Consider the following 72,089-nt stretch of genomic DNA (forward strand, 5'->3'; position numbering starts at 1 on the left):
ATAAATATAATATATTATTGGAACTGCAATTGCCAAATAAATAAATAAATCCTGAGTTAGGTATGACCAAACCCAATATAATAGGTCATCTCTATAATTATATAAATTAGTGCTGTCAAATAGGGCTGCAACTTGTTTGAGCACAATCTATAATTTTTACCTGAAAAATCGGAACTCGTTTGTGCACACGGTTATATTAAATGTTCAACTAGTTTGCGCACACGGAAATAATTATATTTTATCTGTGTTGGGCACTGCTAAACATCGATAAAGAGTACAGAAATGTTATATTAAAATTAAAATAAACATGCATTTTTAACTTGAACAAGTATTAAAATTAACAATTATTAACATGCATTTTTTACTTGATCAAGTATTAAATATTATTTATTAACAATTATCAATAAGCAAGTATTAACATGCTTTTTTAACCACACCTATGAATACATTCATAGACAGTTCTAAGTCTGTTAAGGGGAAAGGAAAATGTATGGAAATACTCATTAATTTACTTATTAATAAACAAATATTAATATGCAAGGTATTAAACTATTAAAGTCTAAAAGGTATCTGCAAAAACCATGTGTATGGTTACGGCTCAACTATTCCCAAACGAGTGGTAGTTTTGTGCCCAAACAAGTTGACTTTTTGGTATTTGTGCGCAAACCAGTACCGCCCTTAAATAGCACCACCAATTTTTAAACTTAGTTCCACTCCGTTTTTTTCATATACATTAAAATTGTTCAGAATATATTTCTATTAAATATATGTTCTTATAACTTATTACATTTTTAATATTTTTTTATTAAGCTTAGGTACCTATACTGGCTTGATTTAAAATATTGAAATATGTACATAACCAATTCTATTAATAATGAAGGAATTTACCTCCTGTATTATTAACATTAAAAAAAAACAGTATTTAGTGTAATACGTGTAGCTATATCAATATAAGTTATACATTTTGATTTTTTTGTTGTATATATTAATTATACCTATATTTTGTTAAATATCTACTACATATATAAAATTAAAATATATTTTTATTTGTTGATTTTAAATTGTAATAGGTACTGTAATCTCAGGTGAGGTATCCATAACACAATTATTATGTTATAGTATTATGATTAATGATTATTATGTTATGGTATTGACAGATTGTATAAGATATACCTAAATTAAAAAGGGGTGAGGCTTTGCCCTGGGACCCCCTGGATTCTCTGGTTTGTATAAATCTAGCATCCCAAAAATTTGACCTGAATTATATCAATGTACTTACAATAATAGTTATTCTAATCAAATTTAGTAGGTAGTTAATTTAACTTACTAATTAACTAGATACTTAGGTACATATATACATTTATACTGTACAAATTTAATATTCTGAGTTAACTATATACTTGTAAAGTTGTACTTAATGTACTTAATTTATTTGATACTTGTAGGTATACCAATAATAATATTAGACTTTGAATTAAATTAAAATGTATTAACTTCATTATATCGTCTTTTGTTCAATTTAAATAATATTTCTAAAAATAATTCCCATTGTTTAAAGGTTGGCAATTTTTTTTAAAATATTTTATGGTATACCTAATTATTACAATTTTATTTTCAAAATAACCAACTACAATTTTTTTTTAAATTTGATAAAAAATTTAATTAATAAATTAAAAATTTTAGTTTTCTACTGTATTGGATTTCTGTGTTATTGGAATTTGTGTTTTTAGTGATCTGTATTTAAATGTTCTTACATTTTAGGATTCATCTATAAAGATTTTCCAACTTATTTATTTATTGGTATTGCTTATAACTAAAAACATTACATAATATTAATATTAGTAGGTAGTAACGATTAAACACTATAGAAAATTAGAAACATATATTGTGGTAGAATAACGTAGGGTAGGTATAACACTAAATATAGGATATTAGGGTACGTACATGTACATATAAATTGATAGTATATATTATTCATAAGTTGGTAGTTAGTTTTGTATCTCTATATCCACTCGATTACGTAAAAGCACTATGTGTTAAATAGTCTGGTGGTATAGACCACAGACGCACTCTGGGGTAGGTAGGAGTATGGCGCCTGCCGCCTAGGCCCCATTTGTACATCTGATATCTGCATGTCCAGTCCAAATGAGGGTGGCCCATTCTTTGCGAGGTATATGGCACCCTCAAATATGCCACGTTTTCTAGGGGGGATTTTATTTGTGAGTGAGTGATCCAGTGTAATCCCCAAGTACTTGGAGGTTGGATTATAGTCCACAATATGATCGTTAAAGGCAGATTTTTTTGTATAAAGTTGGCTTACTTATTATTGAGATGGAACGTGAACATCTGTTTTATTTTTGGCCTCCATTGCTTAAAGATCAGAATTTAATATTTGTTCACAATTTCTGATTAATTTCATTCCTCGAGAGTTGAGACGTCATGCAAATGTCATCGGCGTAAATAATTTATTTAGAAAGTGTGTGGTTTTTCAATCTAATTATGTTCCATAAAATTAGAAATCCAACTTTTCTTTTTCTTTACTATTTTTTACTATGAAATTATTTTCAATTAATTTATATTCAATTGCAATTATATTTCTATCAAATTATTTTCAATAAAATAATTTTTTGGTTTATTATTTTTGTAAGTTTTGTTTTCAGTGAAATTAGTTTCCAACATTTTATAGGCTCCCAATAAAATATTAAAATTTAAAAATGCTAATAATTTCCTTAAAAATAAACAAAAAAACATTTTCAACAAATCAAAGAAAATGTTATTACTTATTAGTTATTATCTTTAAGCTTAATTATAGATATATTTACTCTAATATTAAAAATAACGATGCTAAATGTAAATTTACTGTCATGCTCTTGTAAGATTTGCTATGTTACGCTCCTGTAAGATGAGAAACCATGCATGAAAGACATCCTCTTAAATAGGTATGGGTAATAAATAAATAAATTGTATAACTAAATATAAAATCATTATTTTATAATGAATATATTCAAATATAACAACTATATTTTAAGGAAATAAATGTTAAATAACATATATCAATAAGCATAATTTGTAACGTAAAAATACTTATAAAAATAAAAAAAGATGATAAACAGATAACATCCATGTTGTGAGCATAATTTACAACTATTAGGAAATTAAATGAAACCATTCACTTAACTATAACTTATCAACATTTAAAGTTAAAATATGTCAAAGAAAAAAATCTAACTAACTATTTAAATACATATCATTAGTATCTAATTTAACACTAATAAACATACTAATTAATAACTTCTAAAATTCTTAACTGAGCAAAGAATTCTTTTTGATAATAACCATAACTGTCCCTGGTATTTCAGGTTCCAAGTACCTGAAAGTTAATTTTGAATACATTTTATTGAATTATATGGTTTATTAATACTTAAAAATACCATCTTACATTAAACGTCTGTCTTGAAGTCTTTTTATAACAACTGGTTTGATGCGAGCTATACCCTTGGGACTATGTTTTCCACGGCCTGTAATAATGGTTAGTTGTCTACCTCTATTTCCTCCATTATGTTTTTTCAAATTTGATATATGATTATCCAAATATAAATCTAGTGCTAAAATGGCATTTGAAACCTAACAAAACATAACATTTAATACAATTTATTCAGAAAAAATAAATTGAACTAGCTTTACTGTTAAATTGTGCAAATCTAAGGAAGTGGCATTTTCATTTTGTTTAACCATTTCTACTAGAGCTTGGGTTTTAGCGTGTTTTTCGTTTTGTTTAACCATGTCGGCCTATACAATAAACATAATTAAATCATGCAATCTATAAATTTTCATAAAAATGCTTAAGGTATATAATTACTTTCTCTAAATAATACGCAGTGACTGAAGGTTGTTTTTTGCTTAACGACTGGTTAGCTTTTTGTAAAAACTGTTGTCTCTGGATTGAAAATTCTTGAGCTGCTCTACTATAATCTTGATCATTATTGGATGCATTATGTACTACCCAATTAACACAACTTCTTTCATTTTCCTATAATAATATTTCTACATTGTATAATATAGGAAAAAACATAAAATATTTTATTTTAATATATGTGACTATATTATAATCACATAAGACAAACTATGTATTTTCACTATTATTAATTATTGGGTAATGAATATTTATTACTTGAACGGTTGGATTATCTTGGTTTAACGAATGTTTAATTCCCGACGACTCACTTAAAAATTCATTTGCTTCCTAGAAAAAAATTTTTTACGGTTTAAATTAACAATATATGAATTAAAAAATTTACTTAATTACATGAAATTTATAATTTTTAGCACGCAAAACATTTAGAACATGTGAAGAATTAATGTGTTTAAATTTCTCCAACAGCAATTTTTTTGTTAAAACTGCAGAAAATGTGTTTTCTCCCTGTAAATACAAATTTAAATTCTCATAAATTGTGAAAACAATTTTAACAGCAAAATGACTGATTTAATTTTTTAATTATATCTTACAATATAGGAATTTGAACTACTAGAAGAACATTCTTCTGTAGATTCTTCTTGTAGTTTTCTAGCCAAAGTTTCATCTAACAATATCACAATTTAAAAAATATCAGTTAATACTAAATAATAAAAACAAAAGTAAGTTCGGTTTGTTTAAAAATAAAGGTTGAATTGCCATGTTTTTTTAATAACTTAAGGTTAACTATCATATGACACCGGTCAGTCACTTCTTCATGGGATACATCGTATGTATTATATACATACATACTGTTATTTCAAAAAATATATTATGTGTATGAGTGTATGTTTGTTATATTGCTAAAAACAGTAGAAACAACCAAACTGTCTCATTTCAATTAGATATATAATGTTTCTAATATAGTGTATTATAGTAGATCGGGGGAGGGGCTGATGGTTTTTGTACTGTGCCTGGGAATTTTATTGTTATAACATCATTCAAAAGTAATAAGTATATCATTAAAAAAGAAATATATAGAAATACTAGCTGTCCCTCTCGGAATTGCCCGGGCATAAGTCACCTTTGTTACTTTCGTTAATGTAAATTTACAAACTGTATATGACTCAAACTTTGTTCAATGCCTTATTTAATATTTGGTGCATGATGTTCTAGATTTATCTTAACTTTTCTGTTGCCCAGAATAAAAATTCTTATTTGCAGCAGTATATTATCAGGTAGGCAATTTACCTGTGGTATATCGCAGACCCCGTGTGCTGTTTGTACGTAAGTCTATGATTTAACTCTAAAGTATCAAAGTTATACAAAGTTTGTCGTTTTTACTTAATTCCGCCTATGGTGGATTAATATAATCAATTCAAAATCCTAACCCAACATAACCGTATTAAAATTCAATGAATACAAAAAAACCAAATTTAACCCTTTTTAAATTAGCCTATATTCTTCCCAGAGGTCTAATCTACACAAAAACATTAATTTATACATATACCGTGTGTCCCAAAAAACAGGGGCCACTTTACCACTCATTACCATGTAAACATTTTTCAATTCTGTTTGCGGGACATTAAACTAGACTAATGGATCGTAAATTGCTACGACTTACAATGTTTTTAACTCGTGTATCTTGCGCATGCGCAATAAAACTTACATTTTTTTAAATGGCAACCTGTAATTTAAATACCATATTCGGGTTCATCGATTTTTTTCAAGCCATTTTGATGCATCAACTTGTGTCCTAAACCCAAAATTGACTAAACTAGAGCTAAGTAGAATTTAAAAAAATTAATTTTTTTTTCTAACTGTATGTACTTATTTTTTTATTCTAAACACCATGAAACAAACAATCAAAATTATTATTAGTAAACTAATCAACTATTTACTATTGACACATGACTCTGATAATGAGTTCCATAATACCTAATATAAAAATAGCTAATGACATTTTAATAGTTTTAGGTAGATTACAAAACTAGAAACATCAATGCTCATTATTCTTTTAATAGATTGGTAATTAATTATAATTCTGATGGAAACAAAAATACACTTCTTCTCTTTTGGTTTCAGCCAATTAAGACCATATGCATTTTCATAATGTGTAATAATAAAATAAGATAAATAGTAAATAGTTAATTAGTTTAATAATAATAATTTTGATTGTTTGTTTCATGGTGTTTAGAATAAAAAAATAAGTACATACAGTTAGAAAAAAAAATTAATTAAATTACATTTTTAATTTTTTTAATTCTACTTAGCTCTAGTTTAGTCAATTTTGGGTTTAAGACACAAGTTGATACATCAAAATGGCTTGAAAAAAATCGATGAACCCGAATATGGTATTTAAATTACAGGTTGCCATTTAAAAAAATGTAAGTTTTATTGCGCATGCGCAAGATACACGAGTTAAAAACATTGTAAGTCATAGCAATTTACGATCCATTAGTCTAGTTTAATGTCCCGCAAACAGAATTGAAAAATGTTTACATGGTAATGAGTGGTAAAGTGGCCCCTGTTTTTTGGGACACACGGTATATCAATCAGTCCTTTCATTCGCAAAGTTTTGAATCCTAGTTGCATTACGGCTTTGACGTGAAGTATTTGATCGTCTTGGTCGTGGCACGGTTAATGAGAATATCAGCACAATAAAACAAAATCGTACACAGAAAATGCATGATTGTGTAATTATAATACATTTATTTTATTTTGTTTTTGTTTATTTAAATGGTTGGTATTGATTACAAAAAAATATTATAAACGCGGACAATTTGCGACAACATATCAAGTAGAAATCCTGGCTACGCCACTGCTTTATATAAAATGCAAAAGTTTTTGTGGTCCTAACTTAAGGCCTCTAGCTTTAGAGATGGATAAAATCTACTGAATAAAATCATATCCTCCCTTCCCAAGACAAAGACTTAAATACACCACTGGTTCGCCTTCCGCCTCTGACCATGTATAATCAATACTAAGTACTAACTTAAAAACCTTTTGTTGTATGTTAAATATTAACCTAATGATAATTGATAAGTAATTCGTATAATATTGTTTTTTTTTACCTTGGCATTATGTATAAAAATTTATTACAGAATTAATAAGATTATTACTAAAACATGGTTAATACATTTTAATATATTTAACTATGTTAACATAAAATATTTTTTTTAAACTCTAATATTTAAATACAGTAGAAACTCCATTAACCATCACACTTTTAACTCAATCCTCCATTAAACGTCATCCTCCAAAAAAACGGCACATGCAACGCAGGTCTTACTTCTCCGTAAAATACAAAACATTGCCTCACAAAAAACTCGAGCCTTGAAAAAACAAAAGAGAATGACGGATTATTTTGTACAGTATGTATGTTTGTATTATTTTTGTATATGGCTGATTTTCTGTTAACCTTCATAGTCCCGGTTTCCGACAGTGACCATTAATCGAGTTTCTACTGTATTTAATATTTACCTTGTAAAATGCCATCTTGATTACAAACATCTAAAGGCGTATTTGCAATCAAATAATAATAAAGTTCTTCAGCCAACTTTTCAGGTAATTTCACTGGCATTAGTACTGTATTTTGATCTAGAACCAAAATCATTTGATTAAAATATAAATTTTTTTTTTGAAAATTAAAAATATATACACAGTACTTACTAAAATTAGGAGAAAAATCACCAAAATATTCACACAATTGAGCAAGTACACTTTTATCCATAACTAACTGAACAAAATCTCTCTCATCATCTTTTTCAATCATAAGGTCTTCTTCGACGCTCTCGGATCTTGGAAAAATAAAATCAGTACTATCTATTGCATTTTGATTTTCTTTAAACTTTTTTATCTTTAAAACATGGTCAGAGTACAACGAATCACCAAATGTAAATTTATTTTCAATATCTTTTCTTAAATCATCATCAACAACTTTAAATGTTCTCTGTATTTTTTTATCAATGACTTTTTTACCGTGTTTTTTCTTTTTACTATCAGTCTCTTCAGTGATTCTAATTACTGCTTTTGTCTGTATATTTAATGGAGAATCAAACAAATTATTATCTTGTTCATTACTTTGTTTTAAAAGTTCAATGGAGTCTTGACGTTGAACATTTTTAATAAAATAATTGTCTTCATACTTGATACAATTGCACAATTGTTGCTTCGATATGTCATGTCTAGACTCTATCAACATATCTACAATCCAGTCAATATTTCCTTCACATTTTTCAAATAATTCAATAATTAATGAAGAAACATTTTCTGGAAATTGTTCATAAAGTTTATTTAAATTTAGTTGAGGCATAACTTCTTTTAGGTCGTCAGTTGTTGTTCCTTTATCTAATTTTCCACAAGGCATATTCAAAATGCTCAGATTTCCTTCATTAATATCCCTGTTTCTTCCAAAAACAACATAACTACTGTACTCTTCTTCAGGTATTTCATTCAGGACATCCATAAACAAAAAATCATTTTCAGACGTGTTAACAGATTTATTGACATAATTTGATGTTTCTTCCACAGATAATGAAGATTCTTCATCCATATCAGGAATGTCTTGGGATAGATTTTCATATTCATTGACTTCGGGAATATCATCTTCTTCTTGTGTTATACTAATTGTAGGAATCAAAGTGTCGTCTTCATCATTATTGGTAACAGAAGATTTTTTTTTTTTGCTTTTTTTTTTTTTTTTTTGTTTTTGTGAGACACACAGATCTTTAAAATCGTCAATAATCTCAATTTGGGATTCATAAGCTACATCTCTTTGATCTATAAGATTTTCACAAAGCTGATACATTTTAGAACTGTTTGATTGTATTGGCGGCTGGGTTTTCTTATTGTATTTTAATTTAAGTCTAGTTAACAGACTATCAACGTTGATATTATGTTCATATCGACGAATGGAAGAACTTATACTATCATAAGATACTGAATGTACATTTTTCTTGAACAACTCCATTCTATCCCATGCCCATTCTGTATTGGGTTCAACTATTTCAATCCAATATCCATTATTTACGGCCACTTTAGTATAGTTCTCCATTTCCCAAACTTCACAATTTGTATTGTCAACTATAACTGGAGTAACTTCTAATCTAATAGCTGTTTGGAATTTTTGAAATGCCCATTCATGTGCTTCAGATAATTTAGTACGATTAAAACAATATTGTCCATTATATTTTTTTGTAAAAAACTTATCTGCACTAAAAATAAAGTCATCAATGTTAGCATTTTTATAGCACGAATTCAAAATATTAGTTGCCTGATACGATTTTCCACTGCCTGGACATCCTCTCATTAATACTAAAACTTTGAAGCGTTTTGATACTAAATATAGTATTTTATTAATAGGTGTTTCAGTTGTAGATAAACGTTCCCAATTAATCTTGGGAATATTGGAAGCAGAAGCTGCAACAGATTGATTTCCCTCTTCAGTGGATAATAAATGCAGGTATGGTTCAGGATCAGGATTCTTCGTTAATTCAATAAGATCACGATATGCCAATAACACTATTAAAAAATTCAGAAAATAAAATTATAAACCTTATGAGTATTTTATTTTAATATGGTATCTTATATTATGTTATTGCTGAGAAAAATATCTGTAATAAATGAGTCTTCACTAAGTCATTATAAAACTAAATTATATCATAATGATGGCAATGAATTTCAATAAATAATTAAATAAAAACTGATTAAATTCAATGTCAATATAAACTAAATTGGTCTACTATTTTAAATAATTAAATTAAAAATAAAAATTATACTTAATAAAAGAAAGTGAAGTTAATATTAATTTTTTAATACAAAGGTAATTGATATTATTATACAAATCAAAAATTTAAATTTAGTTGAAATTTGATTAAAGAAATACTATAATAATTAATATTCATATTCTATAGGCTAGTTTTTATTTGAATGTTATAATAAAGTGTGGACACCAAAAACTTTTCTGCAATTTTAACCCAAGACCATACATTATAAAAATAAAATAATGGATACTGAAAAATAAATACACTGGGGTTTTTTGTTTGCTTAGTAAAGTAAAGTCCAGATTTCATCTATTTTTAGATATTAGTTTCATTAATACATTAGTTTGGTATAATGTTGAAACTTAAATGCAAGTAAAAACAAAGTCCTTAATAAATAAATATTGATTTATAAAACAAATTTAACGAATTATCACATTTACATGACGACACTGACAGATATGTAAATACGTAATACGTTAGCAGTTAGTACACAATACAAGTACCTAAACATGATCTAAACAAATTACAATAATGTTTACAAAGGCAAATTTGAAACTTACAATCATTATTTCTGCTTTCTATCACCATTTCAATAACATCATAATCAACGTGTTCAGTAAATAATTTCAACAAATCTTCTTTAGTATTTAAACAACTCCAGCTCATGCTTTCTTTAGGATAATTTGTCATCTAAAACACAAAATCAAATATCTATTTAAAAATGTACAACCTTTAAATAAATAAATAGATTAGGTATCTATTAAATTTAAATAGAATACAAAGGTAATAACAAATCCCTATACCCTGTTCAAAATAAGAAGTGCATAGGCGGCCATGGGAAAAACCGGTTTTGTTACGTAAATTTATGCACTTCTTATTTTGAACAGGGTATACTTACTCTGTATAGATTAAAATATTATAATATGAATTCTCTTTTATACATTGTTTATCAATTTGAATGTTTTAATTATTTTTTCAATTTACTATTATTTTATTAATCTTTAATCTCACAAACTAGTCGCAAATCACCTACATTCTAATATGATAAATAATAGTATACATTTAGTAAGAATGATCGTACTTTTGGTCCCGGGTAAACTTTGTTCCTTTGATTGTAGAGTGTAGACTGAACTACTGTAATTAACTGTTGGCACGTAATTTAAAATTTTAAAATTTGTAACAATCATGCATCAGCCTTTGAGACAATGAGAAAATAACATTTAGAATACTAAATACTGATAAGTGATAACCCGCAACATGTGTCAGCACTCAGCGCGCGCTACTACAGTAACTAGAATATCCCAGAACTACAGTTTATAGTCACTTATTATAGGATATTATGATACTACATTTGCGCATGCGTAACGCATTATTATTTCTTGATATCTACCTTGGCCAAAATATTATTATTTATTAATATCATGTGGACTGCAACGCGTCCCCCCCACCAGACGTTGCCTAGTGACCTAGACAGTGTATAATATGTAGTGCATAGAGTGAGAAACTTACTCTATGGTATAGTGTATTACCAAGAATAGATGAAATATATGAAATTTCATCTATTCTGTATTTCTGTGGTATTACTGTATTAGTGTCTAGTAGTAGTTAGAAAGAGATAGCCAATACCGGGGGTTTTAAAAATCAACCATTAACACTTACTATAATTTAACTTTAAAATTATTTTACTATTTTACTATTTATTGATATATTAATTTTACCTATAATTTATTTATTATTTTAATGTTCAACTATTTATTGATTTATTAATTGTAAGTATTCTCTAACTTTTTCCTATCTTAAACAATTATTTGACCATAATATATACCTATACTATTTACAGTCTTGTAAAAAAAAATTTCCGACTCAGAAGTCTGTATATTATTTATTATAATAATCATAAACGAGACATTTGAATTTCATATTTATCTACTTTATTCAAATACTTTATTTTATTAATTATAAGCTATTTTGTGAGCCAATGTATGTTTGGGCGGGCCGCAATCAACAAACTCCAAATACCGGTGCATAGAGAGCTTTGATACCTATTTGAATATACGATGTATAAATATCAAGGCTCTCTAGGTTCTACCTGTGCATATTAGTATGATAGAACTATAAGTATTTTTTCTCATCTGGGACATGGGTATAGACTATAGATGAACAACGGATATTGTATAAAAACAGCATAATATTTTTGGTACCTATTTTGGTACGTAAAAATCAAAAATCATGCTCAGAAGTTATAGAAGTTAAAATCGATAAAATCTGCACATTAAAAATCTAAAAAATGCAAATTATTATATATCAACAAGTAATAACTGTAATAAAAAGAAAAAATGTTGGACAAAAAAAAATAATACGTCGCGTGGTGGCGTATTGCGTATAGATATCTTGGCCATAACAAAATCATGGCGTTATAAAAAAGTTTTGTTTTAATACAGTGCTTACGGTATTGACTTTTGGATAGTTGCTAAAATTCAATAAAAATAAAATACCTAAGTTAGAGGAATGAGTATAAAAGTCAAAATACATCATGGACCTTATAACCTAGGGGCTACGAGTATAAGGTCTATGAAATACATACATGGATAGTAAAAGAAAAACCTATTTAAAAAAAAAAAAATCAAACATAATTTCAAAGTAGGTAGATATACTCTCACTCAGTGGCGTAGACATGATTTCTGACAGTAAACGGTAAAAAAAGTCCGAATAAACGAAAAAAAATCATAGAAAAAAATAATTTAAAAAAAATAGAATGTATTATAAATATATAATTATTAATTATGCATTATCATGATAAATTCATAACTATTATTTTTAAATTACTTGTATACCTATTAAATTATTATATTAAAATTAGTTTGTAAAAAATTCACAAATAAATATTTTTTTATTTATTGTTATTATAACTTTGTACCTAGGTATAAAAGTTAATTGTCGGTTGTCACATGTAAATATGTAATTTACCATTATCGTTACTACTCCCTACTCCTTTTCCATAAACAATGTGGTCTATTTTGTAATGTCAGTTCGACTGGTTCGTTATCTGCAGATCTTTGACATAATATGACGGTCTTCCAAAGTACCTATTTTGTTTCCTTTTAGACGTTAGCCCAATATAATTTATTTATATTTTTGCGATATCGACATTTATTTCCCGTCACATTTTATAATCAATTAGCTTCCATATCGTAGGATGGTTATGCCCCACCATACGTTTGAATCTATTATTCTAGCTCTCATATAAATATATATTGTTTGTTCGCATACGAACTATAGTTCGTTACTTCGATAGTTCGATGTTCCCCATTTAATGTCGTTTCATGCCCGTTCCATAACTGTTGGATATATCCTTCGATATATCGTTGTATACAACGTTTTAATACGACGTAGTTGTACATATTCTCCCGAACCAACCTTTTGTACGTACCCGTGACGAATGTACGAAAGTACTTAAGTGTTCAACCCCCCACTCCTTTAACTTTTTAAATATATGAATACCTAAACGAAAATGGTTAAAAATTTTAAATAATTTATTTTCATAACATATTTGTAGAAAAATAAAAATCAAAGATAACCGTCACTGCCGAAGTTATTATTAGAATAACCCAAGAATATTATTCCACGAAGTATAAACACGATTTTATATTATTTTACGGGAAGTTAATTTTAGATCACTAACAAATTACATTAATAACTGATAATATAATTATTATTTTGTCTTGCTTATACCTAGGTACGGGTACTTATTATACACCATTACGTTGTGCCACAACGCCAACACGCAATAAATATTTAAGCCCTAGGATTCAAAATGAAATAATAAATACATATATTATTAAAAAAAATTGTCGAAAAAGTCAATGCATCTAAATGTTTCTCAATCTTGGCCGATGAAACCACAGACATTTCAGTATCGGAACAACTCACAATTTGTGTAAGGTATTTAAGTGGAACTGGGAATGATGTACAAATCAACGAAGAATTTATCAAGTTTGTTGAAATTCATAGTTTAACAGGAGTTGATTTAGCATCTGCGATTCTTAATGGTGATTTAAAAACTAAAATTAATATCATCATGGTAAATAATTATTTATTAATTTTTTTTCAGGTCTAAATGTTAGTGGAACTAACTGTGATTTTTTGTACGGCAAAGGCTATGAAGGTGCAGCGAATATGTCTGGACAATTTAAATAAGGAGTAAAATCTATTATACAAACCAAGTATCCTAAAGTATTATACGTACACTGTGTAGCATATTCATTAAATTTGGCAGTATCCTCCGCATGCGATTTGCAACCAATACGAAATTGCCTTGGGGTCATTGAAAAATTGTATTGTTTTTACAATACGCCTAAACGCAAGAATGCCCTTTTTGAAACCATCGATAATGGTGACTTGACACCAAGCACAGGATCATTAGAACGATTGGTGCAACCAGGTGGGTCCAAAGGTATGACGCCGTTAATGATTTGGTGAGTTATTTCCATATGTTGTAGCCTCATTAGAAAATATGGGAAATTGAAAAGATGTTACTGCTGTTGATGCCAATATGTTAAAAAAATGCAATGGACTCTGAATTGTTGTACACAAATCATTTTTTTTTTATGCGTAAGCGAATTGATTAACTTTTTCATATATTTTTTATAACTGACTAACCTGCAATATATCATAGTTTAATAGTTTAAAATAATTTAAATTTTGTATTTTAAAACTTAAATTTTGAGTGAAGCGAAGAAGATATTGATTTTATACAATGACGAGTTTCATTTTAATTTTTTGTGTCGTAAATGAAAAGTAGTCGAAATAATACTTCGATTTTCAACTTCGGAATCTTATTCGATGCAAAAGTACCACTGACGGACGATGGTACCTACTACGAGTTCTACGTCTACTACTAAACCTACTAAGTACTAGGCATCATGCGCATGATTAACTAACTAAAGTTAGTTAATTAAAGTTAGTTAATCATGGTAATTGGTAGGTACCATTCTCGTGGCGGTTTTAGGAAGTTCTGTCGTGTTTTTACACAATATGTCAATATGGCTATATTTTTATAAATGTGAACAACAATGATAATATAATTACATAAATAATAAATTATTAATTAAAAATTTGAGCAGTCAACAACACACAACAATGATAAATGTGTGGCAAAATAATTTCGATTTATTCAATTGTCGAACCTGTTAATAATATCAGTAGTTTGGTATTCTGTTCGTCAATATTTTGTTTACATTTTTCATTAATTTTATATTGATAACTGATAAGTCTGATAACCGATTAGTTTTCTCGTGCGAAACTGTGAAATAATCTTGAAATAATTTTACAATGGTTATAAGATTTTTAATCAATTTTTAGTTTTAGATTTCGTTGAAATATTTATTATTAATTTTTAATAATCTAACCGAACATGATTGTTTGTAGTTTTGATGAACAATTTTAAACGATTTTTTAAATACAATTTTTAATAATGAATGGTGAAATGAATAACAACGAAATAGCTTTACCGTTACATTACCAACAGATTATACAAGCTATAAATATTGAACCCTATTTGAACCATGTGGAAAACATTTTCAAAACACCTCTTGGGTAATTTTTTTTTAGTTCAGTTTCGTACTTTGTATTGTGAATTGTAGTATGCGTTAAATTGTGTTGTTGTTACAACTTTAGTTATATTTATAGTTAGAGCTCATAATAAATGTAATTTATCCTGCGGCCGGCATAATATTTAAATATAGATTAATGAAATCTAAATGTCTTATGTTAATATCTTGTAATAACTTATTTATATTGTATTTTCAGAGAGGATTCAAGTGATACAGATTTAGATGGCGATTTCAGTGATCTTGAAACATCAGAAGGTAAGTTTTCTGTTTATTCTTCCCTTAAAGACTTAAATGATATGGCATAGTACTGTTAGTAGACAAATCCACTATGTTTCATAGCCGTAAAATATTAACATAGGAGATATTTTACTCTCCTATTAAACACTAAGGAAAAAAGCTATAAACTACCTAATACATTTCTTAGCGAAAAAAAAACCCACTGATCTTTTCATTTAATAAAACAGAAGTCAATTATTGAACATATTAAAGACTTTTATTAGTTAAATAATTATTATTAATTATTATTAATAGTATTGTTAATTTTAGAACTTGCTGCTGACCGTTCTCGTTATTACAATTTATCAAATGTTGGTGATGACCGTTTATGGCTACAAAATCTTCTCGTGGATAATGATGATTCAGATGATCCTGACGATGTAGTAACAGAAGAAGATCTACAAATCATGATACAGCTACACTTATACAAAAAAAAATATCAAAAACAATTTCTTTCTGCTAAAAATGTAAATTATTTGATGCAAATATTTTTTATAATTTACTTTGTCAATTTGTATTTTTATTGAAAACTTTTATTAATTTCATTAGTACAAACTTATCGATTTACATTTAATATTAGGATTTGACAAAAAAAAATAATTTTCATTTATTTTTATATTATATTTACTAATGTTGGATTTTGATTGTCATTATTTATATATAAAAGCCCAATATGCAATAGATGATTACTGAGTATACGAGTTAATTATATATGTAGGTTACATGATTTTCTTAAATTAGAGTGAACAAGTGGGATCATTGGTTGTAGTTTGCATTAGACAGGTAATGGTGTGATTATCAGAAAAGTTTGCTGCAGAAAAAGGGACAGATGAATTAGTGAGACCTGATGATAATTTGAAACTCTAAAGTTTAGAGTCTAAACCTTTTCACTGCTATACTATTTATCCACTAATTAAGTTGATTATGAAAAACATTTTTACTTGTATTTTGTTATTTGGAATAATGTCAACCCCTTGTTTTTGTATCACTAATTATTTTTCTTTACAGAAAAATCGGTGTCGGTATTACAGTTCTGGTTTATTGTCTAATTTTGATAAATATCAAACCAGAATTGAAAAAAAACCTATTCAGAAGGCAAAACCTACTACTGTTAAACATAAACATAAGGTATATTAAATAAATAACATATTTACTTATTACTGATTATACAATATATCAATTTCTATTTACAGAATTCTGACAGTGAAAAAAAACTAGCTAAAAGGAAAACGCGGTCATTGAGTCCTACTGCCAAAACATTAAAACTTGAAAAAAAAAAAGCACTCTTGGAAGCAAAAACAGCTCAACTTATATTTATGAAAAGAAAGAAGTTATGGTTACATATGGCAAAAAAAGAAATGGGAAAAGTAAAAGATAATGGGATTATATTTTTATAGAAAATATATATTAATATATTTTTCAAATATTTATAGATACATAGAATGAAAAATAACAATCATAAAGAAATATTGATAACTTGTCGCCGTACTGCTCAGTCCTGTATGAAGCATCTACGCCAAAAAGCTATTCAAGTAATTAATTATTTATTATCATCCTTACTACTTGGGATAGTTAACATGTTGAACAATTTAATGAGAGGTGTCCGATAGTCTTTTAACTTTCTTGGGTTAACATTGAAATTATTGTATGTGTAGAGTCAAAAAAATATGAAAGAAAATGTATGGCGTGCAAAACGTTTAACACGTGAAATGTTAACATATTGGAAAAGATATGATCGTAATGAACGTGAGACTCGTAAAAAACAAGAAAAAGAAGCAGAAGAACAAAGGAAAATGGATGTAGAGCTAATGGAAGTAAATATAATTTTGATTTATTGAATATTTGTCTCCTATCCATTTCTAATGCATAATTTAATAATTTTACATTGTAATTTTAAAAATAAATTAAATTTAGGCAAAACGTCAGCAAAGGAAATTAAATTTCTTGATCACTCAAACAGAGTTGTATGCGCACTTCATGTCAAAAAAGCTTGGTCAAAGTTCTGCGGAAGAACAACTTCGAATTCTAAACCAATTAGATGAAGAAAAAATACCTAGATTGATGCACATTGAAAATTATAACAGGTGAACCTTATAACTCATACTAACTGTAGTCAATTAAATAAAATAATCATAAATATTGGATTGTGTTATCATGAAAAATACATTATTTTTATTTATTTTAATATATATTAAAATATATTAAAGATGTCACTTTAATGTTTTTATCATTAATAGTTTAATTGTATTTATGTTCACAATTAGTGAAATATATAAGGATAAAGCATTACAAAATACTCAAAAGGCACTGGATGCTCATGAACGACAATCCAATGAATTTGATGATTTTGACTTTAAAATAAATATGCCTCCTCCTAATGAAGAAAGACCACAGCCAACAATATTTCAAGGAAGTTTGAAACATTATCAACTAAAAGGAATGAATTGGCTTGCAAATCTTTATGACCAAGTAACATTTATTTTTATTATTTCCTAAAAATAATTTGATTAATGACAATACCAAATATTAATTTTTAATTTTAGGGAATAAATGGAATATTAGCAGATGAAATGGGATTAGGAAAGACTGTACAATCTATTGCATTTTTATGTCATATTGCAGAAGCATATCGTGAGTTAACTATATTAAAGAAAAAAACTAAATAAAATATTATTATTTTGGTATTATAGGTGTGTGGGGTCCTTTTTTAATTGTATCTCCATCGTCTACACTTCACAATTGGCAGCAAGAAATAGCCAGATTTGTTCCTGCTTTTAAAGTTGTTCCGTATTGGGGAAATCCACAGGTATTTTTACTGATATGAAATAATAATGCTTTAAAATTAATTTATCTGCAAATAATTCAAAATATATGAAATTAAATTGGCATTATTTTAATTAGAATGATTTAAACTATAAACATTTCTTATCAGATTTTATAAGTTTTTTCTATTAGGTAAATATAATATGCATTTAGATATCAATCCGCCCCTAGCTTTAACAAATTATATGGAAAAAAAATAGCTAAAATTTTAATTGAATGAAGTATCTGTAGTCAAATTATATCACCTTGCTTATATTATTTTTATTTACTCACCTCTGTAGGAAAGAAAAATTTTAAGACAATTCTGGGACCAAAAAGGATTACATACACAAGAAGCTAGTTTTCATGTGGTTATAACAAGTTATCAATTGATTGTGAGCGATTTTAAATATTTTAATCGTATTAAATGGCAATATTTGGTTCTCGATGAAGCCCAAGCTATCAAAAGTACCAACAGGTATTAAAGTTTTTTTTTACCTAAAATTAGAAATTAATAATTTTTAAAAATATAATTTTTGTTGTAGCGTCCGTTGGAAACTATTGTTAACATTTAGATGCCGTAATCGTTTGTTGTTAACTGGTACACCAGTACAGAATAGTATGGCTGAACTTTGGGCCTTGTTACATTTTATTATGCCAACAATGTTTGATTCTCATGACGAATTCACTGAATGGTTTTCTAAAGATATTGAGAGTCATGCAGAAAACAAAACAGGCATCGATGAAAGTAAGAACATAATTTTCATTTACATATTCAATGTGCTACAACTACTCGTATATTAAATAGTTCTGAAATAATTAAACAACTGTAGGATAAAATAATTAATAATAATTGATTTTTATTTAAACATTTTGTTTTAGAACATTTATCTAGACTGCATTTGATTTTAAAACCATTCATGTTACGTAGAATAAAAAAGGATGTTGAAAATGAGTTGTCTGACAAAATTGAAATCTTGATGTACTGTCCACTTACTTCTCGCCAAAAAATGTTATATTCTGGTAATAAAATATTTATTTTTAATGAGTGAAAATCTATTATTTAATGGTTTATTTTTAGCTTTAAGGAAAAAGATTCGTATTGAAGATTTATTACATTCAGCTGGTTCTTATCAATCTTCGCCAAATGTGACATCAAATTTGATGAACTTAGTGATGCAATTCAGAAAAGTTTGTATTTATAATTTCAATATTAAAACACTAGCAGTATAAGTTACAATTTTTTTCTAGGTTTGTAATCATCCAGAATTATTTGAAAGACGAGAAGCTAGATCACCTTTTTTTTTCCGTCCTACTGAATATATTGTTCCTAAAATGATTTATTTTGACAACTCAGTTAAATATAACTTTTTAAGTAAACAACATTTATTTGCTAACAAATTTTTTATATATAATGTGGAACAAGTCCACCATAGCTGTTTTCCTAAAAATAATGGTAAATATTACATTTTTTTAAACTAAATATATAAAATATTCATGTTTTAATGCAAATGTATTATACATTTATATTTATAGATAAATCACAGACATGTAATGTATTTTGCTTTAGTAGACTTTTGAAAATGTCAGCAACTGAACTTTTTCAGATAACAAATGGTGGACTATTTTACAGGTAATGCATCTTTCAGTTGGTTAACCACTAAATAATAATTTTCTTCATTTCCAGAATACTTAATATTTTGATTCAACAAAAAAAGGATAACTTAATTGGCGAGAAAAATTGTTGGGACAAAAATAGTATATTGTGGCCATTTATTGAACAACGCATACCAGAGCCGTTTAAATTTATAACTCCGATTGTAAGCACATGCACTATCACTCATACAACTCATTTGCATCACCATATGAATGAGACAATGGAACATAAATTACATCGCCTTAAACGAGTATAAATCAATAAATCTTTATAGTTAATTTAAATACTTGATTAAAAAACTAAACATTTTTAGGCAAATTCTGATATGAATATAACAATGGAAAACATTTATGTTGAGAACATATCATTGAATAACTACAATCCTAGACCATCACAAATATATGAATGTAAACCAACACAACTTCCTCCATTTATATACTTTTATTCTCCAAAAGTAACAACAAAAGCACGTCAATTATGGGTTCCTGGTAGTAGGTCAGCTGCATATATCTGGCAACGGCATGAAACTTGTGATTCTACTAAAGGCTATAGCTTAATATTCAATGGCCATTCAAGTTTCAGTCATAATCAATGGTCATGTGAAAATTTAGGTGGCGTAAATGCTTTAAAGCCTCAAAATGGATGGTCCAACATTAGCATACCAGGTAGTGTATGAATATTGAAGTCCTCTAAACCCAATAACTGTAAATATTGTTATATTTTATTTTAGATAAACAAAGTTTGGTTACTGACTGTGGGAAATTAAAAATATTAGACAGCTTACTAACAAAATTAAAACAAGAAAACCATAGAGTTCTAATTTACTCACAAATGACAAGAATGATTGATATTTTAGAGGTAATTTAAAGAATTTGATTTGTGTTTATTATTTTATTCATACATAAATATGTGCCTTATAGGAATATATGTGGTATAAAAAATTGAGGTATATGAGACTTGATGGTTCATCCAAAATATCTGAAAGAAGAGACATGGTTGCTGACTTTCAAAATCGGTAAATACTGTTTACTATTTAGTACTTAGGTACTAAGCAAAATTTATAAATTATTGGTATCGGTTTTTTTTCCATTGCAAAAGTTCTCACTATTTACTAATTACTTTACATTGTATAAAATACTTATTAAATTTTAAATTTAAATAATTATGTTGATTACAATTTTTTGTCACTTTAGATCTGATATTTTCGTATTTTTATTGAGCACAAGAGCTGGGGGACTTGGAATAAATTTGACTGCTGCAGATACTGTTATATTTTATGATAGTGATTGGAATCCTACTGTTGATCAACAAGCAATGGATCGAGCTCATAGGCTTGGTCAAACTAAACAGGTTAGCCATATACATAAGTCTATATTGAATAACAATAACTCATAAAAATAATGACATAAAATGTGTTATATTATGTTACTCTAGGTTACCGTGTATAGACTAATAACCCAGAACTCTATTGAAGAACGAATATTACAAAGAGCAAAAGAAAAAAGTGAAGTATGCAATTATTAATACTTTTTTTATGAAATAGATAAATAATTTTACTAACAAATCTTTTACTAAAACTGTTAATAGATACAAAGAATGGTAATTAGTGGTGGAAATCTAAAACCTGATACCCTAAAACCAAAAGAAGTTGTCTCGTTACTTTTAGATGATGATGAAATTGAAAGCAAATGTAAGAATAAGAAAGTAATTTTATGTAAATTTTAAATAACTAATAAAAACCTCTTTAGATCGTCAAAAACAAGAAGAGAGGAGACAACTAGAAGAAACAAGAGCTGAAGGATTCAAAGAAAAAGATCGGAAACGAAAGATAGATGTTAATAAAATTGAAATTTCTCCTAAAGTGAAAAAGACTGAAGATGTATCAACTATTGATGATTTTATATTAAGTCCACATAGTGAGGTAAATTTGTTTTATAATATAAATAAAAATGCATTATGTATGTATAATAATATATAATAATTGTTTGTTCAAAAATCAAATGTTTACAGAGTAGTTTTGTTCACGAAGAAACTGGTAGTGAAACGACAATTGAACACGATGATTCACCTACAAAACCATCTCCAAGTAAATAAGACAAATTATAATTTGTCAAAATATTTGTTTAATAATTTACCATTTATTTTAGAAACACCTACATCAACAACTAAACGAGGTAGAACAGTTCGTAGGAATTGTACCCCAGTAAAATCCAGTAGTCTTGGTAAGTGTCTAAACTCCCAAGTAATTGTATCTAATCAGTAATCATATCAAATTATCAATACTTGATCATCTACTTGTATTTAAATGATTTAGTGTCCGAAGATGACAGTTCTAGAACAAAAAAAGTGAGCCCATCAAAACGTACTGGTCGTGCAAATCAGAAGACACCTATTCCAACAAATGTATGTTTTAAAAGCTCTCCAAAAAAATCTTAATTATTATAAACTTTGCGATCAAAATTACTATAGTTGATCTTTTTGATTTTTGCATTGTTAATTTTATTACTTATAAGTAAGATTGAAAGAGTTAACAAATAAATTAATGTACTAATTTTGAATAGTTGATGTACACGATTATACATTGATTATAATTTATTTTACTGATGACCAATTTAACTGTGAACGATGATTGACTGTTTGTAAAAAATAACTTATGATCAATATAATATTGTAGTATACAATTTTTATGTAAAATTAATAATTATATGTACTTTTATAGATGTTTGAAATCTGTTCTGATTTTCTGATATTTTACACATCTTATTAGCTCTACTCCGTGTCTGCTTGTCTCTAAGTGTTTACAGAAAAAATAAATATGCTGTTGGACTCGCTATTATACATGTAATTATGATGTCATAATAAATGTCATAAGCAGCTGAAATCCTTAGATATGATAATACCGTATGCACCGGTCTTGTGAAATAATTAATAAGCAACGTCATTCAAAATCTTTTAATCTGATAATTTTTTATCAAAATAATATTATACACACACTATACATAGGCGTAAATAAAGGGGGATTTAAGGGGTTTATTCAATATTATTATAGTAGGGCTCCAGCCTCCTTCCCCTAAATCAAGCGACCACTCGAGAAATTGTGTGGCTTGTTGCATTTGTGTTACAATACATAGTTAGATTTTGTTTTATTGTCCTACGCGATGGTGTATCTTCAGTTGCTCGATCTCGACGCCGTGATACTATTGCCTAGTTATAGCATTGAAAATATATATACTGTATCTAATGGTTAGTAAGTTACTTATTAAGTAATTTTTTTATTACTAGTGGGGAATATTCTACAGTCCGCATTGATCTCTGTTTTTCAATATTTTATTCTCAAACTTTATAATATGTCTAAAAAAATACAAGATAAAAACCATTTTTTTTACAAAATTTTTAATACAATTATTTGTAATAAAATACAAAATCAGAGATCGATGCGGGCTGTAAATTCTTCTTCTTTCAGATAAAAAAATAGTCATCAAAATCCGACAATTCTACAAAGCTTGATAGTTATTCCCGTAAAGTCATTTTTTCGATATAATACAAACCTATTAACCCCCTTAAATAGGTATCGGGTAGTAGATTAGTGGAAAATTCTTATAATTGAGGTGGCAACTAAAATATAAAATTTAATTTTCAAATTTTATAGAATTGTGGAAAATTTGAAAAACTGGCACCGGGACCCTTAAAATAACTTATCACGTTTTTTTTTACATTTTTTAAGCTGTTTGACACGGCAAAACATTTGTATTGATATTTTCAGAAAAAAACTAAATATATTCAAAATTTCGATTCTCTATAAATATCTCAACAAGAGTAAAAATATTTTTTAAATCATACCATGTAATGACGTGTATAGAAAAAAACCAATATACATTTTTTGTTTTTTAACATTTTAATATTTGAAATAGGCTATAGGCAATTTTTATTTTTAGCTTTTGGTTTTTTGAGGCTCTCTAGAGCTGAAGACCTGTGTGCATTGCACACCTTGCAAACCTTGCACACTCAATATTGTTGCGGCACTGGTAGTTACTAGAACCTAGCACGACAAATCCGACCAGCGACCAGCAAATGTATCTATACTACCTTTATCCTAGATTTTTCTAAATCTTGGTTAAATATCAGTTTGAAAATCTTGTTAGCGCCACTATACGTATGAGATAATAAAAGTGCCGAGGATTGTTTAAAAAAAAAAAAAACCATTTTCAGCCAATGGCTAAGGTGCCAAGTCTTATTTTTAATAAAAGATTTATATTCGTATATAGACAACACCGTCAACATAAAACAATATAATATTATTATATTATTATTTATTACATAAAAAGCGGTTATGAAGTAAAGAAAATAACAGGTGCAGTTTTCATAGATCTAACAGCTATGACACGATTAATCATAGGATAATGACATAGGTATAAGTTATAAAAAATTACACGATTTCCGTTTCGTAAAATTATAGTAGAAGCTTTACTAAGTAGTAGGTGGTTTTTTTGAAAATTACAACAAAAAAACAGCTGACGGAGATAGTCTAAAAATGGTTTACCACAGGGCAGTGTACTATCACCAACAATGTTTAATATATACACCAACGACCAATCAATAAACCATTAGGTTAGGTTAGGTTATATGCTGACGATACCGCTAATGCAGTGCAAGACATACGTTTTGAAACGGTGGAAAAAAAGTTAACGACGAAACTTAAAGATGTTGGTACTTATGGAATGGTCCTTAAAATGGAATAATATGGAATGGACCGAGCTCACTGTGAAAAGCTAAAAAAAAAATAGCGTCACGAAACGGACTGTTACGAAAACTATAACGGGGAGCCCATCCACACACATTACGAACTACTGCAATGGATCAATGCCTATCTACAGCTGAATACGCATTACCAGCAGGGGTGGATAGGCGCATAGGGAAAAAAGGAATTTTCCCGGTGGGCCCCCGTCTATGTTTATGTTGGGGGGGGGGCACTCGGGTCTACACATTTTTTTTTTGCAGAATAAAATATTCACCAAATAGGAATAGTTTAAATTTAAAACTATTCATTTTTTTATATAAATTATTATTACTATTAATGTTATTTTTAACAATATACCACGACAAGTCAAGAATTTGTCTACGGGTCTTTAACATTGTATTTTAAATTTTTATCGTTAATTGAAGACTGAAATATCCTCGTATGTTTCACTAACCCCCCACATTGTGATTTTGCAATTTTTTTTGGTCGATATTTAGCACGGAATTTGTACGACCTTACAGGCGATCAATTGGAATGGCCCATCTGGAGAACATTAAACCGAATGAGAACAGGAGTTGGACGCACTAAGGATAACATGACGAAATGGGGACTACTTGGAGAAGCATCTACAACTTGTGAATGTGGGATGGAACAATCCATGAAACATAATATTATGCAATGCCCAATCTGTCCTTACTCATGCACACAAGATGATGTTTAAATGCAAATCATAACGCCAAAGATGTAGCTAGTTTTTGAGCTGAAACCATATGAACCGGAAAACGACAATTAGTAACCATTTATTTCACTTTGAATTATTTTGATCCATAATGGGCGCCATTTCAGTTTTAAAATAGGGCTGACAAATTTTTTACCAGGCCACAGTTAAAACAATGAAAATTGAAATGTAGCCATGTTGGAGTTATTTCTCACCTTACTATAAGGGATGAAAAATAATTAATATTTTAAGTGATAACACTATGGTAAAAGTATAATATCATTATTCATTAATACACATTTTCTTTCTATAATATTTATATTATTTCTTTAATATCAAAGTATATCTATGTATATCCCTTTATTTATAAAATATTTTTTTCTTCTATTAATTATTTCGATTAATTCAACTTAACTGAACTTAACTTAACTACATCGGGCATCGGCACCAGCATGAAATTAAGGCAGGCCAATATGACGCGGCGAAAAATAGGGCCGCCAATGTATGCCCTGCGATACCCCAAATGGCGCCCCTGTTTTGATCTGTTTATTTATTGTATCTATTTGTTTGTCTATTTTGTATTTATATTTGCAGTTTTAGTTTATATGTGTACTTTTGTCAGTTGTATGCATTATGCATATACATGTTATGTTTAAGGATTGTACCTACGTCCTACGCACAATGGTGTGCCTGACACAAGCGAAAAAAAATAATATTATATTCCAACTCGACGACCACCACCAGGCAGCACACGCGCAGTGAAGACAAAAGAACGTCTGAAAAATGCAGTTGAAAAAATGTACAATATTATATTATGAACATAAATAATATATATTCTATATACGTATTTAATGTATCAACGCACGATAATAATATATAATATTTTTTTATATGGATATGGAGTACTAATATAACTTATAAGATATGCAATCAATCACGTCATAAGGCACACGAATTCCAATGTTTAACACCACGAAGTATTTTTTTTTATTATTATTAGTATTATAATATTATTTTGCGAAGAAAAAAATGTTAAAAATTTGGTGATAAAAAAAAAAGAGAAAAAAAGAAAACGTTAAAGATACAATATAAATAAATATTAAAATCAAATGCACACGTGTATCACGCGCACGAAACATATTAACTGTGCAATAGATTTGATTTTTTTATCGATCACGTGATCTATAATTAAACGTCGGCAGTCCAACAACCGCCGCGACTACGCGCGCACAATGCAAATGAGTCGAAAAGTCAATGTGAACGTATACCAGGTAATAGTGCAAAGTTCGTTTCGAAATGGTTTGGGTTTAGATGGCGCGATGCAAAACCGTGGAAATGCAAATCCACGCGTCGAGAGGTGTGCACGGAAATACCATCTAATTTGAATAACGGTAACGATAAGGTTGTCAAGATTGGCTTGGCCACAACGAAATAATATATTATTATATTATAATAATATAATATTATTAATCGTCAAAGCAATAAAGCGAATATAATATTAATTTTTTTTCTTACATGAATATTTACAACCCATACTTATCGTGGCACAATAATATTATATTGCGGGGTGATCCGTTTTACGCGTAACTCACATCACCAATTACAACGGAAAACACTTGAGTTTTTGAAAATATTTCTTCTACGTAATTTTAAGTTGTTACAAAACAAAATGTTTGGAAATAATTTATATTTTTTACTATTTATTATCTTTATTATTTTTTGGGTTTTTAATCGTTTGAATGATAGGTAATATACATTTTTGATTTCATATTTCATAGCTAAATATTATACGGAGTATTTCGATCTATAAAAATTAAATTTCTGACAGGTAGTATTTTTGATGTTGTAATTTATAAGTATTTAAAGTTTGGACGAACTGTATGATTACTATTATTATGTGCAGGGATTTTGGTGTGATGCCAATTTTCTCTCTGTTATTTTAAAACGTAGCGCCATATGTGGAAAATTAATTTTAGGGGACCCATGTTGTATATGAATGTTATTTTTTAAATTTTTTTTGCATCTTGACAAATTCAAGTTTTCAGATAGTTTTAGATTCTCAGTGGAGCGAGGAATCTAGTGGTTTTACAATGATATTTATTTTGTTATCCTGTAAACGAAATTTCGACCAGAAGGAGTGCTTCGATTTCAACATATAGTATATCTTATGTTTTAGAAAATTGGATCAAGATAGTGCTATTTAGAGAGATTATTTTTCGATTTTATCAACAGTTTTTTAAAGTCATGGGAAAAACCACCAACATTTATTATTTTAATAACCTATTTTTTTCTAACGCTTTATTTATCACCATACTATGGAAACGGATACAATATTTAAAAATTACCTAATCCCCACTAGGTATATTAATATATTATATTATATCATACAATTAATGGTTACTTATTAATACATATTTATGATTCATAAGTTTTCTTTCGTCCGCTCAGAATCGTTTTTTATCGAATGCAATCATTGCATTCAAATCAAATACTGTAATAATACACTATCCTAACCGAAGGGACAAACTTCCACCACCGCTGACCTACTCCGTAGGTGCACTTACCCGCTTTTTTAGAGTTTATTTTTAAGCCAACGTAAATTGTAGTAGGCACAGTATTTATTATCGTAATAAAAACCAGCATAATATTGTAGAGGTTGGAGGTACATAATATTATGTTGTCTGCAGATAGAGTAGAACGGCGTGTAAAAGTATAATTTATAAGTATAGATAGCAATTCTCGTCGACCACCGTTTTCATATCTACATTTCAATATTTGTATACAAATAACTATGAAGAGGTGATAACAATATTATATATTATTAAGTACTTCAACTTTAGTGTCTTAAGTATTTTAAAGTGTCTTCAGAAATAATTGTACCGTACATTTTTATTCTATAATTTTTCAAACTGTACGAAATACATTTTTAAACGAAATTTTAAAGTGCATGTTTTAATATTTTTGCATATTTATTTAGATAATTAATCGTAATTGTTTAGGGCATTAAAATCCCAGTCAAACATATTAATATATTGTTATTTATTTTGTCATAAATAATAATAATATAATCGATCCCAGATGGCCTAAAATATCCAAGTGAGCCTATACCACCTATACCACCCATTATCCCCCCCCCCTTTGCTACTAGTTTTAACCCTTCGTTCACGCTTTCAAAAATAACTCGTTCGTTTAAGAATTTAAAAACGAACTCGTTATACTTCCCAGGTTACTCGAAAAAATAAAAATAAAATTTATAATAATATAAAATATTATACATGGGTAGTTTATGAGTATACATGTGCTAAGTATAAGTCTTTTGTTCTAATTTTAAATATATGTAAATCATAAATATAAATATACAGTTTAAATGCTAGAATGTATTAGAACTAATCACTTTATTTACTATTCGGTATAGGTACCTACTTTTGTTTAATTATATTTTATACTATAGCAAATACTTTGAACGATTACAAATATTATAATGAATGTTATGAATTATGAGTGTTTATAGAAGTATGGCATTATTAATGTCCACGGTTATCTCATAACACACGTCTATCCACGATCCAAGAGTTTTCCGAGAAAAATATTTGAAAAAATCAGTATTGTTCTGCAGCACTTTGGTTAAAATTGGGGTGAAAAATTATTTTTCAGTGACCGTTTCCTTGAGAACACAGGGTAATTATTACTTTTTTATTTTCCATTTATTATTATATTAATAAATAAGTCAATTATTATAACAATAGCAGCAAAGACGAGAGAAACACTTCTTGAATAAAAATTAATATGAGATAAAACTAAAATAATTTTTCCTCGGGTATTCACCGTAAAATAATAGTATAAATAAAGTAATTATTACTTTTAGATTCTGAGCGGAGCGAGGAAGCTAGTGGTTTTACAATAGTGTTTATTTATTTATTTCTTATATCCTGTATACAACATTTCTACCAGAAGGAGTGCTTCGATTTCAACATATTGTACCTTATCTTTTAGAAAATTGGATCAAGATGGTCGTTAGAGAGGTTAAAAAAGGTTAGAGGTTAGAAAATGCTCAATAGTTATTTAATGTCACGGGAAAACCCATTTAATTTCTAACGCTTTGTTTATTATCGTAGAAACGAATAGAAAATTATAATATTATAATATAAATTTAACTTAAAGGCTATAATAAAGAACACGCGTTTATAACTACACTGATATACGGTAACAATACAATTTACAGCACAGTAAAATGCCCAAAAACAAAATAGTATCATAATATAATAATATTATATATGGGGATACGACCAAACACGTTACATGCTCATCGGCGTAGGTTCTAATCTAAGCTCTGAGCTATTGTATAATAGCGTGCTACGATATAGTATGTCAATATATAACTTAAGGTGGGTCTTTGATTTCACGTCACCGCCAGTGCAGTTGTTTGTTCACACAATAAAACCCAAAGCAATGGCAAAACGTCTTTCATAATCTTCTTCAGCTATCTCAAATGTCGTATTTAAATTTTGAAGTATCTTCCCTTGTGTATATTAGGTACCTATATTATATTATAATTACAGTTTATTGTATACATCAACAGCGATAACTATCCTCCAAGTACATCGTACGATTTTCTAATTATCAGCAATTTTTGTTTCAGACCTATGTACACTTTTAGTCTGCACAAATCGTCAATAACTACCTACGTAATCAATTATGTGTACCTATAATACATAAATATATAAGATACGATGAAGTGAAAAATATCGGTTTCAAGCATGGTTTAAGCACAGTGCCAATGTAATTTTGTACACAAAAATATGCTCTACGGGAATAATGATACTGTTATGTAGAATCAACAAAATTTGATCATTTTTTTTTACTAATAGAGAGTAATATTCTACAGGCAGCCTCGAACTCCATTTGTCATTGTTTTAACCTAAAATTGTATAATATGTCTTCAAAAATAACACAATTTTAAACTTTTTTTTATATATTATACCGTAATTAGAAATAAAATAAAAAATCGGGAGTTCGATGCGGCCTGTAGGAATTATTCTCCTTTCAGATGAAAATTTAGTTATCAAAATCCCACAATTCTACAAGACCTAAGAAATATTCCCGTGAAGTCATTTTTTTCGATATAATAAACTCTATGAACTCCTCCTAAATAGGTATCGGGTAGTGGATTAGTGGAAAAGTATTATAATTAAGGTGCCAACTAAAATATAAAATGTAATTTTCAAATTTTATAGGATTGCGGAAAATTATAATAACTGGCACCGGCCAGTAAATCTATACTATAATGCACACATCTATATTAATCATGATTAATAATATTTAATGTATAGAACATATTAATTCCTTAGTAATATATTTTTTACTAACTATTAAAACTAGGAATTAGGTACTATACATTACTACCATATCGAATTTATTATGACGAATTCAAATTGTACTGTTGAATGGTATACATGTTTGTCTGAAACGTTGTAAAATTATTAAACGTATCTATTTAAAATACATTTTATTTTTAAAATCTCAGTTTAAATTAAAGTTTATAAATTGTAATTATATTTATATACATTTAGAATACAAAATATAGGTTTAGACAGTTATCGTTTATTCGTATTTAAAACCACACTAACCTAACAAATTAAAATGTACAATAATATTTGTTTGGTAGTAATAACGATTGTGACGTATAACCATAGATTATATTATACGAGACGTGCAGAGTTCAAAAACTATATCTATGTCCTCGACAGTTTTTAAATTTTATATGTTTATATTTTTGAACAACACACGAGTGCACTATAATGCATCAAAATAAAATAAACAACATAGAACTGATACAGGAACTCGGGTTCAAGTGCACAAGTATATTATATTATACAATACATTTATGTACAAACAGGTATATATACAATGCCAATTGTACGATACATTTTACCCTCATAATATATGGCGAGCCATTGTCACGACGGTTGTGGCTCGCGAGTTAAAGTCAATGTCAACCGAATTCCACGAAACGCCACCCTTACGGTAAAGGTATTTTTTTCTTTAAATTTATCGACACAAATCAGGTGTCGCGTTCCCGGCCGTTATACTATATAATATGATTCCCAAAATGGACCGAAAATACATATTATATTGGTTTAGAAAATTTTTAAAATGTACCTGCGAACCTGTGTGTAAAGGGTAAAACGACGACACATCGCACTGACATTATTGTACACTGGACACATCCTTCTGAAACGAGAAACCATCCCCTATTACTGTGTTTGAAAACAAGGAGGACAAAAATATTAGCCACAACAACAAGCGGTATCTGTATAGCGAAAACTATATAATTAATAATTAAATACCTAGATATATTATTATATTAATTATAAGTATATTAGGTATTTAATTTTATTTTGACGGTACCTACTGCCTATTCTAAATACTAATAATAATGCAATTTCATTTAAAATATATTATGGTATCTGAGTTTAAAACCACGGATGCATCGATGGTTGAATATATTTGATATTTCGAACAATGCGGATATAAATAATAATAAAAACAATTAAAGCATAAAACGATAAACTAAAATAAATATATAAAAATATATAATATCCATTTAAGTAGGTATTTCTGGTAATAGCAGGTATTATAGAATAAACTATTGCGACAAAAATATTGCTGTTATTATTATTATTTATAATATATAATTATCAGTGATCGTCCATGAACGAGTCGCAGGATAAACTTAAGGTACCCAGTTTAAAATTGGCAAAGCTCAAAGCTTGACTTCACTTCCAAATAGTTATATTAATAACAACTTATCTATATTATATCATAATATTATATACCTAGGTACTTTAAATATTTTCATAAATACATTTAGGCGAGTAAAATATTTAAACACTTTTTTTCCGTTGTTATAGTTGATTAAAGTTTAAGTTTGTTCTTTAATGGAAATATTTGCACTAATACGTGGTAAAAGTACTCATATATTAAACTCTCGCGTAATTCAAAGGCGGGTTGTTCTTCAATTATTATTCGTATACACTGCGTGAGTACCTACGTCTGATTAAAATTTAATTGACATTAATTTGAGGAATTTCGTTTTCATTTTGCAACCTATAGTGGATACTAATAAAACGTAATTAACTGTCTTTTGAATTCGCCGTCACGTAGTATTCGCAGCAGCCTTGAAATTGACACGAAACGACGCGACGGTGTGATAATAAAACTAAAAAATATACACTGAAATTATGACACAAATATTATTAATGTTATCTATAGATCAGAAGAAAAATGGAAAATTTGAACGCGTTTATCTGATATAGGCGGCACCTAAACATATTAATACTATATTATAATATTATAATTATAACACAATATTATTATATAGGCAGAGGTACCTACATTATAATACATTATACGTTTATTCAACGAGATACGCAACCAGCGCGTCGTCGTTACAGAATTTTGTAAAATTATTTTATTGGTACTTATACCTACAATCTCTACCTATATATGAATATAATATACATTCATATTTTTTATAGTACATATCGCCGCGTACAAAAGAACAAACGGCCTCGGGTATACCAGATTTGACGGGCGCGTGCAGTGGGTCTGCGGGGGGTTAAAACGCGTCGACGTTATATTCTACGGTACTCCGAGGGTGTAGGACGCGGGAAGGACGCAGCGTGGGGGTGGCATACGCAGCAGCAGCAGCAACAGCAGCTGAGACGACGAGTGAGGATAAGATAATGGTTGATAAGGCAGCCAAGGCTTACACACACACACACACACACACACACACACACACACACACACACACACACACACACACACACACACACACACACACACACACACACACACACACACACACACACACACACACACACACACACACACACACCGTACACGGGTACACTACGCATCGTCGCAGGACCTTTTCGCCGCAGCTGGTCCTCGCGGTCCGAGTCCTTTTTATAAACAGCTGGCTCTCAAGAAAACCGTGAGAACTCTGCAGACACCCGAAAAGGATATATTCACACTCGGTGCGTTTAATTTCCCACACACAATATAATATAAACACGCTTCTATAGGTATATTATATTATATTATTATACCTATACAGGTGGCGTACGTATACGATTTTCCACTTTTCTCGGCCCTGCGTATGATAGTAAGTAGGTAGCTGCCACAGGTATATGAAATTATCGCACATGTATTATAGGCGTAATACCATATAGTGTTGTCAACCTGCATGGAGGGGAGGGGGAGCTCAAGTCTACTTGCCTGTAAAATTATTTCGCACTGAACGTGCGACATTCTATTTTACTCATTTTTACTAGGTATATAATACTATAAAATTGTAATAGGTAATAATATAATGTTAAAACTTGAAGGTGGCCCAAACGAAAAAATCGAAGAAACGCTTATTTAATATTATACAGATAAATTAATATAACGTAAGTAATATATAATTGTATAATGAAATATTATAAGTACCTACTTATAATTATTCGATGCCTATTATATTGTTTTCTGTGTTTTTTCAACGCAACAGTCTACACTGATATAATATACCAACATGGCAATATATATTTATGTGAATAGTACGCCATAGTAGATATATTTTCTGCAGCCATCAAGCTATGGAAAATATCCCATCTTAAATTTTTAGTTTGAGTCCCCAAAGCCAAATCTCCCAAAGACATAACTCACCAATGTCGTAGTGCATAATATGCAAGCGATTGTGGTAGGCAGGTGGGTATATAAACATAATAATATATTATATTATAAACGCGCAATATTTTTTTATCCAATTTATTAAAACAGCTATTCGTATTTCCGTGTATAGGTGTACAATGTCATATTATACATGGTATATAAATTATATCAATATATTATGATAATTAGGAATTAATTAATACCACGTGCGTATATAATATTTTGTACGCTGATGACATAGATAGGTAGAAATCTAAATGCTTTATAAAAACACTATACAGGGTGATTCACTGATTCACCAAGTATATGCTTGCTAAACCTTATTAATTTTTTTAAAATTCTAATTTTTGGAAATTTCAAATATAGAGTACTTAAGGATCATATTTTAAAAATTTTAGATTTTTATAAAATTTAAGGAGTACCATGTGGCGATACAAACTTATTTTTTTCAAACGAGAACAACCTTTTTATCTATAAATTATTAATTGGATGACATTTTAAAGATTTTAATCTATCTAAATTAAAAATCGAAGAAGTTTCAGAGTTATTAAAATGTAAATATATGAATGATATAATAGTCTTTACAAAAGGTTATACAAACATATAAAATAGATGTAATATAAGTCTTGGAGTTATACCGAAGCACTGAGCTGTATATTATACCCAAAAACTGCACTCGTTTGATCAAAATCAACAATTTCTAAAAAGCCGTCTGATTGACAATTTCTAAGAAAAAAGTGTGTTTAATTTGAAAAAAATTAGTTTATATCGCCACATACTTATCTTTAATCGTTCACACATCGAAGAATTATTTGAAAACACGGTCTTCATAGATAAACTCAAAAATGTCAAAAATGAGAATCTGAATAGATTCATTATTAGAGATAAATGGGAGTGAGCATGCTCGGTCAATCGCTCTGTATATTGGCAGTTATCGCGTATAAACAAATAATAAATGTTTAGTCTAGTCAGAACCAGAGAGGAATTTTTTCAAACAAGTTTGAAACAATTATTTTTCACATTTTGGTTGCACGCTCGGCTACTAATTAACATACACCATATACGTCTCATACATATAGCAATTTAGCAATCTCGGAAAACTCGAAATACAACGATTATATAATATACATACTTATATACATATAATTCCCGCGATTTACCGACGAACCGCAAAAACACTTTTATTCGTGTCAAATGCGTATGATATTAGTTTTAAATTTGAATAATATCAGTACCGTAGCTAGAATTTTTTTATCAATTGGGGGGGGGGGGGCTCACAGATAGGATACCCTCGGTGTCCCCAGCGCCCCCTCCCCATCCCGATTACTGCACTGAATAATATTATATTTATTCATATATATTCAATATTCATAGACATAGGTAGGTATACCGACTAAAATATTTCCTACGCAGCAATGACGTACTATTATAAAATGATACTTCCAAAGACTGCGCAGCAGCAGCTACCGAAAAATTATTATACACTAACAATGTTTTGACGCGTATCGTATTACAAACGTCATGTACCAGGTATATAGTCCGACCCGAGAGGGTGGTGTATATAAATAATGGATGTATATATGTGTGGAAGTTGAGTTCGGGACGAACGTACCCTGCTAAGCAGTCAGGTGGTAATAATAACAACAGGTCCATACGATGGGATATTATAAATAATAATCGTATCGTGTATTATATATTATAGTCGCTCAGATTGATCAAATCCCGCAGACCGCAATCGGGAGAGGAATGATCGGCGTCGTCGTAATTATGATTAAAATACATCCTGTTTTTGTTGAATAGGTATATTATTATACTCGTATATGTTACAACGTGATTCATTCAAGTATGTCTATACTCGTTATGTCGTATAAAGTTGTAACATTTTTGAAAATATTTTAATTTTTCACGCATAATATTTTTGATGTCGCGATTGCAAAACGACATTTTAGATTCTGAGCGAAGCGATGAATGTATTGATTTTACAATGATGTGTGTTTTTATTTTATTTTTTTAATTTTTTTTTTAAATCTTTTTTAAAATTTTTTTTTTTTGTGTCTGTCATCACCTTTTAGGACAGTAAAAGTGCTTGGATTTTCTTCAACAGTAACTTTTCTGATAGGAAAGTGAATCTAGTTGGTACTTTGGAGGGTCAAAAGTAAAAATTCCCAGTAGTTTTCAAAAGCGACGTGAAAAACAAAAGAAAAATTAAGGAAAAACGGGAATTTTTACGCAAAATCTGTTTTTGAGAAAATCGATTTTGGTTTTTGGTGTAACTCTAAAACAAATGACCGTAGGGACATGAAATTTTGACTGAATGTTTTTATTAGCATTTTCTATACATCATAAAATTTTGAAAATATTTTGACTCTTTTTGAGCTGTTTACGGACATTGTCAGTTTTCAATTTTTTTAGTTTTTTTTTCTATAAATATCAATAAAATTTTATCTGTTGAGTAAAAAAGCTTGAAAATTTAATAGAAGGCTCCTAGGTTATTGTTTCAAAGGCAGATGAAAAAAATTAAAAATCCTTAGTCACAGTTTTTATTTATAAGCATTTAAAGTTCAAATTTTGACAAAATACTGAAAAATCACGAAAATTAGCAAATTATTTTGAGTTGAGAATTCATAAAAATTTTTCTTTTTAAATCTAAGATTTGAAAATGTAATACAAGATTACACATAAGTTTGTCTACCTTTATCAAGAAAAAAATATCTACAAGAAACTTAAATAAAATTTTTATGAGCGTCTGAAATTTATATTTTTACAACATTTGATATTCACTCGATTTCTCATGTAACAATTTTCTTATTTTATTGTAATTAAAAAAATAATGACTGTAGATACTTGAAAATTTCACTGAATGTTTATATTAGCATTTTCTGTACACCATAAAATTTTGAAAATATTTTGACTCTTTTTGAGTGGTCTACGGACATTGTGAGTTTTCAATTTTTTAATTTTTTTTTTCTATAAATATCAATAAAATTTTTTTTGTTGGGTAAAAAAGCGTGAAAATTTAATATAAGGCTCCTGATATATCGTTCTAATAGCAGTTGAAAAATATTAAAAATATATAGGCACAATTTTTTTTTATAAGCATTTATAGTTCAAATTTTGACAACATTTATCAAATTTATAATTTATTAATTATTTTGTAGCTAAAAATGTATAAAATGTTTAACTTTTATGGCTAAGGATTGAAAATTGAAAACAAGGCTCCACGTAAATAGGTTATATATAAATTACTTTATTCACAATAATATCATCAAATATACTTGGTAATATCATAGGCTGACTGACCGTTTTCGCTCAGAATCGTTTTTCTTATACAATGATATTATATCATTGAATTCAAATTTAACAACATCCATTACAGTGACCCACTTGTAACCTACTGTACAGCAGAGCGACATCCACTTATCCACCTTTTTTTAAATCGTATATTATAACTTATAATTTAGGCTAGGGGATTTACTTGCAATAATAATGGTAAAATATATGTTTGGTTTGATTAGAACCCTAAAATATACCATAAGACATTTTGCGTGTTTACAGTTGAAATGAACAATAATATGCAGAAATATATACAACAAAATAACCACCATTTGCTTCAACATGACGTATTTTGTATGGACATTATACGATCAAAAGAAGTAATCAGAAGTTACAAAAAAAAAATATGATGCCCAATGCGTATAAATCCTAGCCGTTAGCCGTATAAATCCTAACCCGTTGGTATTTAATGTTTAGATTAGCGAAGTGGGTAGTGGACCAATACACTTTGCGGGGTTGCCCCGTGCAGCCACTGCAGTAATCTGCAGCTCATCAAACTTTAGGTACTTTTATACTTGTATATTTGTATTATCAAACTATATAACTATAATACTCGTTAAAAATCCTATTTTCATAATTGAAGTTTTAAATACTCCGAAAAATATTACTACCTATAATTCAAAAAAGTTGCAAACACTTCGGAAAGTACCTATTATAATAACGTGTTAAAAAATTGTAAAAAATATCATTTTTTTTTCTTCAAAAAACACTTCTTAAATAAACCACTCTGTGCATAATAATAATACATAATACGATTTTGCCTTTGCGTCCACGAACACGAACAAAATAATAATAATATCACAATGATCGAAATAAAATCCATACGACCTACACCTTCGGTCCCAGCGTTTCGTGTACACGCGCGTAAACATTTTACAATATTATATATTATTATATTTTGTGCACCCCGTGTCGTCACCGGCTACCGGTCTTCGACGGTTTTTTGTTCTCCTCCACTCGCTGTGCGCATATATTGTTCTATAATACAATAACAATGCGCGTCGGATAAACGTGTTCGCCGTGTACGTCATAATTAATGAAGCCCATTCGTACCCATAATAATAATGTGTACCCACGTATGATATTGGCGCGTCAATCATTAATCTTCGTCATTTCGTGACGAGGAGAAAAACGAAATCTTTTGCACTGATCTCGACGGTTATATTATTATGTATAGGTACACGCACTTTGGGAACCGCATGCGACGATGACGACGGATCGCGCCGGGCGTTCGTAAAAGCATTATATTATTATTGTCGTGCTGTACCTTTATATATTATATATATATAAATATATTATAACTTGGCACTCATTGTTGTATGTGAATGTGTGATCTATACGTCCTATCGGTAGCGATCTACGCATAGGACGATTGTAAAAACTCTTCCGATTCCAATGACCTGCCCGGCGGTAAACTCTTTCGGATCTACTTCAGACTTCAGTACTATAACTATTAAAGTATTAACTACTAAGGATATAATTATATAATTATGTACGTTCTCCCGAGTCTGTTAGACAACTTTGTTTGTACATTATAATTGTATCATCATTCATTATATAATATAATATATATTATAAACACACAAATTTAAAAAAAGTCAAATACATAAATTGTAGTGAATAATAATAAAAAAAAATTATAATTTACATACATTTCTTTATATTTGTGAGCTATACCTAATACTTCTAGATACTATTATAGACTATAATCGATAACTTTGACCCGGGAGAGTTAACTATAGTTTTAAAAATCGGGAGTTTATAACACCGCACCTATGAAATGCCACAATAGTGATACCCATACCCGAGATCACTCGGACAAGCTCGGAACCCGCGCCCGTACGTGTAATTTTTAAAATTCGTACGTGAAAATCTAGAACAGGGAGTGAAGTACATATTATAGATTTCTCAATAAGTAATTCAAAATTAATTTCATTTTATATCATCAGCTGGTTATCCCTGGTACCCGGTCAGCGTTAAGAGTGTCACATTGTCACCATACGACGTCAGAGCAGTATATTATTTTTGTTCCCTCTCTCGGACCCGCGCATCAAATAGATCAAACGCATTCTCGTTTAATCGTTTATACTGATTTTTTAGTTATCTATCAGAGTAAAATCACCTATTGAAAAAATTATAGAGGACACTATTTTGAGGGTTTAATATATCGGTTTTTAATTTTATTATTATATTTTACTTAAAAAAATACTTGAAAAATAAAAAATAAATGTTGTATATTTAAATGGATATTAAATTGTTTTTAGATAATATTTAGACAAATCGTTATGTAATGACCCTAAAAATATTATTCTCTATAATGTTAGGTGATTTTACTCGAAAATAACTCAGAAACATAAAAAAACAAAAAATGATTTTGTGTGAATACGTTTTGTATAGTATGGACATGTTGCTCGTGGGCCAGATAGAGAAGAGAAATTTTAAATTTCTACAAGAAATTGGAGTGGAATGAAAAACAGCAATATAGTAAATTACAGGAATCGATGAAAATAAGTAGTATTTAAATACTAATTTTAGTTTTTATTTTAATTCGTAGACCGAATGGGTACTTTTTAATATTCAGAGCTCGATGTCAGCGGATTAATATTGTTTTCTCTCTCTGACCTCGTGGGTCAAATACGAGTATGGTGATCAATTTGCGTTCAGCACTTCAGCAGATCAAATGTTGACATTTTGTGTCACTTTAATATTTTAATTTAAAAGTGATGGATAATATTATACAACTTAAGGATAGGAATATTACATAAGGAACCGCAGAGATTTATTTTGATATTTTAAGTTATGAATTAAAATTTATAAATATAGTTACCTATAGTAACTATAGTAAGGTTACTATAAAGGTTAGTAACCTAACCTAACCTTTATCTATGTAAAATATTATAATTTTGAAATGTCTATACCTTGCTTTAAAATTAAAATATGAATATATAATGCTATTATGTGCCTTAGATAATATTCTTATCTTTAAATTTGATAATAGGTCAATTCACTCTAATTAGTAAATCTACAACGCAAAAGTGGATTTTATGGCAAATCGTCTATGCTGCATGAAGGTCAAAGAGAAAACAATAAATGGTACACTGAAATTATCTTAAGATCAAAGGGGATAAAGGAGACTTAACATGATAACTGATTCATATAATAAAAACGATTTGTCGGTGAGTTTGATGATATTTATGAAATGTAATATATTTCAATAAATTAATTTTCAGGAAACGAAAAATAAGCCTCGTTTATGTATTATCTGTTGTAATGGTTTATGTTAGTTTTGATAAATAAGATAAATTATAAAAATCAAATATTTTGATAATAAAAACTTCGTAAAAATGTATTATACAAGATATTGTAATAATCGAACAATTTTCAGATTGACTGTTACTCACGTTTCAAGTTCAAAACTATCTTCATGTGAATGTGATTATTCATACCTATCTACTATTATATCAGTATATAATTGAGATAACTTGTCGGATAAGAGTTATTATAAATATTAAGTACGATATATATAGGTACTCAAACTACCGAATCCTTGAGGAAATCTCGAAATATATAATTTATAAACAAATGTTACATCTCCACGTTTGGAGAATAATGCAACAGGTGGCATTCGGCATTTCACCCGTTCTCAGAAAAATAAAATCGACGCTTTTCACCATGACACAAACAAAACATTCGGCAATCAACAGGTATACATTTCAAAAATCAAAAATGTTCTCATTACAAATTTAGGTCAGAAGATTATTTTACGTTGTCATTACCTAATATTAGTGTAGGTAGCATTTTACATTTTTTTAAATAATTATTTTCCACTATATCAATACTATTCAATACTTTAGAGTTCAGGTACATATGTATATCATATGATGTGGATATATGTATATCATTAAACCTAGGTATAGAAAGATTCAACGATCTCACGCAATAGGTCCCTGCTGTAGATCACAACTTACAAGAATAATAATATCATATATTATGTATTATTATATTGTTATATAACGCTCGCAATATTCGAATTTCGAATGTCCGCCTGGACGAGGATCGTTTTACTATTCGAATGCACATTAATTATTATAATATGTTTATGATATAATATAATATACCTATATAGTGTGTATAGAGGACATTGGTATATATTGCGCGGCAGTTGTTGTATATTATATCATATATTATACCGTATAATTATATCGTCAACAGACGTTTTCGGAGACGGCGTGTGTTTCGTTTTTACCCCGCTGCAGCCGCAGTAGTTTACTACCTAGGTATATATACCAATATACCTTCAATTATGTTTGAAAATTATGTTGCTCTCTATTAACTAGCTATACAGGGTATACCCATGTATAATATGCTCCAGACCGGAACAAAAAGGATTAGGTGGGCATACACTTATCGAACATCATGATGTCGTGTCCGAGGAGATTAATAATAATAACGATTTTATTTTGTGCAGACAGACTATTTTTTTCATTAAAAGTGCTCGTCAAAATCGACTCGTTTAGACCTCGGCGAGCATTATTATAACAATATTATTATATTAAAAGATAAGAATAATTACATACCGTATCTTGATTCTAAACATTTTGTACACGCATAAATTCATAAGAATGGGTCGAATATTTCGATTGGTGTAGGATGTATTATAATATTATGTAAAGTATATGCACAGGAAAAAAAAACTGTGTTCAACGAATTAACTGTATAAATAAATCTTATAGGTACATGTTTTCGTCGTTACTATAATACGTAGATACCTACCTGTATAGAAGTAAACAAAAACACAGTGCAATACATTTAAATTAAATCTCGCTTAAAATCAATTTCTTTGTAGGTATACCACCTATGCCTATTAATTATTGTTATTAGTATATGGTACAAAACAATCCTACTGCCTATGTAAATTTCAATAGATAAATATCGGCTAAAAATACGAATTTTTAACTTTTCCAGAATGAAAAATAATTATTCCTATTGTACGGCCATTTTTCCGATGTATTCATACCTACATTGTAAAACAACGTAATGCGACGAACAATCGGTGTATAATTAAAAATAGCATAATAATATGATAATTGATATTGTAATAATATAAGTCTATAGTCTAAATATTATTATAATCTAGTAGGTATCAGTAATATATTTTTTAATTTATTTAGTTGTTCATTTTATTATCATACAATAAAAACATATTATTACATCACGTGGGGATAAAGTATTTATAATACGTACATGTACCTATCATGAGTACGTGAAAGTTCTATGTTATCTATGGGTGAAAATGGATTAAGCGAATACTAGCTTTAGTTATAATATACTGTAGAACTACGCAGAAGAACTCGATGTTATAGATAACCGTAAATATTCGAACAGATAACAGTATAGAGGGGTTCATTTAAAAATATATAAATGCTCATCAACTTAAAATGTATTAAAGTTTTTGAAAATATTATTTTTCATTAGGAATTCGTAAAAAAATAAAATTGTTGAAAAGTTTCGATGAGCCTACTAACCTAACCAGTGGACCAACATTTTGCGGTAGTGTGCACATCACAACATAACCATAACTAATTAACTATACTCATTGGTGGATATTTAGCCAAAGGTATGTATGGGGAGGGACTGACAAAAATCCATTATCAACATCATGCAGGTTTCAACCTTAAACTTACAGTCCAAGTTATGCCTCCAAACTCGCTATATCTTAAATGAATGTAAATAATGAAAATTCATAATAAATAATTATATATTTATTTTAATGTTATACATTTTTTAATAATAACAATGTTGTAAACGGACTAAACCTTCTGGGGGTACTTGAAATCATCCTGGAGGGACTTAAGCCCTCCCCCTACAAATCCTACCTTGTGTTTAAATATACTTATTAGAATTTCGATTTTTATGTACCAATACAAAATTATTGGAAAAATATTCCACTTATAGGAGTTAGGAATATTAAATTGAAAATGACATGAATGTAATAAAATTAAATGTTTTTATTCAAAAAATATAAATTTTTTTTTTTGAAGCTGCTGTTTTGGAATGACTGTTTTAAGTCAATTTATAAAACAAAAATATTATTTTAAATAACGTAAAAAAATATTTTTAAAATCGTTTTAATGATGATTTAGTGTTATTTGTTAAATAATCATATACAGTACAATACAGAGTTATTCGTCAATGTATCTATAGGTATTATTCGTAAATATAAATTTTTGAGTAGTTTTTGAGCTATAAAACTTTGTAGTTTGTGTACTAAGGATAATGTGTCTAAGATAATAATATAGCATTGAATATAATATATAATTTATGTTAGTAATTAATATACAATATACTATAGGTACTCGATGATACAAGGTGTATGACTATGATGATTTGAAAATTATAGTAACTAATATTAGTCTAAAATGTTTATAATTTGTAAAAAAATAGTACAATAAATACTAGATCTATTAAATATTTCATACATTTTATATTTTCTTAAAAATATTTTTAAGGATAATTATTCTGTCTATACACATTTGAATAACGCAGAAACTACTCATTCGAATTTTTAAAATTTAAGACATATCAACTGTTTGTAACAATTTACAGTAAAAAAAGTTGGTCTCATTTGTAAATAAAAAGTTAGCCACATTCCTAAAATGGAATAAAAAAATCTAAAGAATTGAAAATACGGTATACCTAAAATTTCCAGAAATCAGAATATGAGTAGACATTTTATTAAATGAAAAATGTAGGTTAGCATGCTCGCAATCTAATCATCCTAGTCGTACAGTGTAAGTACATATAGGTAATAAATAATAATATATCGAGCGATGGACGTGCATTATTTGAATTCAAATAGGTATTCATTTCGTCTAAATAAAACGAACAGATCGTTGGCTGATGACTTACTAATTCCAAAATACGAATTGAATGATATAAAAAATAACAGGTTTCGTGTAATATGTATTATTATGAAATTCGTTAAGCATAATATACACGTACCTATATAAGAAACGAAGAGATATAACAAAAACCTTAGAAAATGTTTTTATCAATGATACCTTACTTAATACGCCCCACAGTAAAAAGCAGTACAGATGGCGTTTTCCTTTATCATCATATATTATATATTGTTATGTACCTTCGCCACCTGTTTTATATTAACGTTGTCAATTGTCATATTATTATCGAGTATTGACAACTGTTCCTAATTAACCAGTATCCGCCGTTTCCGGTTACCTGTTGCACTAACTGCGTGTATTAAACTACACTGCGTACCTATAATATTATTGTTTAAATACCAAATGACTGATTATGTAATAATAATAACTAATAATACTCTTATCCTGTATCTACGCAAGTCCAAGCGGGAAGTGACTGTCGTTAATTTACATTTTTACCGGTAGAAATTATTGTAATAAATAATATGTGATCATTTAATTTTACATTTTTTGTAAGCCTATACAATTGTACACGTCTATGCGTAATGACTAATGAGTATAATACTATAATGACATAAGTGACTAAAATTTATGATACTTGGCTAAACGACGCCTGTTAGAAAATTATACTAATGGTATTCCGTAAATATTATTAATAATATAGAAGCTGACATTTATAAGTTAATTATTTTATAATTTTTAATTTTTTGTGTATGTACTTATTTTATAATAAATTATATATTAGGAGGATTATGTAAATATATTATAATATAATATTATGTATTTTTATGAACTTACCGAATGAAGTTCCTCCAGACGTTCCAGTTCATCCATTATTAATGTAACTATATTTTTATGCAGACAGTAATCTTCTGAGTACTAATTACTACCTATAAATTGGTGATTGGATCCAATACGGTGTTAGGTCTATGTCGTAAACATATATACCTGTGTCGGTGTAAAAAATTAGGTAGGTATTACTACGAGAAGATGATAATTATTACTGTTGGATTACAAATTGCTTTTACAACGATTATTCGACGTTATTAAAATGCGCTATCAACAAAGATAAACAAACTATTATTTTATTAGTTGAGAGTGCATTACTGTTATTATAATATTATAACATAATATTATGTTTGTTTTGTGATAGAAATTATATAATATTATATTATATACCTATATATTAAATAAATTCCAAACTTGAAATTTGAAACACTAAACAGTTTATTATAAACTTCGTGAATTATAACGTATTATAATTTACCATCACACATATTCAGTTTATAAAAAATAAGTAAGTATACCAATGTCCGTGGGAGAAGGTCATAATAATATTTCAAAGAAAATTATATATATTTTCAAAATTAAAGACACCAACAATTTTGAATTTTATAATAAATTATTTAAAAACCTGCAAGCTCTAAGTTTTTTGCATTTTGTTTTGGTCAGTCTGTTGAAAACTTTATCAGACATTATTTTTTTGAAGTAATTGGGAACATTATAGATACATATTAGGTAGGAGTCGTGTTATTTCATTAACTATTGTCTATTATTATACCTTTGAGCACGTCCATGACAAAGAATCATACTGCAATAGTATTATATAGCGCTATAATAGCTTCAGTAAAATAATATTAATTGAATAGGTTTTAAATTAATTTAATAATAATAACAATTAACAAGACATAAGGTTTGTCATCACTCATTGCTATAGGCTTTTTTTATCTTTAATTTCGGTCCTTTATTTTCGTATAACTCTATACCTTTAATGCTATATTATTATATATAATACTTATTATCACAATTATTTTTTTTTTAGATTATGTAAATATATAATCTCTCAATAAATGTTTAATAACAATTTATTGTTTAAAGAAAAAATCAATGTGGATTCTGTTATCTACTGACCTGTTTTGACTATAATATGGTGATTCCTAAAGAATAAAGTATAGTAAATTACAATTTTAAATAGTTTATCTTTGTATATTACCTACCATATTTGTCGCAATTTAAAAAGAACGGAACATTATATCGGACAGGTTATTTTAGGTACAGATACCTAAGGTATTTGCATTTTATCTTTATAAAATACGATAGTAATTATTATAATTTAAAAACCCGATTTTTTTTCACAATTTAATTTTTTTACTCATTAAATCACGAATTCCTTTTTGTTGAATAAAAATATCAGATAAATATCTTAGGCGGTAAAAAACGAAAATTAAGGAAGCACGACCGGGCCAGCAAATATATTATTATGCGCGTTATACCTACGCAGTATCTTCTAGAAAAATGTTTATTACATTCTTATCATAATAGAAGGCTGCAAATATAACTCGAACAATTTGTATAAATGCGCACGCCGCACGCTATATATTAACAAAAATACTATTTTGGAAGAGTTCCACGCTCAATTAAATATAGTGTTCACCCGACACATTTTTAAATAGTCAAAACTATGCATACGACGTGCGCAAATACCTTAATTTGGCAAATACATTATATACTATACATAACCAGTAACCACTTTTAGTTTTCACACTTGCGTTTCGCGCATCCACACACACACACACACACACACACACACACACACACACACACACACACACACACACACACACACACACATACAAACATATGAACAAACTACGCATTTATTTATTTACATCAAGTTATACAAGTATATAATATAATAAACATATATATATTATATAAAACAATTGCGTTAATAAATAATAATACAAAATAAAAATACCTTCGCGGTACGGACACTATAAATTAGATATAAAAAAATATATTATATATTATATTATTTTTAATGGTATATATTATTATATAGATACATATTATATTTTATACAAGATATTATATTGTTTCATGCGTTCGACTTAACGGTATATACTAAAAATATATTTGAGCCCCTATTATAATATTCACAATATTTAGGGGCTGTTTTTTTTTTTACACACACGCGAAATATATAATATATATTATTTACCCAATCCATAGGTACATCAATATATTATGATGTATACATGATTACATTATACACATATATGGTTCGGTTTTCGCGACGTTTGAACACGTCGATATATAAAAAAAAACATCACATACACTTATATATTAATATATTATATAAACACATATCTAGGCGGTAGGTACCTACACACGTTATGGACATCTTTGACAATTTATTTTATAAACATAATAACAATACGCCGATCACGGTCATCGTCGTGTGTGTATAAAAATAAAAATATTGTAGGCACTGACGCGTGCAAATCGTGCGGAAATCAATCCATCGTACGACGATAGCAGTAATATCTAATGTAATCTAATGGTGATTAAAATGATGATGACGACGAGGATGATAGTAATAATAATAAGAATAATAGTAATTATAATAATAATAGTAATAGTAATAAATATTAATAATTGTATAAAACATCAACAAAATAAAATAATAATTTATAAGTGTATTATATTATGTATCACCCTGTGTCCCTATCGCAGTTAAGAAATTGTACTTATTTCGTTGTATATAGTGTGATACACATATATTATATTTATAAAATATAACTTTACAAATAAAATCATACCCCACAGAGTCGGAGTTTTATATACAATAATGTACGTGTCGATTTTAACGTCAACGATGTCGTATTACGTAGAGATGCTTTTCTCTCCATAAGTAGGTACGTACTGTTCGATATTTTATTATAATACACGCAGAGTAGAATAGAATTATTATTAAAACATAATAATATTCACTATATTCGCGTCACGCAGACGAAAGTCAGAATAGATCATCGCGCCGTTTCGTTTTTATCAAAATATCGTGTACCCGAAAAATGTCAACCGGAGGCGTTCGATATAAAAAATATATAGTTAGGTAGTAGTTATATTATTGTGCGATGCCATTATAATAACATCACTCGTAATTATATAATAATATTACATTAATATTGGTCAACGGATTTACGAAGTAGCGTGCACACACGTACCTATTATAACATATAATTCGGGTCAGATGTTCAAACATCTCAACTTCTTTTCGGGCACCATGGACGAGAACGACGGCATGTTGTTGGTGGTGAGCACGTCGTCGGGCCGCACGCCGATGGACTGCAACCGTTCCAGCACGAGCAGTTCGAGCTTGCTGAGTTCGACGTCGACGCGGTGCACGGGCGCGTGCTGCCGCTCCCACCGCGCCAACAGTATCACGTACTCGGCGTTGTGGCCGGCCGGTCCCGTGCACGTGGCCACCTGCGTGGCCAGCTCGTCGACGGGCGCTTCGCCCAGCCACTGGCCGTTGTCCGGCGTGGCCACGTACACGGTCGCGTTCACGGTCCGCCGGCAGCACTCGTCCGCGCCGTCCGACCGCACGTCCACCTTGTGCACCTGGTAACCGCCCAGGTACACCTCCCGCATCTCCAAGTACCTGAACGCCGTCTCGTCCGGCAACAGGAACGCCTTGCCCCACACGAAACCCTGCAACAATAACAAACGCACCCGTTTATAGTTGGTTTTATGTATGATATGGGTACGTATATATTGTAATATATTATATAGGTATAAGGCGAGGGTCTTATATTCGTTAAATTAGAAAAAAAATTATTGGATTTTCCGCCAAAAGCAACAGTACCGATATTTGCGTCATGTTGAAAAATTAATATATATAAAAAAAAAAAATAATATAATTATAAATATCGAGTTAATATTATGATTTTTCCAACAAATATAGATGACGTGTTTTTATGTAGGTGTGCTTATTGTCACCTATATTTAAATGAAGATTTGGATGGGGGGTCGCGGCGTATTGCTCATATACCTTGACCGTTTTCCGTACCAATTTCCAATTGAACTTTAAGTCTAGGGCGTCCTTAGTACAAGCTTGAGCTAGAATTTCACATTCAGACTTACAATAACGTATATAGTTAGAGGTGGAACAACATTCATTTTTGGTAAATCTTGATATATAGGGAACGTTCGTCAGTATTGTTGAAACATTTTATGAACAAAAGGTATTCGTAAACATAACATATTTTTACCGCCCTTGATTAAATGAAACAAAATTTAGTTGCCTACTTTGTCGAAAGTAAAATAATCCACAAATTGGTAAGAACATTGTATATGTTCACATTGTAACATTGTTGGCTACACGCGTGTTGGAAACCACACATTGGTGTTTAATTTCTGTATAGTACGCGCATCGATCACTATCACTATATAGACACTATATATATACTACACTCGCTTCGCACAAATAAACATCTTATAATCGAGAAAACGCAATTATTTTCGCCGGGTGCAGTAGGAAGCTGCTGAGAATTCGTTGAGAAAAAACCATAACACGTCTTTCGTGTTGTTTTTTTTTTTTTTTTTTAAACAGACTCACGTCTGTGTATAGAGGAGTGCGTAATTCAAGAAGTACTTGAATGGAAACATTGGAAACCCTAAGAAGAACAGACCGGTTTGTTGAAAATATCGGTGGATATAGATCGTGTTTATGTGTAGGTATATGAGTGGTATACGAGAGTTATAAAGTAAAGTAGTCGACGTTGGCTAGGGGATCAAGAAGAAGGGTGGGCAATAAATAATAACATTTGCGTTCGGTTATTAACATAAACTATAAACAGCTTGTTAAGTGATTTTTTAATTTTCAACGAAATGTTAACCTTTACACTCGAGTTGGTAGTTTGTACACAACGTATAGGCTGGGTATAGATTTTATCAAACACACAAAGTTAAAACGTATTGATGATCAGTGACTACTCGTTAAATTCACACTAGTTAGGTAGGTACTGCACTCAACGACTGCGTCATACAGAATAATATAACAATTTTATTGTTTGATTGTATTGAGATAATTTATTAAATCATAAGAAAAAAAATCTTTGAAAGTCTTTGAATTTTAGTCATTACAAAGGATTAAATTTGATTTATGATGCATGCCTTTGAAATATGCTACTATTACGTGCACATAATATACGTACGTATTACTATTTGTGCGAAGTTGTTGTGTTATGCGATTTGTGTTAAGCCATTAGATAAAGTTTTGGGTTTAAAAATGTATAAATGTAATCATCATTGTGCATATTCTTGATAAAAGTCTAGACCTTGTGAATAATTTAGTAAACTAACTTTTTCAATTTAATTAAAAACACGTACCTAGTCTCATAGTCGTCTCTAATATACATATTATTATAATCTATAACAGTTCATAACTATTATAGCAATACAAATTACAATTAAAATAAGATCAGTTATTCTAATCTGGTAGAATATAATATAATATAATTAAAAGTAAAGTTAAAATGTTTATAATAATGGTTATTAAAAATTATTACAGATTGAATAATGCGAATGCTATTGGACCTTAATAATAAATGTGCATCGACCAACCTAGTCATAGCCCTTATAAATAACCTATAATTTGATGCCTTAGCGGTATATATAAGAAAAAGTAAAGCTATTTCATTGAAAAATGTATACCATAAAAAACTACCCCTACAGACTTATTAATATCAATTTCATTTTCGAAGTAAAAAAAAAACAAAAACAATACATATATCGATTGATGAAATATGATTTTAATTTAGAAATAACGGGAGTAATAATGTTGGAATTGGGATAAGAACCTTTTTGTCTTATATAATGTCTGTTATTATTTTTAGAGCCCTCTCAAGGCCACAACCGGCTCTCTGAGTTTTGATTTATAATCGCTACCGTCTTATAAAAAGTGTAAACCTATACTTTGACTCACGAAGACGCGCCTAAAAACCATTCACAATTATTATTTTTTTGTTTTAATATTTTTGAACATACTGTTATTAATTTTAATTTTTAATACTTAGGTACTGTTACATTCTCTTTACAATATATTATGTTTGTTCATACACATTACACAATCATATACATTTTTATTTTTACTCTAAATGCTCTAATAATTTATTTACCTTGTAGGTACCCTAGTCCCTACTAAAAATTTATAAAATATAAAACAGGTAGGCATTTATGTTATGATTTCTAACCGTATTCATAATATTAGATAAAGAAAATATCATAAGCAAAATGAGTACCTATACAATTATTTTAATGATCTCTAATTTGAGATGACGTTCATTCATAAATACAATTATCCATTTTATGGACGCATGAAACAAATAGTGTTGGACCACAGATATATGTAAGTATTATGTCTTTTATGACATAATACATATGAATGACAACGAGTACAAATTCTAGGTAACTATACCTATTTAAATGTATTCATTTTCGTTATAAATACGTTTTATTTGTGAATATTAATTATGCTTAAAAACTTTATCACCTTCGATTATTTATTATTCAAAGTATTTGCAACATGTTTAAAGTCGTTATTAGTTAGAACATATGATTGCTAATTATTGCAAATATAATGAACTCCTTGATTTGTACAGTCGTATACCTACAGGAAATTGATAATAAATATTGTACACCTACTTTTGTTGATAAAATGATATTCTCACTTAAATCCATTGAAACATGCATGCGTATCACACGCACAGAATACTATATTAATTTGTAAGTAGATTTCATGTACTTGATTACTACACATTATTTATTTATTATCGTTTCCTGCATATAGTCCATTTCATATATTATATTATTATCTACAGAATATATAAACAAAATGCAACACAACGCAACGCACAGCATTTCTCATTCACTATACAATAAGCTACGAAGGACATATTATTTTTTTTTCTGTTTACTAAACGGAATGCGGTTAAAAGAAAATAATACGTTTCGTTTCGGTATCAATATGTAGGACGTAGGTATATAAAATATAAATATTAAACTTTAGTTACCTGAGGGTCTTCAACTAATGTGGCCACACGTCCAGGCTGAAAAAAATAACATTAACCTAAGTTAGTCAAATACTAGTTTTCGTTTATATTTTTATAAATAACAATAACAATAATATTATAGGCACACATATTATAATAAATGTGAATAGACGGGACAATACTCTCGTCATGATGGCAGTGGAGTAGAGGCATGTGTTTGCTGAATGGCTTTGTATTAGATACAGTTATGATTGAACCATGTTCATAATAATAATATGATGTATGTCTAAGTGAGAAGACCATATATTGTGATGTCCGTAGTTCACACTATTTCCCAGTTGTAAAAAATACAAACAATAGACTCCTACAGTGAAGAAGATCTTATATTCTCTTGGACCTCGTCTTTCTTTTTGTATAATATATATTTAATTCACCTTCACATTACTCGTGTCAATCGGCATTTCGACCGGTATATAAATTCAACTCTTTTCTAATTTACCAATCACAGACATTTTGTACTTACATTAAGTTATTTTAAGGATAATATTATCATTATTTATTTACTTTATTGTATTAATGACGTTTTCAATAATAATAAGTCGTACAATTTGTCGGGCCTTTCCTCTCTTCCTCAACACACTAGTCGCGTTCTCATTTACAGCTCATGAGCTAGTCAGCCATAATCTGCTCCCTTCCATTCTAATTTACTTTTCCAATTCCCTTAACTCATCCCCCATCCAGGTGTGCACGCTCCATCTTGAAAAAGCTCTGTGCAATATCCAGCTTATCTCATTTGGCTGTCATTCCTTCTCCGTTTCAAAAACCTTAATAAACATTTTCATAATTTTTTTTTTTTTAATTTTCATTTACTAATCTACTATACCTATAACTTTAATTACTTAATTATATTGTTATTATTATTACCGTCACTATTAACATAATAATTGGCGAGCTGTACCTAAATCTACATTATTATTTAAATAAACTCATGTAGGTAATATTAATAAATATTTTAATCTGACTAATTTTACGGATCCTCTGAATAAAATTACACAATTTGCAACAAATAACTATTAAAAAATATTAATTAAAAATTAAGACGATTGTGTTTTTTTAGACTGGCGGTGCTAATTGACGATGTAAAAATAATGTTTACGTCAGCGAATTAATCTAATTTACCATAATATCACGAATATATTGAGCTAGAGTAAATAATTGTAATATTGTATACACACAAAAACCTAATATTATTAATTATCATGGTTACTGCCTTACTGGTTACTAGTTAGTAGTCAGTAAAATTGACGGTTCAATATGGAACTAGTCATAACACTTTACAAATAAAAAGATATTAAGGATGGCGATTGACGAATAACAAACTCAAACTAATTAACTTTGAATAATACATTGTATTGAAAACATTTAGTCAACAAACATTTTTAAAGATTTATAATGTAGCTTAACCAATTTGTTTAATATGATTGTATTGGGCTCGTTCCAATTCCTTACATAATATAATATATATTATAATTATGGACTATAGTAGTTATAGGTGCTATTTTGTAATCAATAATAATAAATTCCATACACTTGTATGCATTTATGATAATGGCAAAACACTTGCTTTTTGTCTAAAGTAAATAATGTTAGATCCTATAAGTCCATTGTCCGTCTTAAAATAAGTAACAAAAAATAAAAATAAATGTAATATTGCATAAGTAACGAATAACATATCTATAAAACGTTATAATATGCAGTTAATGATTTAATATTTGCTTATACATGTAATGTGTGTATTCATTGTACAGATAATATGAATTTAATGGTTTAGAATTTATATGGAAGCACTCGAACGTATATTGAACGTACATTTTCTTACTTAAAAACAAGAAAAATAACATCATCCCATATCATTGAATGTTTATTTTTTTATTTTCAAGTTTATTTAAAAGTTAAAAAGTCATAAGTATTTTATAAAAGTTAATAATAAATTAATCTCAATAATTTATCTATGTTTAATGTTCATACAATTTTAATAAATAATTTTACCTGCCTAATACTTATACGTATCAAAACTTTTAATATCAATTCTAGTTTTTTACTTTTGTATACTTTAAAAAAGAAAATTATTTAACCACTTTATTTTACATAAAATTACTCATAAATATAACCACATTACGTTGTCCACATAATATATGGACATATGGTATTATGGTATATATAGTGTCATTATTAAAGTAAATTTATTTTTTAATTTAAAATGACACATGCAATATTGCAATTAACATATCATCTAAGCACTATTGCGAATAGGTTTGTCGAGGACATTTTTTTATGAAAGAATCGTATATATAAATTGATAATTATTTAAATTTTTTTTCTAGTTTACCTTTTAATATTATTATGGAATTAAGTATGTCAATAATATTATGTTTTCAATACTGTTATCATATCGCTGAATATTTTAGCTTTTGATATAATATTTGATTGAAATTTTTAAGGAAAACAATAGATTATACAAATACCCAATAGGCTTTATATCTATAAATATGATTAGGTATGGTTATAGTCATTACTTATAATATTAACAAATAAAATACAATAAGGCACCTCATAAAACAAAAACTAATTCTGTGAAATTAATTTAAATCATCGATGGAAACTATACGAGTTCAATTTTCACTTATGCATGATATTGATCTTCAAAAAAATTTTCAAATTAATGATTTTCGATAAGTTAAGATCACTCACTAATCATTTTACGTGATTTAAATTAATGAGAGATTAAATTCTAGACTATATAAGTACATTTATTTTCATTTTATGAAATCCGTTTAGTAAAAATGTTTTTCTTATATTTATAGCATTAACGTATTAGCATTAACGTATTAAAATCACGTATTAAAATTCATTAAGTATTTGAATATTGAATTCAAAGTATTAATTACAGGATTTCTCAAAATTATATTATGTATAATTATTATTAAATAACAAATAAACATAAAATGCAATAACAGTTTTACAAAATGTTTGTGTTTTGTGTTAAATGTACAGTAGCAAAAAGCCTAAAACTCATAATATGCACACGATGAATGACGTAAGAATAATATTTATTAATACAATTTTTACAACAATCAATAAATAATGTTATTTATTTAATTTTTTACGGATATTTAATCTACAATAACTGTAGGAACAATTGTTTTTAATATTTATTAATAGTTTTAATATTATGTGTATTTTTAAGAATTATTGTTTATTAATTCTAAGTTATGTAAATTGTATAATTATATACCAGGAATCACAACACACGATACTTTGGTAGTTTAATCAAACAAATATCGAAACCATATTACTTTTTATTACAAGCTGTGCCAATGTTACTGCAAATAATATTTCAATAAAAATAATGAATTTAAATTTAATGCTTTGATTGATAACTATAATACCTGTCTATTATAAAATATAATTATATGCAAACAGTAGGTGAGTCTGAGACATTTCACTCGGGCAATATAATATGTGGAGGTCATTTTTAAAAGAAAACTACACTAGTCTGTCTAAAATTCCGTGGCCCTGGGCCTTCAGTCATTAATTAACAGAAATTTAGACTAGATAACCAGTTTAATATATAAGCTATACAAAACTTAAGAAAGCATACTTTTTCACAGGTATAACTCAGCTCGTGAAATTTTATTAGCCATTAAAATATTATATAAAATGGTGACCTTAATTTTTAACAAAGAAAATTTCTGTATCGATATTGTGACACAATTATTAGTTAAAGTAGGCATATCGTATAAGTGAAAGGCAATTTGGTGACACTGTCTATCTATGCGTATAGATTCTGCAATAAAAACCAATAAGTAGAATAAGTTGTGATGAAAATATAATAATCCAAATAAAATTGCCTTTTTAACGAGCTGACTTTAATCTGTACCAAACTTGACATTTAATATATATAAATTAAAGAATAGGCACAACAAATCTATTCGTACGGAAACTGTTCATGTTCAGATTAGTGTTATGACGAATTGTTATTTCTTATGGGTTAGTTACCTACTGAAAAACCAGTTTGATTGAATAGATATACAAAATGCGGAAATGTGTGCGTTGTTGGTGGATATATTAAAAATGTAAGTAAAAAAACGTCTTAACGATAATGATAGTAATTACAACGCAAGAAAAAATAATCTCAGCAGTATTGGTTTTTGCAAAATAGTGAAATTAATAATCTGAGAACCCCTTGTATCTCTATATATACATACTTAGCTACAACTATACAAAACACATTCACAATATTATTAAGACTAGACATGGGAAAAACTGCCTACTCGAATTGCCTGCATCAGAAAAAAAAATAAATAGGAGGTCGTTCATGGTCATAATTTTATTGAAACTTGACAGTTAACACGCAGTGCAAACGAGAGGAAATCGAACGTGGTCATCAATTTTCCGTTTAGGTACGCGCACCGTAAATCATTGTGTAAGCACTACGCACATTTTAGTATGATTTTAATGAGGGACAGGTTCAAGTGGTTCGACTGGTATAGTCGATTTTTGGTAACGTACACAGAGGCCCTTCCAGTAAGCGTCAGCAAAAGACGAAAAACCGTTCAAACGTGGCGTTAACGTTAAAAACGGTCACGTGGCTTACGCGGGGTCGTGATAATAATATTGTTTCCCCAATAAGGCGGCAACCACTCGGCGGTAGCGGAACCACTCGGCGATAGTCAGTGGTTCTCAAAACGGACGGGAAACAAAATGAAAACATTGCATCAGCCAAGCACGGGCGGATGCGCTCAAGCGTGTGCTTACACACAATATGTACATAATATTATGAATCGATATAATATACAGGTATATGCATTTATTATGGTATATAATGTCTCGTGATAAGACGCAAAACGGACTACACGTGCGCTCGGGTAAATAATAAAATAAAATAATATAATATTGTACTGAACTCGTAATAATAATAATAATAGCGTTACCTTTTCCTTGGTCCCTCGGTGCGCAATGTTACCCTGCCAGAACTTCCTGGAGAAACCCTGCACGTAACCGACCATGGAATCCTTGAATTCGAAACCCGGGTTCCAGCACAACGATCCGTATCCGAACACCCAGTACTCGGGATCCGCGGCCATGAGACAGCTCTGGACTTCGGAGGGTCTGGTCAATGAAATATATTTTGTACGACGTCCGTCGCGTGTCGGCAACCGAATAGATGTATAATAATAATATTATAATATACCTAGTGGTTCGATGTGTCTCGCGCTGAGCTCGGCAGATGATAATTCGACGACGTGTCGTAATGATACTGAACACGCGTTATACGATATTATATCGCAGTGGTGCGATAAATAATAATATTATATTTAAATGACACAAAAGCGCGCGAAATGTCAAAGTATGCGAATAATAATATTATTATTAAAAGCGCCAAGCACGCTTCCAGACGTGCGCTGTCAAGTACGCCGAGCGGCGAGCGGTACTGGTCTGCGCGTCGCTCGTACGTAGTCTATTACAGCGATATGATTTTTTTTTTTTCGACAACTAACGTAACCACCGTGTAACGGCGCGGCGGCGACGCGTTGTCCGATCGCGTCGGCCGACGACGACGACGGTCCGGCCCCTACGGTAGCGGTGGTCGGCGGCGGTGGCGCGGCGTGATAATAACGTGCGATTATAATATAATATTTTGGATTCTGCGCGCTGTCGCGTGTCTTTGTGCCACCGCCGTTTGTGTTGATCACTAATAATAATAATAATAATAATAATAAACTCGCGCTAATAATATTGTTTGTCTGCAGCCGGTGTTTGCGCTATCGCTGCCATCGGGTCAACAGACGTTTTCGCTGCGTATTTATTATTATTAATTTTTCTTTTTTAGACGGCAGCGCGAAAAAAAATTCGCTCGCGCAACACAAACCGATGAACCTAAACGCGCCAAGGTCGATGCGAAATGTGTTATGTGTGGCAATAAACGGACCCTTTCTGTTTGCGCCAAAATGCACGCGGCACAATGTTGTAAAATATTGTATGTTAAAATAATTGTTGTTACGTTCGCGGCGAAACGTTTTCTAACACGACGATATCATGATATAATATGATATTATTCAGGTCCCTACAATAACCGCGAATAAAAAGCACGTAGGTAGTAGGGTAATCACGTCAATGATGTTGTGACTGTGCAGTGCAAGTAAAATAATTATATTATGATAATGTATATTATACACGTCACGTCATGTGCTACAGATCAGTGGTTCGACGTCGTCGTGGTCCTCGCGAGTCGCGTCGTCAGAACCGCACATTCGCACAGCCATTACGATATTATCATAATATAGGTACCGCGTATAACATTATGGTTGGCCGGAGGTACGCACGGTTTGTGGCGTAAGATTAATAACATGTTATTATCATTTGGAGCGCGTATGATGATAATTCGATCGTGACGAATTTGAGGTTGTCGGACCGACGATTTTACTGTCGAAGAATTACATCCTAGTTTCTCAACTGTTTATATCTCGTATAGGTACCTACAATAGTATAATATGGGTAAGTAGGTACATGGGTACAGTGTACTGCTATCTGATAAATTGATATTTGGCCAATATTATTGCTGTTTTTTTTTTTTTTTTTTTAATTTATCGAAAATTCGATTTCTTCACATGTTATACTATTTTGTCGTTGTCGTACATTTTTTCTGTTTAAAACATGTTTTTATTTAAATTTTTTTCGCAATTATCGCGATCATTTCTCGCAACCACTTATTTAAGATATTAAAAATATTATAATAACAGGCAGGTACATGCAATTTCCTTTAAATATCTTTTGGTTTACATTTCATCAATACAAAATGCAATACAAATCGTCAAACCATGTAAGTACTGATGTACTATATTATGTAGAGATTGACTATATATATTTGTATAGAAATTACATGTTGGGTATAATACAATTTTAACAATTCTGTATTGTTGTGTGTGACAGTTTTAAAGTTATTGTGACTCGTGGACTTATAATAGTTCGGTATCTTCGTGGAAAGGTAAACGTACTTTAAATCATGTCACGCGAGAAAATCTTAAGTCGTTGGATTAATTTTCGATTGCTATAGTTTTAAATAGCATTTAATAATCTTACTATACTTGAGAAAACCAATTCAATCTTTGTTTGCACGAAAAGATTGATAGTGTAAATTAAAACAAACAAAAGAGTCGTCAATTCATTCTCAATGAACAGCCTAAAATAATATTCTAAAATTAAATATATAGAAGATCAAGACATTAAAATATGCTCAAGGCTCTTAGTGAAGAAGGTGCCAAAATCATTTTCTATATTGAAAATCTTTGAAGTTTATAAACTTAATTCAATTATTATTGATACTTATAAGTTATAACAATTAATATTATTAAGTGCTGGATAGTAATGGTTTATTTATCAGAACATTAGTTTTATCATACAATAAGTAAAAATAATTACAAATGAAAAGCAAATTCAACACTAGTTTTTAATTTCTAAGAAATTATTTAATTAGGGACGTTGGATGCGGTAATTTTCTGTCTTTGTCTAACACACGTTGAACATAAAAATAATAACGACCTATGCGACTGACAAAAATTGAGGTACCACAAACAACAGCTTCAATTTCTAACGGTATTTTATAATTTATTTATATTACCAATTACAAACATTTTTCATCTGATCATTGACCATTGAGTATATAGAAAATAATACTGTAGGTACATAATGTCGTAATGGCAATAAGTTTCAAGTCTCTACGACTAATATTCAAAATTTCAACATAATAACTAAAATCGTTAGAAGAAATATATTAGGAATATTTTTTACGTTATTATTTATTTAAACATTCGTCAGAATATAAACTTCAAACGCTTAAAAAAAATTTGTGCCTACCTATATTATAGGTGCGTTTGATATTTTTAAGTTGCTATAAGAAATTTCGTGTTAAATTGTCAAGCTGAAATTTAAAAAGTAGAGCATTTCTAATAAATAACTTAAAAAGCCAATTGATCATGTCTAGAAAATGCTAATATATAATAAATAAGGTTAATATTTCAAGTTTCTCCGCTTGTCCTTTTATTGAATAGCAAGAACAAAATAAAATTAATGTTGACAAAAATTGGTTTGGGTAATATTATAATCCCGATTTTGATTTTAAGAGGTTAAAATCGTCAAAAAACAAAATTGTACGTGTAAATCGTGTACGTAATACGTAATGGTCTATATACGTAATGGTTGTTGATTGTTATTGGTTATAGAAGAAATATTTAGTAGAAATTAGTATTTATTATTGGTTGGCATTGTTAAGGGTAGATTGTTAAGGTTATTGTCGGGTAGATCAGGCACAAGCTTGCCTACCAGGGTGGCTAAGTTTCACTGCGGCGAGTTACACCCAAAAGGAGTTGAACAATCATAATTTTTTTGAGAGTTGCCATTTTTTACGGGCAACAAAGTCCACGTATAATATAATCGAACGTGTCCTGACTGACTCACTGACTGATCAACGTATAGAGCCTATAAACAGTGGGCTTAATAATGATAGCTTGAGAATTGCAATTTTCACGGTACCTTCGCACCACCATGTACGCGTGCAATAAGAAAACATTTTCCAACATTTGCATTGTAAAACGGTGCTTACACAAGTATTTTGTGATTCAAGATGACAAGAAGATCAATGAAAATGTTTAAGTTTTGAACACTATTACACCAAATATTCAATAACGTATTTAACAAAGTTTGAATCATATAGAGTTGGTATTTATATGGATAATGGGTCATCTATAATAGTAATCTATAAATATAAAAATGTATGTTTGTCTGTCGGTGTGTCTGTCTGTATGTACTTTGTTGGATAGAGATTCAAAAACTACTGGACCGTTAAAAGTTATACCAATAGAGAATTGGAGGGTGTTTATACTATATAGTTTATTTTTTCAACCCCTATACTCTATAGTCTATATTTTATAGGAAGCTAAAAGGCAGCTAATACATGCATTTTTCTCAGCCATATTTTTGTTGTTCATTTATAGTGTTGCCATTGATTACCTATTATATTATACATTTATACTATTATAATAACTATAGGTACCTAGTAGAAATATTGCACATACATTTTTCTACAAATATATTTATAAAAAACAAATATTTGGCATGAGAGGCGCCGACGGAACAGCTACCTATAGTAAACAATAAATGTGTTCAGAGATGAAAATATCAATGTATTATTCTTCAATCTCCATACATCATTAAAAAGCGTATGTATTAGTACCTACGTACCTACTGTATAACAGTACTTCAAGGTTTTAAAGTATACAATTAAGTTTAGTTATTTACTAAATTTAGTCCGTGGTTTATACACATTACATAATCATGCCCAGCTATTGGCCAGTGGGTACATAACTCACAAGTTAGGTTTGGTCAGAGAATTTTCAATATAGTGAGGGGGGGGTTGTTTTAAGTAATAACTAGTAACTAATAAATAATAAATTATATTCAAATTAATCGTGGTGGTATAGTACCAAATATAGACATAAGGGGATTCATGGGACAATAGACCTCCTCCATTGGCATACCGCATACCCACTGGGTTTGGTTGTATAATATAGTCTAATACTTCTTCTATAGTCAATACTCAATACTCAAGTCTAGTGACATCAATACATTTAAGATTGTTGTTATTAATTATTATATTAAAAAAATATAACTTTAAATAATTAATATTAAACTGAAACCCTATTAACTTTTATAAAACTTTTAACACACATTGATGTAAATATTATATATTATACACATAAATAATATCCATTGGTCGACCGTACAGAATATTATAATCAATTCAGTATTTACTATTTAGATAGAATATTATTTTATAATGGCTTATGAATTAAATATCAAATAAAATAAATGGCCAATTACTTTAAAATGTTTGATAAATTACGAAAGCGATTAGCATATTATATTAATATGAATTTTTAAAGGAAATTAAAAATATATAGGAGTGCATCGAGTATACTTTTTAGATAACGGAAAGATAATTACATTACATAAGACATAACAATGTGTTTTTTTAATTTATACATTTTTTATCAAAGAGAAACATAACAGCTCAACAATTATTCTTTTATAATAATGTAGGTATAAAAAGAAATCAAACGAAAAATGAAATACATATTAATTTTTTTTTAAAAAAAGGTTGTAACCATGGTAGGTAGGTATAATATTTATATAAAGTTTTAAAATATGTACTGGTGTTGTACTCTTTTAATCTTTGTATAATACGTTCAAGCTTAATTTTTAGAAACACTCGACACAATTACACAAGTATTTACCTATACGGCTGTACAACAATAGATTAACTTTAGAAAAAAAATGATTTATATCGTTTTATAAATTTTAATCCGTTTCACGTATTGTTTCACATATATTTTTGATAACACGAACTCCATATGGATATAGTAAAAATGAAACATAAAACATTTTGTTTTAAAAAATTAAGTATTTTATTTTACTTTCATAGAAAATGTTAGGTATTTTATAGAATCAGTGGTGTTTACTGTATTATTTAAAATTATATTAAATAAAAGTTGTTATAATTGTAAATTGTAGGTGTATATTATATTTAATTACAATAATAACTTAAAACAATTTAAAATTTAAAACCTTAAAAATTCTCAAAACTCAATAAAATAAAATAAATTTACAAACAAATTAAGAATTATCCTAAAATAATCAGGTCATTTTTGTAGATCATTGCAAGAAAGTTAATAGTTAAAATTGAACAGGATATGCATCCTCCAGGGTCTTGACAAGCGTGAAAAGTATATCATCATGAAGGGGTTGAAGATTTAAAGTATCCTACATTAAAAAAAGTACTTGTCAGTAAACGTACACCACTAAAGAATGCAATTATTAAGGACTCGAGGTACCCTATTGCATAGGTATCATATTTAAAATAGAAATTGATAGCTATCCTAAAAATAAGGGTGCTGATAAAAAGATTAAAATTACATATTACATTATTCTATAACTCATAGTTACATTTATAATATATTTATGAATATGATTTTACAAATGACAAAAATAACTGAACAGTAAGTACATTGCACATAAGTTGAAAGTTTAGACTTATGCATAATAAGTACCTATATGCAATAAATAATTATTTGTTTATTTGGACAAATTTACAAACAAATTAAGAATTATCCTAAAATATAACCAGGTCCTTTTTGTAGATCATAGCCAAAATTTAAAAAAATGCCAATGAAGATAATTTCATACGAGTATTCGACTACCTAGAGTACTTTTTCTCCGATGTAATTTTTTTTTCTGGTGATAGTTATTAATAAGAACAAGTTATTAATATGAACATAGAAATACGACGGCTAATATTCTCCCGCGAAGAGAATGTCCAACTTCTAAAGAAAGTCCTACTCGGTACTCCTATTTTTTCTGTTTTTTATTAAAAAAATATTAATTAAGTATAGCATGTATTCCAATAGATGGCGCTTATTAGTTCAATTAGTAATTTATAATGAGTACGCTTTATTATTATTTTGTCTGTGACAACCAACAGAGCACAGCTGTCGCATAGAAATAGGAAATAAATTATGTTTCTACAACAAGTAAATACCAAAGGTCATAATAATATTAAGTAAATCCTTAAAAGTTTAGTAGACTATAGTCCTACCCAAGAAATGTCCAATACAAAATTACAAAAACTACATATTATTCAAATATTTATTTACAAAAAAAAGAAGTTTTATCGGTTTCCATATAGAAATAGACATAATATAGGGAATATCATTATTTACAAGCTATACTTTACTACCTACCTACTTTAATATATTTTTTGTTTTTACATCTTAATAAAGGATAACTATCTTTGTATAGAACAAATAAAACAAATCTATTTTAATTAGGTACCTACCTACGTACCTTGATGTCACCTCGTCGATCAATTAACTTCACAATAATTTTATAGTTTCATTTAAAAGTTAATAATTCAATAATTGCACAATCTCTGCACTACAAAATATTGAAAATTTATTATAGTAATGATAATGGATAGGTATAATGTAGTAACCATGGGATTGAGCTATGACAGTTTTTTTTATAATGATTAATGACTGTCATAGGTATTAAATGGACATTTTTTTCAACTATTATGAAGTACTATCATAAGAAAAAAAATTAAATATTAACCGAGATAATTAAGATTAAGCGTCAATAATTATAGAGACCACTACCTACCAAGATTACATTAAAACTTGAACACGTTGTTGGTACCTTTCTTCTTAAAATATATGTATAAAAAGTTATTGTTTGGTTAACTAAATTATTTTAGATTGTTACTAAGGTTTGTGAGAACATTTAAAAATATTATTCGAACAATAAATTGAAACGATGTACTCAATACATGTTATTATACATTAATATTCTACTGAATACAATTAACACAATTATAAAATTCCTGATGTTGGTTATGTTATTAATATACGACTATACTTTTCGATGGTTTTACTATAAATACATTAATTTATAATCAACTATTAAGCAGGTGCCTATTTCAGTACATTTCAATGAATATTAAACCTACATTTTACTGACATTTTAATGTTAATAACTACATTATTACAGTTAAAAAATAAGTACAATATACGGTGATAAAACAATTGTATAATTATTCCCATATCTATAATGATAAATACACACCAATGGTTCTCACTTCTCAACATTTTATATTTCAAGACCACCTTTTTAGTATTTACCAAAAGTCTGGTAGTTATTCCTTTTGAATTTTTAACACAATACACAGTACATACCACATTCCAAAGTTAAAATTAAAAAAAGTTAAATAAAAACGGTTATATTATAAAATAATAAACTAGTTTATTAAAAATAAACACAGTACCTACAAATAATTCATTGTAAAATATGGTAATAGGTTATTGATGGTGTTCCATATTCAATACATTTTTTTCTTTATTTTATTATTGGTTAGGTTGGTTAGGTTTGTTTAATGATATATTCCTAATTTACTCACTACCTACTTACTATATTCGTTCCAGGCACTACCTAAATCGGATAAATACACCCCCCCCCCACCATCAACTAATTGAGAACCACTAATATAATATAATATATAGGTACTCAATGTAGCCTAGTATACAGACTTTATAGTATGTATATATCAGTATAACTTTCAAGTAAATTTATAAATTAACCATATTATAATAATGCTATCACTAATTCACTATAGGATCACGTGCATATAGTACAATAAATAGTTTTTATACTCATGTTCAATAAATTGTTCACTTATCAAGAATACAGATAACAACTTTAAAAATTGAATTTCAAATTATTTATAAAAATAGAGAACGCTGTCTGAACTCTCGAATATTTGCAAGAAAATTAGTTAGTTACATTATATATTAATTTACCACATAATTGTACTTCAAAAGTAAATTATTATTTTTACTTAAAAAAAAAATCTAAAAGGTGTTCAAAATTCAAAATTTTGTAGAATAATACAGGTACTTACGTTTTATACATTTATTTCAGTAAAATTCCTAAAGCCATGTTAATAACAAATATTCAGTTCAAAAATTAATATTTTTTGTTGGACAATTACCTTTGATTTTTGTATCGCTATACTCGTAATAATTTTACTAATAAATAATAAACAACCACAATCAAATGTTTCCACTCAAAATTATCTTATTTACTTATTCTACGAAGTGTGGACGTGTAGATGCAGGATAATTATATTGTAGACAATCCAAAATATGATTGAAAAATACACCAAATCATATTCATTTTGAAAAATAAATAATTTTGTGAGAGTTTTGCTAGACTAAAACAGTTTCATTTTGAGATTGTAAATTTTTCTACATTTTGAAATTAAAAAATAATATTCAAGATGATAAAAATTTGTTATGACTTGGGCTAATCATATCAAATATTAATTTCTCAAATATGTAATTATACATGTTATATGGTAGGTAGGTATAAAAAAAATAACAGAAAACTTATAGATGTAATTTTTGAACATATTATAGTCTTAATGATTTTTCATTTTTATTTATGATAATAAAGTATAGTAATATAGTAGGTATATTAAACTATTTGAGTATAATAGTATACCTATATGATAAATATCTTGTAAGTTGCAGTTATAAATCACAATTATTAGAATTTTAATCTTAATCGATAATTATGGAAATTGTATTATTAATTATTACTGTCTTGTTACATTCCTCCTTTAAACTCTATTATTGGGATAAATCATCTATTTTATATTTGTATTCTATAGTTTTGTACAGTAGGTAAGCAAGTAGGTAAATATGTGTTCTGAATATTTTTCGATAAGTATAGGTACTATTATTTAAACGAAAACGTTATCAATGGTAACATAGGTAGGCGTAAGGCGTAGGCTAATTTCTAATCATATAATATATATATACCGATAATATGATATAATATATATTATGTATATTGTATAATACTTATACCTAGTCTATGCCTATTTCTTACATAAATTATACTGATACAAGTACTCTATGTTGGTTCATGGCTCGTTTAACTTATATAGCCTGTGGACTATAAACAATAGACATATTATAGGTGTATTATTGCTGCTATTAAATAGCCATATACATTATTATTATCGATTTGCTTTTGTGTATTTTAAACAAACTCAATATTGAAACGAGTATTTTAGACTATAAAGTATAGTATAGATTCTAGATGGGAACAGGAAAATGATAAAGACTGCCTTAACCTAAATAATATATAAGTAATACTAGGTAAATACAAACATTATATAGGTAATGCGTCAAGATTCAAAACGATTATAATAATTTGCCAATAAAGGGTAATATATACATAATATTATTACATTCTTAATTGGCTTATATTTTGTATTAATATATTATAATATACCGGGTGATCCATTTAATGTAAGACCCTCATAATTTCAAAAACTTTTAACGTTTTTCAAAATATTTTTTTCGCAATCTTTAAGTCGTTAAAAACAACATTATTCTTAGAAAAACAATTTTTTTTACCATTTTTATCATTATTTTTTTAATTTTTTAATGACAACATCCATTTTTAATTGCTTATTCCAAAGCAGAATTTTTTTTAAGTAGGTACTTCGATGCATAATAATCAATTTTGGATGAGTATTATATAGGTTGTGACTTATGAGTGAAGTTGTACCTACAGAGTTACCTCTACAAATGTTGGTCTATTACTCATCAAAACTCCAAATACTTATTATAAAAATACTTGTCCTAAATTTGAGTTTGATAGATCGAAATGCTCCAAATAATATTCTGCTTCAGAATAAATATTAGAAATGTATATTATTATCATTCAAAAAAGTAAAAAATTAAAAAATAATAAAAAATATAATTTTTTTTCCAAAACTGTTGTTTTGTAACAAACTTATATAAAACTATGTGGAAAAAATATTTTCAATAACTTAAGTGTTTTCTGAAATAATGAGTGTCTTACGTTAAATAGATAACCTGTACCTATATATTATTATATTATGCAACAGGTACCCTATACGGTAGATACTCTCATATGACGTATTCGTACATTTATTACTAAGTATTTTTATATACGATATATACATAAAATGTTTACCGGTGCACTTTATAAAATAAACAATGTATGTAAATATAACCTTTTAAACCTTTTTTTTTCAAAGATAACCCTATCTTACGTGATAAGGTTGTAACTTATAATTAAATCTAATAAATAGAGTATGAATGTTTTTTTTTTTTTTGGTAAGAAATTAATAATTGTTAATAAGTTTACTAATAACTAATGATTATTTAAATATTATTTTAGTAAATTATGCACCATGATGTGTTTCATTTATACTTATTTTTATGATATCCTAATTCCTAATTGTCCCATTTTGGGACTCTGTATATGAGTGTTGCAAAAGTGCTTTTGTAGAATGTACCTAGTCTACTATAGTCTATACTCTATATAGAAACCTATTAGATTGATTGTTAAACACTGAGAGTACCTATTCCTTAGCAAAATAATTTTTTGATGATTGCTATTTGCTAACATTTAGTATTCCCAGCTAGTATTCCAAATAAAAAATGCGGAAAACATCCGGTAATTAACGTCACAAATCGATTTTGGTTGCTTTGCTATAATTCAGAATATAATCCAACCATATGAAGTAGAAACTTTATAATATTTAAAGATTATTAATTATTTAAATATATGTGATATAATTTTCAAAACAGTTTTTTGATCGTTCTATAACCATTGGGAATTTATTCTGTTTTTATTTTATGAAATGTAAAATTTTAATTTATTAATTTATTATAAATTCATGTTATTGTTGCCTTTATAAATTAAAAATCCAACCATTTATCCTGTCCAAATTCAAGTTTTTTGTTTCTAGAAATAATACATAAAAAAGAATTTATATGTTAAACTATTAATAAACATTATAGTATTATACATGCGATAGCGGCAATAATTATAAACGGAAATCAACGTGATATACCATTGTATATTCAACTGTTATAAATAGCCAATAGGGTAACATGGGTCTACTATAGAAATAGAGCTTACAAGAAAGTTAATAGTTAAAATTGAACAGGATATGCATGGAGGGTCTTGACAAGCGTGAAAAGTATATCATCATGAAGGGGTTGAAGATTTAAAGTATCCTACATTAAAAAAAAAGTACTTGTCGGTAAACGTACACCACTAAAGAATGCAATTATTAAAGACTCGAGGTACCCTATTGCATAGGTATCATATTTAAAATAGAAATTGATAGCCAAACTAAAAATAAGGATGCTGATAAAAAGATTAAAATTACATAGATATTACATTATTCTATAACTCATAGTTACATTTATAATATATTTATGAATATGATTTTACAAATGACAAAAATAACTGAACAGTAAGTACATTGCACACAAGTTGAAAGTTGAGACTTATGCATAATAAGTAGCTATGCAACAAATAATTATTTGTTTATTTGGACAACACTGAAATAATGGCCGTCGATGAATGTCATTTTAAGAGACTAGAGATGGGTCAACGAATATATCGTGGTCACCTAGCATATAGAGTAATATCATTGATTATAAATACTAGTATTTATAATCAATGGTAATATGTAGGACGTAGGTACTCTATATGTATGTAATTACCAACTAGTAATATTACCCGCTCGCCATGTAGGTACCGTAACCACTGTGGACCACGACTTAGGTGTACCGCTCCCTGTATTTACATACCATATTAAATATATTATACTAGGACGAGCGGACAACCATGATATTTTCGATCGGTGAGTATTAGGAAACCTCCGAAAACTTTCATCGCTGGCTGCTTTTTACACGTCATGTCAGTCGTCTCGTCCTATTCTTGATCAACCAATATTCGAGCAGTCCGCCGTTTACGAGTGTAAAATATACATGTGTTGTATATAAATTAAGATATTAATGTAATGTGTGTTATATAGGTATGTACTATGTACCATAGTGCTACAAAATTCCCGGTGGACATAAGACATAAGCGCCAAAATGGGATAAGAAAAATAAGTCAAACGATTTCCAAATTTAGTGATTACATTTTAGAAACATACATTTATTCTAGTATATTTCCATCTGAAATTTGGGCTGAAATTCCGGATAATGAGGTTATACGAACTACAAATGCAGCTGAATCATATCATCGACATTTAAAACACCAATTTTATGTTGCTCATTGTTCCGTTCATATAGTAATTGATGTATTATTAAAATTACAAAGCGAAACATATTTATTTATGAACTCTCCTCCTAACAATAAATTAAGGATATCTCACGATGAAATAATTGTACAATGGAAGAAATACGAGGATGGTGAAATAAATCGTATGGAATATGTGAAAAAAATGGGGTTAAAAAATCAACCAATTTATTAAATGTATTAAATATTTATGTGAAACATATTTATAATATAATAAATATAAGATATAGACATTTTTAAATAACTACCTACTTAATACTTATATAAAATATTAATTTTGGCGCATATGATATGTAATTTTTTGCACCTTTAGCGCTTATGTCATACAGCCGAAATTCCGACGAGAGGAGTCTTGTAGGTACGCGAAGGTACATTTTATTCTCATACTATTCGCAAGCCTCAATCCTCATAATTTCCGGTCCGACGAAATGGGCGTCACCCGTTTTCCGAGGATTACGTCCAACGAGGGCGGCACAGAAAAATGTAAATATTATTATTCACTGCAGGTCCATCGTAGGAATAGACATTTATTCGTACGCCACATCTATACGACCGTTATTCAGGATTGTATAGTAAGTATTTCTAGTAGTATTTTTTAAGTGTTAGGGTACCTGTATGAAATTGTATATTATACCTATTTATACTGCTGACTTAATATTATGAAATCTAAGTAAAACGATGGTAAAAAATAGCGTAATTAACCAAGTTTAATGAATATAATGTATAGTTAGTATTACATATATTTTATTATTACCTATCATCGTGTCATATTATTCATAAATATATACTTTACATATATATATATATATATATAGCCATATAGGTACCAAATATGCCACGTATAATAATAGATCTTCAGTGGTATTATAATAAATAAATAAATAAATAAATACAAATATTACAATCCACAACGGTGGAAGCAATATTATTGGGATGGGAAATATGAATACAGCTGGACGAAAGACAAAAACACCGCGTCCTGCAGGTGGGCTTGAAAAACGAAGCTCGTACCAAAATGTCGTTTATATCTGCGCAAAAACTATATAAAAACATATCCACGTCTCGTCTATACTATATGGTGAATGGATCACGGTTAATGAATAGTTATTAGGTTCTATATGTATGTCATAGATAAGAAAAAAATTAAAAAATCTGCGGTTGGCATACAGTTATGGTTTTCTATTAATTTTCGTACCGTGCCTATAATGAGATGTTATCAATAATTATAGTCTTTACATTGGAATTACACAAATGTATTGTTTTTTTTTTGCCTTTACATTACAGAAATTGTATAATTGTATTCTTAAAATGTATAAAAGTGATTATATAAATTATAATGAAGCCAATAGCCAGTAGCCAATAGCCAAAAAAAATAACAACGGGAGGAAAACAATAATTTAGGTGGAGTTGAATAATGTCGGAATGTATATTATCCATTCATATAATAATCGTCTAAATAATTTATTATATAATACAATATCAAAATATAGCCAAGTTTCAATTTTTTTTATGTATGGTTTTCCATTTTTATAAATGCATACAGACACACAATAGGTATGGTTAAATACTCTGCAAATGAACGGTAATATTATAAATTATTATACATTTAAATAAAATAAATTATGAAATTAACACTACCTATATGTATATTTAAATTTAGAAGGTAAGAACTTGTCATTTTTTTAAATATTGTAATCCTTGTTAAACATTATAATAATTCATAAAAAACTAATTAAAAAGTGAAATTGTTTTTTAATACGAATATCTATACAAGTAAATTATTACAGCTGAAGTGGCGCTGGACTAAAACTATTTAGTATTCCTTATTAATGTTATTATTTATATAGCGTTCTATAATAGTATAGGCATTGTAGTTATTGTAGTTATCAGGTGGTAGCTAGTATAAAATATATTTTTTATAGTATTGTTTTCTA

The 72,089-nt window shown here is 28.7% G+C and overlaps 3 protein-coding genes across 5 annotated transcripts; 1 reads left to right on the forward strand and 2 right to left on the reverse strand.

The window, feature by feature from the left end:
• Positions 1–2,970: 2,970 nt before the first annotated feature.
• LOC132941193 (NEDD4-binding protein 2) lies at positions 2,971–45,501 on the reverse strand. 3 transcript variants are annotated; one of them, XM_061009131.1, is made up of 11 exons: positions 45,311–45,501; positions 10,278–10,407; positions 7,625–9,475; positions 7,436–7,552; positions 4,507–4,580; positions 4,307–4,420; positions 4,172–4,243; positions 3,860–4,030; positions 3,685–3,789; positions 3,440–3,624; positions 2,971–3,370 (listed from the first exon to the last, which is right to left on the reverse strand). In XM_061009131.1, the coding sequence occupies exons 1-11, from the start codon at positions 45,344–45,346 to the stop codon at positions 3,304–3,306; spliced, it is 2,922 nt and encodes a 973-aa protein (XP_060865114.1). In that variant the 5' UTR covers positions 45,347–45,501; the 3' UTR covers positions 2,971–3,303. The 3 variants fall into 3 exon arrangements, with proteins under 3 accessions (XP_060865114.1, XP_060865115.1, XP_060865116.1); XM_061009132.1 differs by lacking the exon at positions 45,311–45,501 and adding an exon at positions 10,799–11,010; XM_061009133.1 differs by lacking the exon at positions 45,311–45,501 and adding an exon at positions 10,616–10,634.
• LOC132941479 (chromatin-remodeling ATPase INO80) lies at positions 14,989–22,871 on the forward strand. Its single transcript, XM_061009559.1, has 28 exons — positions 14,989–15,312; positions 15,526–15,584; positions 15,876–16,072; positions 16,614–16,733; positions 16,799–16,972; positions 17,039–17,137; positions 17,261–17,419; positions 17,520–17,689; positions 17,870–18,074; positions 18,149–18,236; positions 18,296–18,411; positions 18,710–18,885; positions 18,953–19,155; positions 19,290–19,430; positions 19,489–19,598; positions 19,659–19,863; positions 19,944–20,040; positions 20,095–20,314; positions 20,378–20,729; positions 20,795–20,922; positions 20,985–21,079; positions 21,258–21,414; positions 21,499–21,573; positions 21,652–21,754; positions 21,813–21,985; positions 22,075–22,150; positions 22,212–22,286; positions 22,379–22,871. The coding sequence occupies exons 1-28, from the start codon at positions 15,191–15,193 to the stop codon at positions 22,498–22,500; spliced, it is 4,017 nt and encodes a 1,338-aa protein (XP_060865542.1). The 5' UTR covers positions 14,989–15,190; the 3' UTR covers positions 22,501–22,871.
• Positions 45,502–47,153: 1,652 nt separating the features above from the next.
• Positions 47,154–58,012, reverse strand: LOC132941257 (putative glutathione-specific gamma-glutamylcyclotransferase 2). The gene is made up of 4 exons (XM_061009226.1): positions 57,602–58,012; positions 57,342–57,519; positions 52,369–52,404; positions 47,154–49,006 (listed from the first exon to the last, which is right to left on the reverse strand). The coding sequence occupies exons 2-4, from the start codon at positions 57,492–57,494 to the stop codon at positions 48,542–48,544; spliced, it is 654 nt and encodes a 217-aa protein (XP_060865209.1). The 5' UTR covers positions 57,495–57,519; positions 57,602–58,012; the 3' UTR covers positions 47,154–48,541.
• Between the last annotated feature and the right edge of the window lie 14,077 nt (positions 58,013–72,089).

This window comes from Metopolophium dirhodum, chromosome 3 (assembly GCF_019925205.1).
Source record: "Metopolophium dirhodum isolate CAU chromosome 3, ASM1992520v1, whole genome shotgun sequence".
Taxonomy (NCBI): Eukaryota; Metazoa; Arthropoda; class Insecta; order Hemiptera; family Aphididae; genus Metopolophium; species Metopolophium dirhodum.

Coding starts and splice junctions, on each gene's coding strand:
- LOC132941479 (XM_061009559.1), top strand. CDS start 15,191: ATGAATGGTGAAATGAATAACAACGAAATAGCTTTACCGTTACATTAC. Junction 21,415..21,498: donor GGCTTGGTCAAACTAAACAG/GTTAGCCATATA, acceptor ATGTTACTCTAG/GTTACCGTGTATAGACTAAT. Junction 21,755..21,812: donor TGATGAAATTGAAAGCAAAT/GTAAGAATAAGA, acceptor AAACCTCTTTAG/ATCGTCAAAAACAAGAAGAG.
- LOC132941193 (XM_061009131.1), bottom strand. CDS start 45,346: ATGGATGAACTGGAACGTCTGGAGGAACTTCATTCG. Junction 7,553..7,624: donor TGATTTTTCTCCTAATTTTA/GTAAGTACTGTG, acceptor TTTTGGTTCTAG/ATCAAAATACAGTACTAATG. Junction 3,625..3,684: donor TAGATTTGCACAATTTAACA/GTAAAGCTAGTT, acceptor ATGTTTTGTTAG/GTTTCAAATGCCATTTTAGC.
- LOC132941257 (XM_061009226.1), bottom strand. CDS start 57,494: ATGGCCGCGGATCCCGAGTACTGGGTGTTCGGATACGGATCGTTGTGC. Junction 52,405..57,341: donor ACCGAGGGACCAAGGAAAAG/GTAACGCTATTA, acceptor TATTTTTTTCAG/CCTGGACGTGTGGCCACATT. Junction 49,007..52,368: donor CATTAGTTGAAGACCCTCAG/GTAACTAAAGTT, acceptor TTATTGTTGCAG/GGTTTCGTGTGGGGCAAGGC.